At 52.2% G+C, this 51,372-nt stretch overlaps 2 protein-coding genes across 2 annotated transcripts; one reads left to right on the top strand and one right to left on the bottom strand.

The window, feature by feature from the left end:
• Positions 1–511: 511 nt before the first annotated feature.
• DAO (D-amino acid oxidase) lies at positions 512–8,781 on the bottom strand. The gene is made up of 10 exons (XM_059827826.1): positions 8,588–8,781; positions 8,340–8,454; positions 7,900–7,976; positions 7,393–7,458; positions 6,489–6,543; positions 5,889–5,993; positions 5,220–5,302; positions 3,214–3,331; positions 2,212–2,310; positions 512–643 (listed from the first exon to the last, which is right to left on the bottom strand). Exons 1-10 carry the CDS (start codon positions 8,779–8,781, stop codon positions 512–514), a joined length of 1,044 nt encoding a protein of 347 aa, XP_059683809.1.
• A 4,401-nt stretch (positions 8,782–13,182) lies between these two features.
• SSH1 (slingshot protein phosphatase 1) lies at positions 13,183–50,896 on the top strand. Its single transcript, XM_059827930.1, has 15 exons — positions 13,183–13,248; positions 17,872–17,912; positions 34,098–34,201; positions 36,024–36,088; positions 36,877–36,998; positions 39,207–39,275; positions 39,707–39,772; positions 41,088–41,282; positions 41,525–41,618; positions 43,756–43,884; positions 45,048–45,094; positions 46,450–46,596; positions 47,296–47,496; positions 48,429–49,059; positions 49,535–50,896. Exons 1-15 carry the CDS (start codon positions 13,183–13,185, stop codon positions 50,807–50,809), a joined length of 3,252 nt encoding a protein of 1,083 aa, XP_059683913.1. The 3' UTR covers positions 50,810–50,896.
• The last annotated feature ends 476 nt before the right edge of the window (positions 50,897–51,372 follow it).

The following is a 51,372-nucleotide window of genomic DNA, read 5'->3' as shown; positions in this document are numbered from 1 at the left end:
CTGAAGCACGTGCTTTTCGAGCTGTTGTTACTTCCCTGGGAGCTTCAGAGCTTCTTCCTACTAAGGAGCTTTTGCCTCCTGGGGGAAGCTTGCAAATCTAATTACGTGCTGGGTGTCGGAGCGGTCAGTGAAGACCTCAGGTGGCACCGGCTCAGTTTCAGATCCTGTCCCATCGCGCAGATGAACTGCAGGACTGTCAAGATTTCAGCTGAACCCTGCCTGCCCTTTGCAGGCTGATCCCCGGGACAGAAGTGCACTTTGCCACGGGTGATTAGTCCATATTTTATAGCACTTCCTTTAGGTAGGTTGTGCAAGGCCGGGGTGGAGGGAACTCAGCCGTCTGGCAAACGGCAGCGACAGAACTGGCAGCAACCTGAAAACAAGACACTATGAACCGGTGTTGGAGCTGGCGGCAGGGTTGAACAGCCCACGTGTATCACTGTGTTATTGCATCTTTCTGCTGTGATTTCTAAGCTACTGGTGCCACAATAATCCCAGGCGAGCGGGCAACTCACAAGCGGGGCTGCGGCGGGCTGGCCAGCTTCTTCTCCTGGAGGATGCTCCCAAAGAGTCTGGCTGCTGCCATGGCACAGCCCCAGTGGATGGTGATCCCGAACCCGCCGTGGCCATAGTTGTGTATCACCTGGGGAGAAGAGAAGGGATCAGTGCTGGGAAAGCTGCGCTGGAGCCCTCTGGCGCTAAGGGCAGCAAGGAGCCATGACAGCGGCTGGGAATGTCCTCAGTGTCTTTGGATTGACCCTTTGATCTGGGAGCTCCCCGTGCACAGCTCAGAGACCCACTGCTCTTTCCCTCCCTCCAAAGGCTGCTGGAGAGTCAGGAGAAACTCGGCGTGGTTCAGCGGAGCCCCGGAGCATCCTCTGCACCCGCTGCTCCAGCCACCCCGAAATGCAGCAGCGGGGCTCGCAGCCGTGGTCCTCACGGCACATGTTACATCCTACCTAGTGTTGGTTCCTGCCAAGGTAAATCACTTTGCTTCAGCGGGAGCCCTGACTCATGGCTGGGATCAATAGCTACACCTCTCCTGTGCCAGGGCAGCGCAGATATGGTGTGCTGATAAAGGAACAGAGCGATCCGCAAACGAATTCAAACGCAGCGTTGCTTTGAACTGTGCTCTGGGCTTTGCCTAAATACACCATTTTCTTTCCAAGACTCTCCAGCTAAAAATCAAATATATTTTCATTACATTTAATTACATTTTGCAGTCACCATCCCCTTTGGAGCTTTAATCTCTTCTTCCGAGCTGTGCAGAGACATACGCACGCAGTCGAATCAAGGATTCGCTCTGCGGGTCTGCTGATGAGCGTTCAGGCCACAGAGCTAAGGAGTGACGTGGTCCTACGTGAAAGGGTGCTGTGCTGAGGGTCCAAGAACAGATGGCACACTGAAACTCCTGCCATCCACAGCCTCCTTTCTCTTAAAAGATGTATTAGCAGTGCAAGGAGATGTAAAGAGCCGTTGCCCTGGGGAAGTTTTACACTAGACACCCAGCTTTACCTACACAGAGGCGGCTGAATTTTTCAGAGCCCCACGGCAGGTACAGCCCCACCAACGCCCCTCTGTGCCTTCACCATCTTTCATTTCGTGCTGCTGCTGAGCTTCAAACTGGAAGAAATCTCGAGAAGTCCAATCTTTTGCACCAACAACCTGGTGTCAGTGCCGGAGGCCACGAGCAGTTTATTAAAAACTGCGTATAGGGTTTTATTAAAGGGAGACACGAAGTTCACATGCACAAGGGTTGTACATTTACAGGCTCCCAGCAAAAAAACACTCTACTTTAAATGCTGACACCGAAACACGGTTCGCATGTGCCTCGTGTGGTTCTGGGAGCAGCAGAGCCCATGCCAGAGTTTTTCTCCCATATGGGCTTTTTGGTGTCTATTAAGAACTAAGCTCCAGCTGCAGGTTTTCCTTTGGCAGGAGCTCTCCCTGCCCACTCTCTCCATAAAATCCATCAGAACTTAACGTCTTTGACACTTATCTCTGACACTGGGCTGAAATTGGCTCAAAGATTCACCCGTTATTAGAGCGGAGAGGGGGTGAGGCCCGATGACCGCGGGGGCAGCGCAGCTGCGGGCTGACGAGCGCCAGCGTTAGCTGGATGCTGGTGCTGCACTGCCAAGGTGACGTTGACCCACGCACAATTAGCGCGGTGGTTAATGGCGCTCGGCATGCGGGAGCTGCGCACGGTACCTCTGCCTGGAAATGCCCGTGGCGGACGGTCTCCCGCTCCAAGCGAACCCAGGGGCGCGCTGGTCTCAAGCCGCTCCACTCCTCTACGATCTTTGCTTTCTGAAAGCAAAAGCACGTCAGCGCCTGCACAGCATTTCTCTGAATTACAGCAGCCGAATGTCACCCCAAGAACCGCACTAAGCGATCCGTGAGAGGAGGGTTCTCCCAGTGCGTGGGGACAGAGGCTCCCCCATCCCCGCGGCTGCACCGGCCCCTGTGATGCTGCAAGGGGCGACCGGGCAGAACAATTTTGGACCACAGCCCACATGTCGCCAGCCTGCAGCAGAGCTGGCGAGGCAAACCACTGTGCCAAAGCCTCGCGCTGCCTTTCCTGCCAACCCAGGGCACAACAGCAGCATCACGAGTCGATACCAACCGGCCTCACCATGCGCCAGCCTTTCTCTAATGAAGCAGCACCGAAAGGCGGGGAGGGGGGACACATCACGACCAAAGGGCTGGGACCTCCCAAAGCTTTTGTTCTTATTTTTTACCACCTATATCAGTAATTCCTTTTTCCTACAAGCCTTATCTCAAAAGTAATGCCAGATCCTGACCCTGCCTGTCGATCAGCTAGATGTACGGAGCCTGAGATGTGCGTGATGAACGCTGCCAGGCACGCACAAACACCGAGCTGTGCCACCCCGCCGTGTTTTACACTCTCGCCCAGTGCTGCGTGCTGCTGTGGGGTGCACGCAAAAAGCCCGGGGTTACTCTACGTGCACACTTCACCCATCACTGGTGTGTTTCTTGGTGCGGCGGCTGACGCTGCATAGGCAACGGTCGCTCTGCCGCTCTCCGGGCCTGCTGAAGGCAGGCGCCGCGTGTCACTCATAAAGATTCAGATTTTGCAGTTTGTCCTCAGCATCCTTCCCCGGCGGCCTCAGCTGCACCCGAGCACGCGGGCTCTCCATGCCCCCTCCCTCCCCACCTCCCGGCGGTGGGCGTTGGGTCGGGGTCACCCACCTGGAGAGCAGGGAGCAGCTTGCAGCAGTTCTCCCAGATGGTTTTGTGATCCCGGGCGCTGTTTTCTTCGTTCCAGTTGCCACGCTGATAGATCCCTCCCAAGACCGTGAACTCACTCCTGCAGCAAAAGCCAAAGGAGGTAAATGGTGGTGAGCGTCCCCGGCCGTCCCTTGCTGGGCCATCACGCGGAGGGACTCTGCGTGTGCGTGATTTATGGATCCTGCTACGCCCTGAGCCTGCAACATATTCCTACCGGAGAAACTCTCACGCCAAGCAGGCAAGAGAGCGGTGCCTGCATGTCTGCTCATGAGCAAGTCACTCATTCATCAAATACAATCGGCACCGCAAAGGCCCTTGCCTGGGCAAACCAAACAGCTAATTTCACCTTCTATCAAACAGGTCTGCTCCTGCCAGGCTGGGGAAGAGAGTTGGAAGGAATGGGATGCCCGCAGCGGGGAACACAAAAAACCAGATTTCTGTCGCTGCCACCCCAAAACTCCTGCGGATTAACGCGGGACGAGAGACAGGTTAAGGCTGGGGGGAGCTGGGGGCGTCTGTACCTGCTGGACCCTTCTAAAACCTTGCGTGAGCCCTGGGAAGCACAAAGACAAGAGGGCTGAATGCCGGGGGTGTGCCGGAGGGGAGCCCCGGGGCCGAGCTCTCCAGCGTGGAAGCAGTGTCCTCCATGCCTGAGTGCTGGAGCCGGCTGCTTCCTTTGGGAGCCAGCCTGGTGCCCAGCTGTGACAGCTCAAGCTAAAATAAACACAGGGAGAGGAATTCACATGTAGCTGGGACTGTGATCAGAAATCGCTTGGAATACTTTGCTTGGGGGCTGTGAGCATGTAAAATTCCTATTTACATAACGGCTTCTTGCCTAATCCTGAAATATTAGCACAATAGGAAGCGTCAGAAATGCAGCATTCAAGTTACAGCTTAGAAAACCCACTCCATTGCCAAAGCAGGGTGGATGGCTGCTCTCAGGAGGAAACAGAGGCGGGATGAACAGCAGACATGTATTTATTTATCCTGCAGTTGAGCTCCCTGGGTACATGCCCATGCTGCCATCTCAAACAGATCCCAACTCCCCTAAAAAAGCCGCTGGTGGGAAGCAGGTGGAAAGTGCAAGATAAGTGCTGGAAGCTGGGCTCTGCCCGGGCACAGCCACTGCCGCCCGCTGAGCGCTGGAGCTGCTGCTTTCGGGGCCAGGATCTCATTTCAGCCCTCCTCACCCCTATGGGGACACAGAAATAAGGTTTTCCCCTGGGATTCCTCCTCGGTTCTTGCAGGGAGGTGGCAGGGAGCCCTGCGTGGGTGCTAAACCAAATGGGACACCCCCGGGAGACATCTCACTGACAGCCGCAGGCACAGCTCAGGGTAACAGTGCAGGGAAGGCTGAGCTTTTTAGGGTATGCTTTTATAAAAGCAAAAAGGATTCCTGCCACTGGTTTTAATGGGAGCATGAATCAGAAGTGTCTTTCCCCACAATGAGCTGCTGCACAGCAGCTTTGTCAACACCATTGATAAAAAAGGTGGGTACAAATGAGAAAACAAAAGATCTCCCCCAAAATATTTGCCCCACTGTCAGCGTTTGGCTCTTTTGAGGACCTGGCCAGGACTGGCCTTTTGCTTTGGCGGGATTTGCTCCTAGGGAAAGGACGGGTCCAGGGACATTGAAGCCCCGTGGTGCTGCCTGATCTGAGAGCCCAGGACCAGCCCGGACCCCCAACGCACCCGAGTGCCACGCCGGGGTCTGCGCCGGGAGCTCGCGCTCTCTGTGCCGACCACGGGAGCTCCCTCGCTTGCCTGCTCACGTCCTTCTGCTCTCCTCCCATGCAGCAAACAAAAGCATCATCAGGCCAGGTATGAACCCGGCCCTGGGCTGCTGCAACAGGGCTGCCGCAGGGCAGACGTCAGCAGGGAGCCGCGTCCCAGCCGGTGCTTTAGGAGCGCCGACAGCAGAGCATCGCTAATGCCAGCCGGACCCTGCCTCGCCCGCTGTCACCTACCCCGGTATGACGTACGGCGAGTTGTAGATACCAGATTTGATGTCGTGAGTGATGATGAAATGCTTCACCCACGGGGCCAGGACCTGGGAGACAAAGGGGAGAGGGTCAGGGAGAGCCGGAGAGCGGGGTCCCCGGCTCGGGGAGGCAGTGGGAGGGACGTGGGAGCTCGGCAAGCGTGGCCCCTGGGGTCTGGCCGTGGTGCCCTCCCTTCTGCTCAGGCTCTGTGCAAACCACGGCGCTGGCTTCCCTGCGCGGCCGCCATGGGAAGACAGGGAGATGGGAGAGCAGGTGGGCATGCGGAGGAGCTTCCTACCTGGCGTGAGTCTGTGTTTCCCCAAATAATCACCCTCTTCTCCCAAGGATTTTATGTCTTTTTATGATTAGCATTATGCCTCTGGCCTCCCCCCACCTTCAGCCGACCAAGAAACAGGCTGGAGACTCAGAGCATCCCCATGGCTGAACCAGGAACGGGATCCAGCTTTTCTGCCCTGGCCCCCCCACACACGAGGGTTTTACACAACCATCGTTTGGTGGGAATCAGGACCTGATCCCAGTGTGGGTCCAGCCCACAAGCCCGCGATCCGCCCCAGCGGGCACATATCATAAAGTCCCTAAGGAACGTCTCCTCTGGAAAAGAGAGGGGGGACACAAGCCCTGCACCCACCTCACCTTTATGACCTGTCCACGGCCGGGCTCTAGCTCCGGGTCGGGCTGCAGCTCCCCCGCACGCACCCCAGTGCAGTTTATTACAACATCCACGCCCTGGGCAAACATCTAACGAGAGACAGACGCGGCGCGGTGAGCAGCGCGCACACAGTGATGCTTCCGAGGGCGCTACCCACGGGGGGCACGAGATTCCTGCATCAAAGCCAAGTACTCGGTCCAACAGTCTGGTAATGAATAAACCATAAGGGCCGGATCCAGGGCATAGCTTCCCCGGCACAGCTCCCGCAGAGACCACATGTGTGCAGGCAAGGAGAACGTTTGCAGTTTAGGGGAAAGCCGTGCTGCCGACGCTTGGCTGCATCTTTGCTCAGCACCGGCCAAATGCGCTACCCCATCCCCTCTCAGCCACCTCTTGATGCCCAAGAGCCTTTATCTTTCCCGGTAGAATTTGTTTCCTAGATCTCGGCATAGTCTTGCTGCTGTCCCCTGGCCCATCACTCATGCCAAGGGACATCCCGGAGCAGCACGTGCCCGCTGGAGGCTGCTTCTCCATTTTGGGATGGGGCTGTGCCCGCTCTGCCCTGGCTCGACATCACCACTCACCTCCTGGAAAGATTCAACCTTCTTATGGAAAAACTTCACTCCTTTCTGTGTTAACCTGGGAAGAACGAGTTCATTTGTTACCAGCAAATTAAAAGCAAATGTACTGTTCAAATTAGCAACTGTAATTGATACCCGGAGTAGGTACGGCTTGTTACTGCTTGTAATAAACAGCCGTGGTCTTCCCGGTGGTTCCTGACGGTCTCCAGTCATTAGCTCATCTCCCTAACGGCCCAGAGCTACCGAGGGTGACAGCCCTGCTAAGCCCTGCGTCAGAGCCCAGGCTTTCTGCTGGGGACAGCGCTCCCGCTCCACGTTAGAAATGACAAGAACAAAACCAAGCCCCAAATACTCCCATAGCTAAAAGCCACAAAGTGCTCAAACGCCGCTCTAAGTATCCCATTACTTTAATTTTTATCATGCAAAAATACTTTCCTGGGCTAACTGTTAAAGTGGGGAGTCTGTTACCCCACTGGGGCAACGAGATGGAATTCCAGACCCTTTTCCCCGCTTCCCAGGGATGCATCCCTGCCTCCCCTCCTCTTCGGCTCAATCCCGCCGTGCCCTCGTCCCTGCGCTGCTGTGGGGCACGGGGTGAGGGTTGCTGAGAGCAGGGGGGGTGCTCAGGTCCCCTGTGGGTGCTGTCACGTGGAAGCCACCAGCACCAGCGTTTTCAAGCCGAGCAGGTCAGAGGTGCAGGAGGACACGGGGCGGCCGCCTAAAATCAGTGCCGCCTAAACTCAGCCACCAACTTGGCATGAGAGAAAGATCCGGGGCAACACCTGATGTGCAGGATGAAAATCCACACCTGCCTCCCACGTCCTGCCGGCCAGAGAAATCGGGGGGGCGGCAGCTCGTCCGCACCGGCACAGCCCCAGCCCCAGCGCCGCGGCGGCTCCGCACTCACCTGTTGGTGAGCCACGGCAGATAGCTCCTGCACTCCAGCATCAGCGCCGTGTTGAACCAGCCGTAGCTGAAACCAGACGAGGAGAGGAAGCCGTAAGGACCCACAGCAGCTTTACATGAGCAGCCGCCTCCTGCCCCGGCACTCCCGACGGCCGCTGCAGCTCCGGGACCCCAGTTCCCCCTTGCACAACAAGTGCATGATTTTTTCCCTCTCTTTACAGCATGAAACACCTTCTGCTGATTTTCCTCCCCTAGTTTGACAATATCTGGTGAAGTAAGAGAGGGGCTGAAATGGTTTATGTACTGGGCTGCTGCTTTTTTTATTTGTTTGAGGTGTTTCCTACTTATTTTAAGGGAAGCGGCTGTGACAAAGCACGGCCACTTCTGCACCCGCAGTTTCTTGTCCTCGCTGCCCTTCCACAGGGCGGTGCCTGGGACCACCCAGCCATGCCTGTCCTGCAGGGGCGAAGCACGTCAGTGACTCTCCGGAAAACAGACTGAAAAATACCTGTAACCAGGGAAGAGTTCAAGCTCTTTTGGCGTCAAGTTCCTGAATCCCAGGACAATGTTCTTCCAAGACGGGTCCTGCAGTAGGGAAAAAGGTCCGAACTCTTTAATGAACCCGAATCGCCGTGCCATTGTGGGACAGAAGCCGTGGGGGGGTCACAGCCCACCCCAAAGGAGCGCGGGCGAGCGTGCAGCTGCGGCACGCCGTGGCTGGCGAGGCTCTGCCGGCTCCCACCCCCGGAGGGCTCAGCCATTACTTCCTACCAATATTGCACTGGCGGCACAGAAAACACCGTGTCCCGGGCAAACTGTCACAAGACAAACTTGGAAGGATTGGGAAGCATTCAGAGCATTGTCTGGGAAGAAGTACAACCCTGCCCGCCCCCAGGCAGCCTCCGAGCTGGAGCCCTTCCCAGCCCTGGCTGTGACTATGTGCCTTACCGGCACCGGCTGCGTAAACAGGTTGTAGCCAGAAATTAGGAAAAGTCCCATTTCCTTCGCTGCCGGTGAGCCCAGGTGCCCGAGGAGGTAATCGAACGTCTCTTTATTCCAGAGCCTGCGATGAAAACAGGAGAGCGGTGGCTCTGCCAGCCCCATGGAGCTGTGCCCGGGCAGCTCAGCCCCTCGTGCACCGATGGGCATGGCGGGGGGGACACGGCACCAGCCGCCTCCTCCTCATCCTCACTTACGTCTCCTGCAGGTTGCCGTGGTCGCTCAGGTAGGGCTGCCACAAGCCGGCCGCCCCGTCGCTGGTGGTGTGGGGCGTGTAGCGGTCTGCGTAGACCTCCATCTCCAGGGAGGGCAGCAGGCTGTGGTACTGCTCGTGGATGCACAGGGCGGTGGAGAGGCCGATCACCCCGGCCCCGATGATGGCCACGCGCATGGCTCCGGCTCTCTGCAGGGGGGGAACTGCTTGAAGGGCAGCGCCGGGGCCGGGGGGCTGCTTGGAAAAGCCGGGGCTTCCCAGGAGGGAGGGCATCAGCTCCTGCAGGACCCGACCTGGCCTCGGCTCTGCTGCCGGGCTGCAGGGAAGGGGCTGAGCTGCTCTTGGTGCATTTGTGTGCATTTCTTGTAAAGCCTCCAAGTCCTCTTCAACACCTGCCTGCGCTGACCGGGCACTGACATCACGGATGGGGGGATGTAGTTTGCCATGGTGGCAGGGGAACGTTTCTCCATTGCTCACAGCCCTTGTGCTCGGGGCGGCATCTCTGGCCCTACCCTCGGGCGCGCTGTAGCCGCTGGCGAGCAGTAAAGCCATGGCTCAGCTGCCCGTGGCCGTGCTCCTCTGCCTGGCAGAAAGAGCCGCGGTCGCTTTGTGCCCTGCGGCAGCGCGGGGCAGAGCGGCACAGCCATCGGCATCCTTCTCTCTCTCCCAGCAGCCAGCACGTCGAGGGGGAGCAGCGGGGGAGACGTGGGTGCACCCACCCACGTACACCATCTCCCATGGGACGGCGTGAGCCCTCCATGCCCAGCCACCCAGCCCGGCCCCAGGGCGCTCCTAATTCTCCCCAGCCCCTGGCACGGCTGGAGACAAAAGAGGGGGGCACGGATAAAAGAAACGGGAAACAGCAGGTGTTTTCCAGGGAGCGATGCCAGGTGCAACAAATGCAAGGACGGCTCCTCGTGCCACTGATGCCCTTGGGGCTGCCTGCACGTGAGGGCGGCTGTGCCACCACCCCAAACCCTTCCCGGCACCGGCTGGGAGAGCTGCTGTTTGCAAACGCCGGCTGCAAAGAGGGTCTGCAGCCCTCCTCGGCCCCCTGACTCTTCCCCCTTGACGGAGCTTTCCTGCCTTGCAGCCTGGAAAAAGCCCTGTGGTCACCGTCTGGGCAGAGAGCGGCCAAGGACCGATTCGGGGAAGGGCTAGGGGTACAACGGGGCAGATCACCTCAGCCTGGGCCACATCCCTGGACACTCAGCCTGTGGGTAGGGGGATAGAGACCAGCAGCACGCCAGACCTGATTCTGGGCAGCATGAGTAAATTCTAGCCCATAGTTTTATTTGGACAAGGTGAAGCACAGCATCTCTGCTGTGAAAGGCAGCCCGCAGTGGGACTGACATTTGCTGGGATGGAGGGATGAGTCATCGGGACGGTGAAGCACCGAAGGCAGCGGGAAAGCCGCGCTGCTTCCCATCTGCCGTGGTTTTATAACCCACGGCCAGCAGGAACCGGGGCTGCCTCCCCTACCTGCAGCCTCCGGCTGCCCCTGCAGCACCAGCCAAGGAGGTATCTGCCTCGCTGGTCAATAAATAACAGAAACACACATTTTTCACCAGCTTACCTGCAGAGTGCGTGGTCCTCGGGGCAGCCGCCGCGGTTTTCAGAGACTTCGACAGAGCCACCTCTCTCGGGGCAGCTTGTTTACAGCCCCGCAAACTGTCCACAGTGCAAGGTCTAAGTGCCAAGGGCAGCGGGATCACAGCCCGCCCCCAGGCAACGGGGCCAAAGTCTGTGCTCCGGACCCGGGGAGGTGGAGTCCCCCATGCCGGATCCCACACGCTGCTGGCAGCCAGCCCCGGAGTCGCTCCTCTGAAAAGAAAATGGGGTCACCACGGTCTGTGGCTAAATGCCATCATTGACACTTGTCACCATGGTGACTGCTGCCTGCCCCGATGGGTCTCGGCCGATGGGGACACGGGGATGGGACTCCCCAGCCACTGGATTCCTGCAGGATCCTGGAAAATTGAATGCTTTGGCGTTGATTTTCATGTGGTAAGAAGGAAACGGCATTGCCTCCCTCCCAATAGAGCCCAGGCGCTGTGCCGCCCAGCTTCCCCCTCTCAGGGGCCAGATGGCTTTGTTCCTCATCTCTAAGCTGCCTCTCCCTTCACAAAACCCACAACTTTGGGTTCTGGGCTGAAAAGCCAGGTTTCTGTCAGTGCGGATATCATTACCAGTAGCGGAGGCAGCCCTGGAAGCACAGGCGGTGCTTGGGCAGAGTTGCTACAATTAGGATTTTCCTCTGCCTAAAGCTTTTGTAAGAGTGGTAATGAGGATAAAAGACATAGGAACTCATCTCCTGCACAGCCAGGGTGCAGACATGTCTCTGGAGTCCCGGGCCTGGAGTTTCAGCCACACAGCACGACCCACTGCAGGCGATGGGAATATGGTCCCACAAAAGGCAGGGGAAAGGCACGGGCTGGCGTACGCTGGTGGGAGCAGGAGGATGCTTTACCCTGAGAGGTCAATGGGGATGGCTCGGGAGGGTCAAGTCTGCGGGCTCATAGGGCTTAAGCACCCGGTACCTGAACGCTTTTGGTAGCGGAGCACCGCTCGCACACGTTTCCAGCCCCGAGCATCGCTGCGGCGGCCATGCCATGGTTTAGTCCCAGCCGGACTAATCACCACACAGCCGCTCACTCACTCCCCTTCCTCAGCTGGACAGGAGAGAGAAAATATGACGAAAGGCTCGTAGGTCGAGACAAGGACATAGGGAGATCACTCACCAATTACCATCATGGGCAAAATAGACTTGACTTGGGAAAATTAGTTCAATTTATTACCAATCAAAATCAGAGTAGGATAATGAGAAATAAAATCAAATCTTAAAAAAACCCAACACCTTCCCCCCACCCCTCCCTTCTTCCCGGGCTCAACTTCACTCCCGATTTTCTCTACCTCTTCCCCCCGAGGGGCGCAGGGGGACGGGGAATGGGGGTTGCGGTCAGTTCATCACATGTTGTTTCTGCCGCTCCTTCTTCCTCACACTCTTCCCCTGCTCCAGCCTGGGGTCCCTCCCACGGGAGACAGTTCTCCATGAACTTCTCCAACGTGGGTCCTTCCCACAGGCTGCAGTTCTTCACGAACTGCTCCAGCATGGGTCCTTTCCACGGGGTGCAGTCCTTCAGGAACAGACTGCTCCAGCGTGGGTCCCCCGTGGGGTCGCAAGTCCTGCCAGCAAACCTGCTCCAGCGTGGGCTCCTCTCTCCACGGATCCACAGGTCCTGCCAGGAGCCTGCTCCAGCACGGGCTTCCCATGGGGTCACAGCCTCCTTCGGGCATCCACCTGCTCTGGTGTGGGGTCCTCCACGGGCTGCAGGTGGGTATCTGCTCCACCGTGGACCTCCATGGGTGCAGGGCACAGCCTGCCTCACCATGGTCTTCACCACGGGCTGCAGGGGAATCTCTGCTCCGGCGCCTGGAGCACCTCCTCCTCCTCCTTCTTCCCTGACCTTGGTGTCTGCAGAGTTGTTTCTCTCACATATTCTCACTCCTCTCTTCTCCGGCTGCCGTTTCCCAGTTTTTCCCCCCCTTCTTAAATATGTTATCACAGAGGCGCTACCACTGTTGCTGATTAGCTCGGCCTTGGCCAGTGGCAGGTCTGTCTTGGAGCCGGCTGGCATTGGCTCTATCAGACAGAGGGGAAGTTTCTAGCAGCTTCTCACAGAAGCCACCCCTGTAGCCCCCCCGCTACCAAAACGCTGCCACGCAAACCCAGTACAGGCCGCCATCCCACCGCCGGGCAGGAGCAGCAGCACCAGCGAGCCACCGACCCCATCCACGCTGCCCGGCCAGCTCCGGAGGCTGGCAGCTGGCGAAGCCACGGCTCGGGGTCCCGCTCGGGATGCCGTGACGGAGGAGGCTCATCATCATGGTCGCGTCCTTCCCGGGGATGGTGCCGGGAGGCGGCCGCTGGGGCAGGCGGTGGCCAGGCCCTGGGCATCCAGCCCGCGGGGCCCAGGGTGCTGTCGCACAGCTCTGTGGCGGGGCAGGGGCGGAGGGGGAAAGGCGGCCACCCAAGGGCCTCAATTATTCAGGGCTTTCCATGCAATCAGCAAAGCCTCTTAGGCTAATTACCCCATTACTCGTCTGCCTCTTGCTGTTGGCACCGCTGACCCCTCGCACTTTCTTTGGTCGGGTTTGAAGGACGGCTGCTGCGCCCCGGAGCCCTTCAGGTGCTTTGGGGGTGAAGCTCCGACCCCACCGACGCTGTTGGGGGTGATGGGGAGCGCGCCCCGCCCGTTCGAGGGGCTGGAGCCCCGGCTGGGCCGGGCTGGGCTGGGCTGGGGTGGGGAGGACCCCGGGCGCGGCCGCCTCGCCCAGCCCAGCCCAGCCCAGCGCAGCCCAGCCCGGCGCGGGGGGCCCCGGGCGCGGCCCGGCCAGGCCGCGGGCCCCGGGGAAGCGCCGCCCCGCCCCGCCCCGGGGCCGCCCCCGCCGCCGCAGCGCCCTCGCCCCTCCCCGCGGCGCGGCGGCCGGGCGGGCTGCGCAGCCGCCGGGGCGGTGGAGGCGGCCGGCGCCCCGCAGCCGCCGCTGTAGCCGGGCCCCGCTGCCACCGCCGCCGCCATGGCGCTGGTCACGCTGCAGCGCTCGCCGACCCCCAGCGCCGCCTCCTCGGCCAGCACCAGCGAGGTGAGCCGGGCCGCGCCGCGGGGGCAGAGCAGGCCCCGGCGGCGGGGGGACGGGGAGCGGGGCGGGGCGGGACGCGGCCCCTCAGCGCCTCGGCCGGGCCCCGCGCATCGGCCGCGGCCCCCTCGGCCCGTAGGAGCTTCGCCGCCGCACGCAGCGCCAGGCCCCGCACGGCCCCGCACGGCCCCGCGCCTCACAGGCCCCGGCCCCCCGCGGCCCCCGGTGCCGCCCAGCCCCGCTCCGCCTCAGCCCCCAGCCCTTCGGTGCCGCCAGGCCGAACCAGGCCCGGGACGCTCCGGCCGCCTCCCCGCTCTGCGCCCCGCACGCTGGCCGTCCCCTCCTCGCCCGCACGCCGCCCTGTTTCCCCCACGGCTGTCCGCCGCCGCCACCCTCGCCTGGGTAGCTCTGGCTCGCTGAGCCCGGGGCAGCCCGCTTCGCTCCCCGCCAGGCACACCCCGGGCAGCGCGCTGGGCCTGTCTTCGTGGAGCGGCTGTGCCTGCCGGCCCCTTGGCCCCTGCCTCCTCCCGCCCCGACACCCCGCAGCGCCTCCTGCCCCAGGGATGCTCTGCTGTACCCCCCGCCTCTCCCCTCTGTCCCTGTGCAGCCTGGGCTGCCATGGCACTGCCTTTCCCCGCGCCCGCTGTGCTTCTGCCCCATGGCCAGCTCGCACCGGCCCTTCCCCAAGCAGCCACGGGCAGATCCCTGCTGCTGGAGCAGCTCCCATGTCCCACTCTACCCCGTACCTGTGCGACGTCTCTGTGCCACGCTGTCTGCTGCCAGTGCCCGCCGCAGCGCAGCCTGCACCGTGCTGCTGCCCTCTTCTCCTTCCCAGCTCTGCTGCTCCGGGGCCACGTACACGCTGCTTAACCCGCTGCCCCCGTAATGCTGTGCTCCGCGTGTCCCAGCGCTGCCAGGACGGGCGCCCTGCGTGTCCCAGCACTGCCACACGCCCCCTTCACTCTTGCACCCCAGAAACGCCTTCTACTGCCTCTGCCCAGCCTTGGGCTTCCGTCTTCCCTCACCGCAGCTCCCAGGTGCCATCCAAACAGAGCTGTATCCTGCAATTTCTCTTTCTTCTTCCCCGTGCATCCCTTTTTTCCTCCTAACCCCTCTCTTTTGCGACTCCCAAAGACAGGCCCGGTGTTTCCCTGTATATCCTCCCCGTGCATCCCTCTGCCCCCCCCCCCCCCTTTCCTTCGGCACTCGCTGCCCTTGGCTTCGCTCTGTCCCCGCTCCCGCCAGGTAAACAATCCTATTTGTCACCTGTCAGGTCCCTGTGCCTCCCCTGATTATCCAGTCTGAGGTGGGGGAGGCGGGAGGGGGACGGTGCCGTAGGGCTCACAGGTTCTCCCTCACCCAGGGGCCACGGGGGTTCCCTTTGCACGGCCGTCCCTCATCCCTTCCTTTCTCATCCCTTCCTTTTGCCGACTGTTTTGCCGTAGATCCCTGTCGTGTGGTTTGGGCTCCTGAGGCGGCAGGGACCCGGTGTTTGGAGCACGCTGTGTTCATTGAGAAACTTGGAGACAGGACTTGCGCTTTTCCGAGGATTTTTCCGAAGGAGTTTTGTTGGGTTCTGGTTTAGACAGAGTTTTAAACGAGACCTAGTGGCCACCTGATCTACAAGGATGTAAATGAGCTGTAACCCTGTTGCAGGCAGTGGAATTAGACTGGATTTAACTGGTGCAGGTGGGAGAGCAGTCAAAGCAGTACGCCTCTCACCTGGCCACATACGTCTGCGTTAGGCATTGCGTTGTGTAGGAGCTCTGTGTTCACTGTTGTTTTTTCAGCGAGGTGACCGTATGAGTCTCCCTTTCCTTCTTAAAAATGTTGCCCCAAACTTGTCGCCTGGTTTTGTCCACCCCAGGGCACTTCCGCCGCTGATGTCCGTGGCTCAGGTGTACTTCGGTGGCTCCCAGAGGAAGTCATCAGCTCCCGTTCTGTTTGAATGGTCCCTTCTGGCGTGAAATACCATAAAACTATAAACTGTCCTTTTCCAAATTCAGTGTGTTGTTTTTACAAAGCTAATTTCAAAGACAAATCCCATCAAAAAGTGCCAGCCTGCTCCTTGATCTTTTATGGTCTTTCTTGCAAGGAAAATCAGAGCTCTTCAGGGCTTTTAGTCTATGTGAATAATTATTAGATTTTTTTTTTAATGGAAGATGATGACCATACGTCCTTGCTAATTGTGAGTACGCTGCTGCAGCCTCTCTTAACTCATGAGCCTGAAGGAATTCATAAAATGGATGCTGCTGCCTGCAAGAGGCTTGCTGCTGTGTTAACGTAGCGTGCCGTAAATTCTTAGGAAGAGAGATTCTTAGTTCACGCACGCTTGCAAACTTGCAGGCGCTTGTTAGCTCCGCTGCCATCTCCCTTCCACACCACCTCCCGCTCCGTGCCAGGTCCTTCAGCCCGGCCGCGCTCTGCAGAGTCCCCGGGGAGGGGTGCGGATGCGGCTGGCAGGTCTAGCCCCGGCGCTGGCGTCCGTGCCCTGGTGGGATCCACGGTGGTGGCGAGCAGCTGCGGGTCCACGGCATCACGTGCGTGGTGCGCCGTAAAACCTGCCAGCTCGGAGGGATGCTCTGACCAAAACAAGGCAGAAGCACTCAGCGAGGCAGACAGCAAGATGCTGAGTGTCTCTGCCGTGTTTTGGTTTTACTGCAGCTTTTTAATAGAAGATGCAGGGAGAGTCGACTTAGAAAGCAAGTCAGCTTCGGCAAAAGACGAGCCCGCAGCAGACTTGGGGGCCAGCGCTGCTGCCGAGCCTCAGCTGACGACAGTCATGACTTCACAGTCACATTTGTTTAAAAAGAAAAATAGTTTTTCTCCCCCTTGTTGCTACGTGACAGGCCCAAACAAAACAGGAGGGTGACCTTACAGAGGCCAGAAACCTGCCAGTCCTTCCCAGGGCTGGGGGGATCTGCTGGTGGGGGGCACTGGGGCTCGGGCTGTTCCTGGGGCTCTGCCTGCTGCCCCGGCCGGGCTGGCTCTGAGCTGCCACTGCACAGCATAAACAGACTAAAAATAGCGATGGTATGTTTCCCGCCATCAGCTGCAGTCATTTTGGACGGGGTCTGTGTATCTCTCTCCCTCCAGATGGCTATATTTCCAATATCCAGCCTGCACGGTTGCATTTGGGGTTTTTTCCTGGCATTACTTGGTTCTCGCAGATCGTAAACAGAGCAGCTCCTGTGCGCTCCGGCCTCCCGAGTCTTAACTTGGAGGGGTGGGGAACAGCCCAGGTCCTACACACACGCAAAACTTCAAGCTTGAATGTTTGATGTGAAACTAATTGGTTATTTTTTCACTTCTGCAAAACCATGTGGAAACAAGTAACCCTTACGCTGGCCCTTATTTGATGTGGGTTTTAAGCAATGTTGCACTAAATAAAAGAATGTTCCCTGAGTGTTAGCGCTGATGGAGCACGATTTTGTAAAGGCTTGTGTCCCTCCAGCTTCCTTAGGCTCTGGCGTGCTGCAGGTTTGAAGGTTTTCCTACCGCAGGGTGATCCGTAAGGTCCCTGCTTTGCTCCATGGGTCCAAACCGTCTCCCCAGCGCAACCTTGCCCTCTGAGGGGATGCGCCTGGCCCTTTCTCTTCTCGCTGCTTACGCAGGACCAAAGGAGGAGAATTATCTTTGAGCCTTCGTTTTTTTGGTCAGCTCTGGATGCAATTAGCCCCAACTCTGTTTTTCTTTAATACGGAATTTTGTCCAGAAGCTAATAGAGAAGTTGAAGGAGGTGGCTGGAAAGCACGGCTGTGTGAAAATGTTTCTCTCTGGAAGTAGGCTGAAGTCAGCTAGCACGCTTCTGTTTTAAGGAGAGTAAGTGAAGTATAAAGGCCAGTAATGTCACCTGAGCAGCCAAAATTGGCTTCCAGGAGACCTTTCCGCTAGTGTCTGCTGGAAAAGTGGCCGGTTTAAGACGTGCCTGCCATCAAAGTGTGTTTATCAGGAAGGCAGCAGATGTAGGACTTGCTGATGACTGAGCAACCAGGTGGGCATCGTCCTAGCCTCAGGACGTGTCTCCTGCCAGCGTCCAGGTGGAGGTGGCCTCGTTGGTGAGGTGGCAGCTCGGAGATGGTGGAGGGGCCCCGCCAGTGTGCGCAGTGGAGTCGCACATCAGCGCCGGGTTGGGGTTCGGGTGCTGGAGGCTGGGGCGGTCCCGCCTGGGCAGTTTTGGCTGCATCGGCTGGAGGGCGCTTGTGTTATCGTTGCACACCCTGAATTACAGCATTCATTTGTGCCTGGCTCTTCGTTAGCAGCCTTTCGCTCGGGACAGGCTCTGCCCTCACGTGTGCGCTCGGTGGGAGCGATGCGTGTGCGCTCTCGGTGACGTCGAGGTTGGCGATCTTCAAACCGATCTGCGCTCTAGGACCAGCTTGCAGGATTAGGACCTAATAGCTTTAAAATCCCCGTGAGCCCCTTTGTCACCCGGCACCGGGTGCTGATGGCATATATGGCCAGGGAGTCTCATTTATCCCCGGCACCAAGAAAAACCTCGCGGAAAGCAACCCCTCAAGACCTGTTCTTGCAGGGATGGTTTTAAAAAGCGTGGGGATTTTTTTTAAAGTTGTAGTATGGAAACAAGCAGTGTGTAACTTTCTCTGTATCCTTCTTTTCTCCCCTCAGCTGGAGGTTGGCAGTGATGAAGAGCGTAAATTGAACGTGAGGTAAGCAGAGCTATTTGGCTCTAAACATCGTTTCCACTGTTTTTAATTGTCTGCCGTGTCGCCGAGTCCTGGTCCCGCACAGGACTCCGGCCTCAAGCCTGTACGCTTGCCTGGAGGGGACTGCATGGTCCGCAGAGAGCTGAACACTGGGGATGCTCTCTCCCCTATCAGTTTAGTTTTAAGACGAGCGTTTAATGAACTGAAAGCATAAAAGAGGGTTTGTGGGTTTTTTTCCTGGTGGGAAGAAACCGGAAAATTGCTCATCAGCTCTGGCCACAGCACTTAACTGTTATCGCAGCATCTCTGTCTCTGCTGCTGCTCTCTGAGGTTGGGGCTCTGGGTCAGGGAGGGGGGTACGCTCCCAGGGCGGGTAGTGGAGAGCTCTGCTCATGTTGGGTATTAATCATCAGGAATCTGACCCCTTTGATACTGGGGTTGCGTAGAGCCGCTTTCTTCATGCGAGGGGGAGGAAAGGGCTGAGATATCCTGCTGGAGAAGAGAAAGGCTTCTCTTGCTGAGGTTGTGCAGAGATCGGAAGTAGTAACGATAAATCTAGTTTGGCGGGACTGGCCTAATGGGGCTCTGAGTAATTGTGTGGATCGTTCACCCAGCTGTTGCAGACAGCTCTTACCCTCTAACCTGTAAACTGCAATCCAAGAGATAAAGTGTAAAAACACAACAGTGGTTCAGCATGCTTGGTCTCTTCTTGTAATACTTCCTACCTTAATTTTCCTGGTTTCAGGTAAAAGCAAAGCCACTTGTGGTGCTGCTTGGAGCTCGAGCTTGTTGTTTCCATCCCATTTTATGCCTTGAGACCTACTGTTACAGAGATATAAAACTGAGACACTGGTGGCAGTGGGTTTTCTGTCGCGGTCTGATGGTCTGAGACTAGGACAAAGTGGAGTTGATTTGGAATCTGGTTAACCTTGTGCTTGCGGGAGCAGCAAGTGGATGTCAGGGCATAGACGGTCTTTATCCTGCAAGTGAAGTCAGCAGAAAAGCAAAGTTGCTCCTTTACAGCGTAGGAAAGTGTCAGGCCTTGCTGCTTCTGCATCCCGGGGGTGATTTGTCGCGGCCGCAGCCTGTCTGGAAAGCCTGGCGCTTGGCGGCTGTCCTGCTTGCGTGCACGCGGGTCAGAAGTGTACGTTGGGTTGCTGTGTGGTCTCCTGTGTAGGGGCGCTTAATGGCAGTCTGTAATGGTACTCGTTAGGTTATTTTCTGGAGAATGCATTTTGTATCAGTTAAAGCAAAATTCAGGATTCCTGGTTCTGCTCCCGGCTTGGTTGTGGGCTTATGGTACAATTCAAGGCTCAAGCAGGAACCTGCTGAAGTCATGAATAGCAACGCATCCTGAATTCTTGTGCTTTTTCCCATGTTGTATTAAATAATAACACTTAAGCAGTATGATAGCCTCTTCTTTTGTGTATGTGATTCTTGTGCTGAAAGAGGAAATACAGCTTGTCCCTCTTCATTACAAATGAACTCAATGACAACGCACAGCCAAATCGTTGGGAGATCGTTGGTTTTGTGGCTGCCTTTGGTCTGTCTGGCCTTTTTGCAAGGTGCTTGATGGATTCACTGACCAGAGCAATCGTGGGGGTAGATGTAGTGAGACTGGGTTTAAAGGCTGATACTTTTCTACTAGCCATTGAAAAACGCTGCAGCACTGACTTTAGATACCAAGATCCCATGAGCTTCCTCTGTCCTTCAGTCTCTTGGGGCGGCTCTTCTGTGTACGATTTTCAGGATAAGAATCTGGTAACTAAATCACTAGATAGACCTCGAGAATAGGACGGCTCTTGTGCAGAGCCTTTGCTGTACTTGGGGGGGAAACACTGCCAAGTACTGAAGATGGTGTGCGGCCCTAGTGTGGATGCAGCGCAGATGACAAATGAAGCTCCTTCTCGCGGGGAGGTGGGTAGATCCTGTCCCCGTCCTGCAGCAGCTGCTCCGGATCAATTCGCTGGGACTTTACCCGGTGCCCATGGGGTGGCAGAATTGTTCAACTTCATTGTGCTGTTTCTCCAACAGCTGAGTTCAGGTCTCCTCTGAAAAAAAGCACCGGAATGGGCCATGATGATGTTTGTGGATCTGTAAGTCCTGGTCTAGCCTTGGGGGAGACCTGGGTGACAGCTGTGCTCTGTCACATGTGCCCTGAACGCCAGGGTCGGCAGTCCAGCGCCTGACTCCGCAGACCTCAAAGATCCTAATGGTTAGAAAAAGGAAGGGTTGGAAACAGGACCCCATCTTGCTGCCAGCTCAAACTGCGTTTCGTCGATACAGGATGAATGCGCTGTTACACATTTATGACATAACTTACTCATCCGCTTGCTGAACAGATTAGTTTCATTCATTCCAAAAAATTCCAGGATTTTCATTCGAGACTGCATAGTTGGATCTGGTTATATGAGCTCTATGATTTTTTTTCTTAGAGGAACAGGCCTGTATCATGGTTTTATAACCAGCCGCACGTCTTGCTGCTCTCTGGTCAAAGAGCTGCAGACCTTCCTTATGGTTTCTGTCATTCCAAAATGCTTTTCTTTCTATTTTCTCCCTGAAACAGCTTCTACCTTGAAAGAGACCGAGGGACATGTTCTAGGTTTGGCTTTCCTTTCAAAGATACTGTTGCTACCTGTATTTTCTTAGACATTAATGTGCTTTAAAGTCTTCCTTTTCTCTCACTTCCCAAAAATTTTGCAGAAGCCTCGATCAGGGAACGTCCCGCTGACTCCTGGCTGTCTGCTGGAAACCATTTTGCTCCCTAGTGGGTAAAGATTCGTAGCAGAAGAAAAAGAGCAAGCACAGACTCAGATCTAGCAGCCCAGTTGGGCTCGGTGCAGCTGGTACAGACAAAAACTTGCACGTCTGATTCTCTGTGTTATCTACTTCTGCTGAAATCTTCCTTCCCGAATGCTGATCGGCCACGGGATGTTGTGGCTTGATCCCTGTTTTTTCCCCAGTGATGCAGCACACCCACAGAACCTTGAGAAACCTCACCCAAACCGTAAGAAAACTGCCGGCATGGTTACGTCAAGTCCATGGGAGTATGCATTAGCTTAGAGTTAAGCACAACCTTAGGTTTTACAAGATCAGGGTCCGCTGAGTTTGGCGCGAGCCTTGCGTGCACAGTGCCTGCCACCTTGGCGCGGAGCCACGTTGTGCTTTTTCAGCTCAGAGCAACCTCAGAGAAGATGATACCGAGCGCGGGGGAGACTGAGAGCGGAGCTGAGCTCTTTTCAAGCAGACTGCTCTGGGAGAAAGGGGTACGCGCAATTTTCCCTATGCTGCTTTTTGGTGCAACCCGATTGACTTTCATCACTCAGTCGTTGGCTCTCTAGCACCAAGTCAGAGGAGATGTTTTACAAAGCCAGTCATGTTGTGAGTGTTGGCTGTTTCTCAGATGCGGTTGGCAAATGCAGCGAGATAATCACTGGTTTTAATTACAAACACAAGTAAGTTTGTTTAGCCAGTCATTGTGTAATCTTTGCCATTATTGGCTTTCCAATTGCAATCCGAATGCGATCAGAAACAGGGCCGGGTGAGTGTTTTCGACACCTGCAGGGAGATGGAGGTTGAACTGCTGCAGAAGGGCCTGGGAGTTAGTTGTCTCCAGCCTCTGATCAAGCCTGAAGATCATTATGGAAAGAACTGTTCTTGTTTGGCACCACTAACCCAGTTCTAAGAGCTGGCAAGAGCAGCTGTGGGAGATAAAGGTTTTTAGGATTGGGCTCGTCTATTTTAATGCACCAAAAATTGTTTATTAACACCTTGATCTTTTAACGGCGTACACTGCTCTGCTGCCTCTATGTGCTGCGTGACCACAGCCGAGCGTGAAGTGGAGACCCTGCGTTGAGAGCGCTGCCTGGAGCATCCAGCATCCTGCTGAACATTGAAGTGGTAGAGGAAGAAGAGGAGGCAGGGGGTCTTCCTCTCTTTGCCGATGCCATCCTGTGTCCCTCGCCAAGTTACTTAATGTTCCCGAGCCCCTTTCTCCCATCTGCAGCCTGGCAGATGACTATTAGGTCATCTTCCGAAACACTCCGAGCAAAGCATTAGGTCTGTTGGGTTTTATTCAGCATTAAAACCTCTCAGCTGTAAGAGTCGTATGGCTTTTGAGCTCTGAGGAACCTACGGCTGTTTGTGATGGGTAGAAGGCGCCGTGTCCCCCGTGCTTTCCACCTCACTCGCCTTTGCATTCTGCATGATTACCTGGTCGGGAATGAACATGTTCCGCCACACTGGTTTGATAACCAGCTCTACAGTTCCTTTAGTTACTGCTTTTTTTGTTGTAGTTTAATGAAGTAAAATAATTTTCTCTTTTGAAGGTAGTGGAGTTACACTGGGCCTTGGTTTGACTTGGTTTTGCATTCGCTGCAGGAATTAGCGGAGCCCTCAGGTTGATGAAAACTCCCTTTGCAGCTCAGCGATCAGCGGGAGGAGTAATTGCTGCAGACAGACTCTTTACAGAGCATCGTCCCGGCTGGCACACGCCGGAGGCCTCCTTGTAAGGAGGCTGTTTGGTTAAAATCCCTGTAATAAGCCAGATTCCTCGCTGGCGCTACGGCTGGCTTCTTCAGTGCGGGAACTCGAAGAGCGAATGCGACTCCAGCCCGCTGTTGAGGATCTTCTCCGTGCAGCCGCGTGTTTGCTCTGCACGGCTCTCCTCCTGCGCTGCACTGAGTGCCCACCGCAGCTGGGGATGTCTATACGTTACACTTTATTGCATGTTATGTTTTAATGCACCAAAAATTATTTATGAACACCTTGATCTTTAACTTTTTTAGGGATTTATGAGCATGTTTTGCTGGAGGCAGCATTGAGTGAATGGCTGCTATCCGCAGCTTTGCGTGGATGGTACTGGGAAGGTGCTCGGGGTACGCCGGGGCAGCTGTCTTGAAGATTTATTTCTGGGGACAGCAGCTCATTACATACTTGACAAGTCCTGCTCGCTGCAGTATTTACTGTCTCCCAGTTATTTGGTGGGAGATCTTGGGGCAGAAGTTGCTGACTTTATTAACTGTTCAAAACAGGACGCTGAATCACATCCTGGCAAGGCTGCAGCATCCTGCCTTAGCGTGCTCCATACAATGGGGAGGCAAATTCACAGGCTCGTGACCCTCGGTAACTTTCTGGCCCGTAGGTGTGGCTGTGGAAGCCGATGGAGATATAATTAGGCCTTTACATTTTGTGGTGGGTTGTGTTCAAAGACCGTGGAGCCGAGGAAGCATGCACTTATTTGACACTTATTTAAGATCTGGCCTTTCCAGGAAACTGTTGCTGACTTGAAGTTGAGCAACGTGAGGAGTTTACTTGGATGTAGGTAGAGTAAGAGCAGGAGGCCTGCCAGTTTGAAGATGTGGTGATCAGACCCTTTTTGGAATTGTGTATAAATCTCCTTTTTTTCTTTTTTTTTTTTTCCATGAAACCTCAGCAGTTTGGCAAAAAACAAAACAACTGGCCCTGGTATCAACGGTACTGAGCATTTTTTTCTGTAAAAGGCCAGCGTGGTTACTGTTTATTTAGGTGTTAGAGCTGGGTCAGAAAAATATTTTGGTTCCAAATGCCTCTTGATTTTTAAATACCTTAATCTTTGATAATCAGTTGCCAAGATCTGTGAGTCAGGGTTTTCTCATACAAATCAGAGCTGTGGTCTGCCTGACAAGCTCTCTTAAGATGTTTTTGGAGAATGTGAAATGGCCAGAACACCTTCATAGGCATGGCTTTACTTTTAATGAAGAGAGTGTTGAGATTTTTATTTCCCAAATATTTACGCGTCCCTCTGCAGCATTTGAATCCCTGACACAGAATCACTTTACTGCTACACAAGAAAGTCAGAAAGCAAAATAAGCCAAAAATAAGCCCAACCTCAAATGGATTAGGATGCAAACTGCGTCCGTTAGTTGTTTAGGTTTATCTAGGATCAGAAGGACTCTTCTCTGCTGAGCTTGCCCTCCCTCTCCAAAAGTTTTTAGAGTTGCAGTCCAGGCAGAATTCAACAGTGTTGCGCTTGTGCAGCCCAGACAGATCTGCATCAGCTCTCCGTAACGTGAGGTACGAACCCCCGTAACTAGGGTGTGAACTGGCAGCAGTTAACGGCTTTGCCGGAGCTGCTTGTGCGCGCAGATGTTTTCCCCTCGCAGCCAGTGCAAAGGTTTATCTTTTGCCACAGGAGAGGTAGGTTTCCCTGCGTTCGTCCTGGGGCCAGAGCAGGAAGGCAAACGACGCCTGCGGAGCGGCCGGTGTGCTGTGTGTTCGTACCCACCTCAGCTGGTCCTCGCCGTTGGTATGGCAAGGTGCTGCCCATCGCACCACACTCTCCCCAAAGTCCCAGTATTGACGTAGCATTTGTTGTAGGACCCGGAGTCTGTGCCTGACGCTCATCTCGCTAGCACAGAGACCCTCTGCAGAGGGACTCGCCAAACTGACAAACCTGCCAAAACCACACCAGCTCACCTATGTTTCTGGAAGAAATCCTTGCTGCAGGAATCGCTGGTGAAGGCAGCTGCTGGGGGATCCGTGGCGGTGTGCTGCTGACCGCTGGGCAGAAAACCTCTGGGGCTTAGCATCGGGGGCCAAGGCATCCAGAAATGCAGGGAACAGGACAAAATGTCCCTTTCAGATTTTCCAGAAAGCTGCCAGGTTGCTTGTTTGCCCTGTCTGCCATCCAGACGGTCAAGTCCAACGCTCACATCCCTGTGGAAACCGCTGCCTGGGGGGGCTGCTTGCAGCCTGCCCACGTGTGGGCATCACCCTCTCAGCCCTGTAAAACTTCTCGGACTATGGATGTCTGCTGCTCTGCAACACCGATTCTGCTTGTAAAAGATGGGTTTGGAGTGGAGGGAAAAAGAGGAGTGATCTTGAGGCTTTTACCAACACTTTTATGTCTTGAGCTAGCTTTGCCCCTGGCTGGCAGTCTCCTAATTTCTGGGGTGCGCCTCCTGCCCTTGGGGTGCTGGCTGCATACCCTGGGGGGAGCTGGGAAGGCAGGCTGCCGTCTCGCTAAACACTAGAGGGGGTGTCAGGGTTGAGCTAGAACTTTCCTCACTCTGCGTTTACCCCGCATGATCTGTCTAGATTTATTTTATTTTATTTTTACGCATTGCCGATGTGTCAAGTACTCCCTGGTCTCTGCTGCCTTTTTTGGAGTCATTCTGAAACCCAGCAGCTAAGCTATTTTTTGGGTTGCTGTGCCACCGCTGCCCGTAGCGTTCTCAGTCGTGCTTCCTATGCTGTTGTCCATGTCCTGGCTGACCTTCATACACGCCACTTGGAAGCTGCTTTCTTAATGCTTGAAACTATTATTCACCTTCCTTTTCTTTTCCAGTGGCGCCGTTGGAGAGTTTCCACTTGTTTCTCTGGCCTGTCTCCGGGAGACACCGCTGAGTGGGTGAAGTGGGGTGACTTAATAAAATAGTTTATAGGATTAAAACAATGAGTTGACGGGAGGAATGCAGGAGGATCGGCCGATGTGCCGACAGCTCGGCTGGGGAGGAGGACGGGAGCAGGATCGGCTCCTGCCCGGGAGCGCAGGCGGGAGGCTCTGCCTTTGATGTGCCCTCCACGGCAGGAGCCTGGGGGCCGGCGTCGTCCCACCTCTCCCTTAGCTTGGACCACGGCTCCGAGACACCTCCCTGGCACTCCCGGGCTTGTGGTCTGTCCTCCTCCCTACCTGCGGTCACGGAACAGCTATGGCAATAACGTAGCAACAACAACATCCAAAAAAGTGACTTGTAGGAAAACACAGGGTGTCTTTTGGGTGTTTTAGTGCGGGGGAAGAAGGGAGCCAGTGTTTTGGGGATAGCCGGCTTCCCTCAGGCCACTGGGATGCTGCATGGCAGAGAGTGCACTAGGCTGGAAAACCATGTTCTTGCTAATGCTGGGACCTCTGTATACACCTCTCACGCCTCCCTGTGCCGCCGCCGCCTTCCCTAGCCTTGGTCTTCGAGTCCGTGCGTCTCGGCAAGCGTGAGCCGCTCCAGGTAGGGGTATGGGGAAGCATTGCTGAGCCCTCGCCGCAGGGTGGGTGGTCGTGGGGCTGCCACAGAGGGACGCTGGGGACACGGATGCTGGGAGTCTCCGTAGGGTTAATACTCCCCTCCTAAGAGTGCGAGGAAGGTTCCTTTATAGCAGTTGGATGGGCAGTCGCCCAGGCCGAGGGTCGGAGAGGATCTGGCCCTGGCCTCCTGAGACAGTGGCTATCACAAAAATGACATCATGTTTCGGTGGGAATCTCAGAAATGCTTGTTGTGACTCAAACCGTTCGTTCCAAGCGCATCGCATAGCTGGGCGATGCTGTGATCAGCCTCGTGGCTTTTTGAACTCTGCAATTAATGGGATGAGCAAAAAGGATTTCTTTTTCCTTGTGAAACAACCTCTTATTTTGTTTGGCTTTTCACCATCGAAGTACTAGGGATTCCTAGAATTTTCTCTTTCCTGGCCGTTTGGGAGCTGTTCTGCTAACTTATTTTGCGCAAGTCTGCTGGAACGGGGAGCAGTCCTGCTAATTTGTTTGCTTCCCTCTTCCTGCCCTTTCTCTTGGACGGTTTATCCGAGCTGCTCCCGCGTTGCCGGCAGGCACAGCCCGGGTCGTGCTCTGCCCTCGGAGCTGTGTGCCGCCCCAGCGTGGGGTACGCACGGCTGACTGGGTTCGGCTCCATGTGGAGCTGGGGCGATCGCTGCCCGAGCCAGATGCATCGCTCGCCCGGTGCGCAGGAGTGGCTGGAGGCACATCATCAGCAGTCTATTTATGTTAGGAAATTAGCTTTTGTGGGCTTCATGATTGATTTCATTTTTTTCTTTTTCCTCTTTGTGCTCGAGGAGCGTTTGTATCTGGCGCTGTGAATGGCCCGCAGTGTCTCAAACCCTTCTTAGCATTCTTGCGCTGTGGATGTGGCCCACGCCTTTCAGCTGAACAATACATGCTCAGACTCCCCTTTTGTTGCTGCGCCGCTAAAAACACGAGAGCGAAGCCTGCCGGGTCTTCCTGCCTGCCTGACCGTCTCGCTCCCCTTTGAAATAGAGTGGGAGATGTTTGCCCCTGCGGGGAGGCATTACAAGACCCCCCCTCAGCGGGGGCTGCTGCCTGGCCCCCTTGCAGGCAACTTTTCGCATGATCATGCCCTGGTTGCGTCTGGGGAAGGGGAGATCTTCCCTGTGTGTCTGAAGGAACGTCAGACCTCGCTGTGGTTCACAGCTTATGTTTTGGGTTTCTTCTTGGGATGACTTGTTTTCAGCTCAGGAAGTCTCAGAAGTGATGACTTTTTATAGCCCACTAACACTGCACCCTATTTTTTTCTAATAAAATAGTATTTCAGAAGACAAACATTTCCAAAAGTTGCCCTGAAGGTAGCTGCCTCCGCCTGAGATGCATCACAGAGATTGCGGCAGAGGTAGAGCACCGCAGTCCAAGCGATGCTGGCAGCTCTCGCCGACTTTAGCGGGTGTGTTGGGCACCTGGAGTTCTGATCACAGGTCAGTTCATCAGCATATCACAAAGTCTACACATGTATGCGATAGCACTTTGGTTTAAAACAGCATTGCACATGTTGAAACCGAGTCTTTCCTGGTGGGGAGCGCTCTGCTCGTCCCGCTGCACGGCAGCCCACTCCGTGTTGAGTTAAGCAGGGATGGTCGTGGCGATACTCTCGGCTATATTTGTAAAGGTGATGCCTTTATGTTTCATTTAAACTTTCTGTGGCACTGGACTCTGCATGACTGGTGTGTGACACAGAGCGAAGGCCCCTTGGAAACACACAAAGTACTTTAAAAAAAAAGAAAAAGCATGAGAAATGACTTGCTGCTGCTGTTAAAGCTCCCATTTCTGTTTCTCAGGTTGTACAGTAGCATGTGAGTGAGTGGCTTCGAAGTGCATTTTTCCCTGGCGCTGTTCCGTGTTGCTCAGACCCCTTCTGAAGGCCCCTCTCTTGGTCAGGAAGTGTTATCTGATGTGCCTCCTATCAAGCCAAAGCAAGCAGTCAGCATGCTTTAATAGTCGGCGTGGCTTGGGGAGCCGGGGCCGCACAGCTGCCGCCTCGTCTTCCTGCTGTTTCTCTCCCCGCATCTTCCTTTCTATTTGCCGTGCTCGCTTCCAGTTGAGTTTATGGTGCTATTTCGGTGCGGCTGCGTGACGGCCCTTTGGCTCGCTGCAGCCGTGCCCTGCCTTAAAACCCACCCTCCAGCATGTCCGGGGCCTGGCCGGGCTGCGGGAGCATCCGAGGGGACTGCCTCGGTCCCTGGGCTGCGGGAGCATCCGAGGGGACTGCCTCGGTCCCTGGGCTGCGGGAGCATCCGAGGGGACTGCCTCGGTCCCTGGGCTGCGGGAGCATCCGAGGGGACTGCCTCGGTCCCCGGGCTGCGGCACTGCAGCGGGGAGGTGCACCGGGGAGGCCCCTCTCCAGGGCTGCATTTCATCTCCTTGCTTAATTGCCTTGAGCCGGCCGGGCTTTTTCCAGACTGAGCAGAAAACAGGGGGGAAGAAAAGGGGAAAAAAATCAGTTCTCTTCCTCCTTATCAAAGGGGCTGTGGAAAAGGGAAGTGTGTTTAATTCTGTGGAGCTTGGGAGGCCTCTTATTTCCTCACCTTATCAGTTTGGAAATGTTTTGAGCAGAAGACGCCATAAAAACCAAGGAACCGGGAGGCACTACCGTGTTCGTGCCTTTGTAAAATTGCGACCAATTTTGAGAGAAGCGAATATTGCACATTTTTTTTTTTGCCTAAAACACGGACCTGGTTGCAGGAGGGCAGCTGCTCTGGGCACGGGGAGAGGTAAGAAGGGCAGGACGAGCGTGCCTGCTCCTAACCGGGGTGTGATGGACCCCGGGTGAGGGGGTGTTCCTGCTCCAGCGCTGCTGCCTGGGCAGTCTGCTGTCAGATGAGCCCGCAGGCCACGGCTGTCCCCCGGGGCTCTGGCTCAGCCCTGATGGATGGATGACCTTCTCTGCCCCCGCACCACGCGTACGTTTGGTTTCATTAATGAGGGGGAAATGAAGAAACTTAATTTGACAGAGATTCAGTGCCCGGAGAGCATGACGCTGTGGCCCTGTGCCTGGGCAAGGCTTCGTTGCAGAGCTTTTCTGGAACACGGAGCTCTGCTCCCGAGCTCCAAACACGAGCTGAAGCAAGCTTTGGGACCCATCAGGTGCACGTGCCTTGGTCCTTTGGTGGTGCTGGGCTGCTCCCGAGAACAAGCCTGTGCCCGGGTGTGTGAGGAGCAGCTCCCCTCTCTGCTCCCTGCCTCTGGCCGGAGTGCGGGGCTGTCTGTATCCCCGAGGAAGACGCAAAGCAAAGCCTGACAGAGTGGAAGTCTGCTCTTCTTCGCTACATGAACTCAGCACTAAAATACGCTCTAAGAGGAGAGCTGTAAGCAAACAGATCTGAACAGCACTTGCACTAAACGGGTTTCTTCTCAGCTGTCATCAACAGCAAACACAAAGATAACAAGTTCATTACGGCTCCAGAAATACCGAGGGTCGTTGCAGGTGTGGATATAAGCCAGGCTCCTTGAGCATCCCGTGCACTGAGCGGTCCTGCGGCAGTTCTGGGAGCAGCAGGAATACCCGGCCAGACACAAACTGCTGTTTCTATGTTCTGCCTCTTTTAGCTAGATAGTACTTTTTAATTCTTAGACTAGCAAGAGACTGCAGAATCAACCCCAGGCTTGGCTGTGTCTTCCCAGGGAAAGTGCTGTTCTCTCTACTGACTTCTGTGTATGGATCTTTATTTTGAGATGAGTTACGTAGCTATAAGATACATTAATAGAGTGTTTTCTTGTATCCTGCAAGATGATTACGTCTTATGTGAGATTTCCCATTAAAATAGGGAACTCGAACACCCAAGGCGTAGAAGGTTTATTCCTGGGACACACCACAGCCTAAGCCGCAATGGCAAAGCAAACTGCTTGGGGAAAACTGTTCAGCGCCTGGCAGCTGGCTTCCCGCTCTGGCTGTCCCGTAACGCGAGCAGCTCTGTCTCTTGTTCCGAAACCCGGTATTTTTAACAGATTGCTTGTTGGCATTATTTGTGGACCCGGGGGGCGGCATTTTGTAACGATTAAAAGGCACTGCCTATTGTGTTCTTAAGCAACTTGAAATGTAATTGATGTGTGTTGCAGCCACGCTCTTCTGGAGCTTTCCCAAAGGGGAAGAAATATTTCCTTTTCAAGTTGAGCAGCACGGAGCCAACGGATGGAGCAAGGGACAGCGAAGCAGGAGACACTGGAGCCTGCCCTCGGCGGTGCTGTGGCTGTTAAGCACCCTCTCCAGGTGCCATCCCTCTGAGTGCAGAAGGGCCCCTGCTTTACGGACAGCAAAGTGCCGTAGTTGTCTGTACCCTCCCACTGACACCCTCAGCATTTCCCAGATGCTTGTAAGCATAGATTTTTACCTTCCTTAGGGGGTAAATGCCATTAGTTTGGTAAGCCGAGGTTATGGAGCGGAAAGGGGAATGGTGTGCAGCCGTACTGGAGCACTAGGCAGCACCAGGGTCCCGGGGCTGTGACAAAACCCACGGGCTCTGCGTTTATTTGAGAGCCTGAAGTGGCTCCTGTGAAGTAGCTGTGCTGCTCAGGATTCCTGAAAGGGCATCCAGGGAATTGGTGGTTTCTGTTGTGTGTGCCAGTCGGGCCGGGTGAGAATTGAACAGAAAGCTGCTTCTCCCCGCTGGTTAGGCTGGCGGTGCTGGTGGTTATGGTTAATGCCTAGAGAAGGAATTAGTCAGGGGTCTGTAAGCAACAAGTCTTCAGTGAATTTGAGTATAGCCAGCCGCTAACAAATAAATACCAAACCACCTGAAAGACTTTCTTGTTCAGGAGTAGCTCAGTAACTCGTGACTCACTCTGAAAATCAAACCGTGGTAGCCGTACAGTGAGCGAAGAAGCATTTTAATTTGACAGCTATTGCATTTGCCGTATCTATATTACAGTGGTGGCATGCAGTGTTTTAATAGTAAAGAAACGAACGGGCATTAGTCGATACGATGCTTTTTATCTAGTCCTGTCCCAGGGAATACGTACAGGCTTTCTACAGCGACGGGCGGCTGTGCTTTGTGCCTGCTGATGGGCGCTGCGTCGCCTTCAGAGCATGCGGCAGGAAGCAAACAAACAAACAAGTCTGGAGGAGGGAAATGATTAGACGAGCCTCAGCTGGTTTTTTCCCCCCTTGAATGGCCCTCTTTCATCAGGATATGTTAGGACAAGTGCTTTTTCAAGCCAGGATATCAGTGGAAGACACAGTGTTCTGTAAAAGTCATCCAGTTCCTGGGTAGCATCAACAGACGCGATTTCTCTGCTTCGCACAGAATATACGGTCAACCTTTTCTTTTCCTTCTTTTCTTTTTTTTTATGGCTTTAGAAGCAAAAGGATGTGAGTTTTACAGCTAGTTATGAATCTTTTTGAATTTACTGACTTCTGTCTGACTCTTGGGCCAGCACAATGCTTCTGCTGTTCAAAGAAAACCAGTCCAAATTAGTATGTATAAGCCACTCGTTTTTATGCTGCTAACAAATGCTGCTTACTGGGGCATTTATCACTGCTGCCGAGGGTCAAAAGTTGGGGATGTTCTTTAACGATAGCATTTTTCTGTTCTTTAGGAGATTTTTGTAAAAAGGCTGGAGTTTTAGTTGTTTACTGGAACTGCAGGATTTAAAAGGGTTTTTTAAAAGGGGGTTGGAGTATCGTGCCTTGCCTTTTTCTCACTTTTATTTTGTTAGCTGTCTTTTAGAGCAGTTGTATGAAGTGACTGAGAGCAAAGAGCGTTCCTAGAGCGGAGATAAGGGACGGTGGTGGGTAACGTCGCTGTTTCAGCATGGTGTAAAAGGCGAGCTTTTGCAAAGAGGGGCTTGGATAAGTTACCTCTGTACGGAGCCGTCCCGGCCGTATGGCAACGGGAGCTTACGTGGAAATCGGGGAGTGTTGGGGAGGCGCGGGCAGCCCGAGTCACAGCAAGCTGCGCTTTCTAAGGTTGGTGCGCGGTTTAGGAAACAAGCATTTAAATTAAAAAAGAAATCTTGCTCTCAACAGGTCATTTGGCTTTGCTTTCCAGTTCATTTCCATGCAGATGAATACATGGTGACAAAAATTTTGCTATGTGGGTTGTCCTTCTCCTGCAATCGCTTTCTGCTCCTGCAGCGCAGCTTTCTCATTTGCTTGCAACTGGGAATATTCTGCTTTATTGTGAAAGATTTCCTGACTGCAGCAGGGGACAACGTCGGGCAAGATCATCCGTCAGAGCAGGAGTTACCGGTGCCTTTGGGAAGGAGCTCTGTCTCTTCCTGCCATAGAAATCCCAGTCAGTACTTCGTTAGGGATAAAAGAACATCCTTTGGGGTGTTTTTTCACTTTCCCAAAGAAATATTTCCCAAAATTCTTGGGTCAGGATTACTGTGAATTATTTCCTTGTGCATTATCGAACAGTTCGTGCTGAAAAAACAGATGAGCGCGTGAAGCTGGTATCTAGATGAATATCCTATACATTGTGTCGGTGTCACTGCTTTTGTGTAACTTCTGGCCTTTTTTAAGGCTTTCCTGTGAGATCTGGTGTGCAAAGGAAACAAGACTCTTCCTGGCTCACTTATGGAATGAACCAAATTCCCATTTGCAGGAATTCTTGCCGTTAGCGTGCGTGCCAGGCAGAGCGGAGCCAGTGTTTCGGATCACAAGCGAACTTTGCGCGGCTCCTGTTCAGACACAACTTGCTAGCGAAGTGAGTGGTGAGTGCTAGGATACTGCGGGAGGGTAGATGGAGAAAACCTTGTTTTAATTAGAGTGCAGTTGTCCTGCTGGCATTTTATGGTTCTGGTATATGACTTGTGGAGCCTGGAACTTAGGCGAGAATTTTACCTCGCTTTTAAAAAGCAGCTGAAATCTTGGATTTAAAGCTGATCCAGATTTTTCTGGGAATTTTGCACCTTGAAGATTTGGTTGAAAAATGAGGAAGCTTCACCTGGGAGCCTTGGCTGTGTTCTCTGAGAAGGGAAAAGGTGAACTTGCAGCAAACGCTGAAAAGACATGAAATTCATGCCTGTCTTCACAAAGTCACTAAGCTGGATCGGAGCATTACTGCTCACCGCTGCCCAAAGGCAAAGACCCCGGATAAAGTACAGAATAGATGAGAGCTGGGAGTAGTAACTCCTGTGGGATCATTTGCTGTAGCATAAGTAACTCCCATGTAGCACGATCTCATAATGGAGCATTTATATTTAGTAGATAGCAGACAGTAATTAATGATGATCTATGTTTGGAAGTGTAGGGCGGCAGAAAATTGGGCTTTGTAACAAGGAATGTCTCTTGTGATGTTTTGAGCGGTGTAGGAAACGCAGTGTAAGCAGTTACTGTGGCAACTAAAAGGTAGCTTAGTAGATGTTGATTTTCAGCCTTGTGGGAAATGCTAACTTTACCGCTTACGTCCAAGTCTATCTCTAAAACGCTCGCGAGTGCATGATGGTACTATGTAATTAGGCTTGTGCTGGTGCTTACTGTAACTACTGATTTTGTTCAGCCTTCTCTTTAGTTATGTTCTGGGGCCTGCGTGTCGTTTGACTCTGTGGAAATATTGTTATGTATTTGCACATACTGCGACGTGCCTTCTTATCAGCAGTATTTTCCAGGATGGCTTCATCTAGCCAGAGCAAAGCAGAATCTTTGCTATTGTGTCAGTTGTTTTTTCCCCTGAGGTTTCAGCGCAGTTTCCTTTCTCTTGTGATGTGCAGGTTTCATCTGCCCTCCCTTCCTCTTTCAATCTACAGACAATGTATGGTTGCATGTTCTTGTTTTTGCATTCCAAAGAAATCTCAAGAACTGGAATTAGTAGGAACTGGTTGACTCGCAACCTGATCTTCAGTCATTTTACAGGTCTAAGCCTGTAAAAAGTCTTGCCCTCTACTGTGTTTAAGTTGCAGAATTTGATAATCAAATGATAAAGTCATTTCCAGGCCATGACAGCTCAGGCAAGTTCTCCTGCAATGGCCAAGTAATAAAATGTTGGTGGAAAATGGCACATGAATAATCCATGAATAATCCTGGAGCCATGCCATGCAAGTGGCAAGGATCAAACTTTGGGAACAGCTTCTCAGGGCAAAATCCTACTACGTTTTAGTGAGGGGAAGCCCTTCCTTCCCTAGGCATACAGACCTGACCACGCGTTTTGCTGAGATTTCCTTTCAGTTGACCTCCTCTGTCATTTGTTTTCCAGCCTAAGCGAGAGCTTTTTCATGGTGAAAGGCGCAGCCCTTTTCTTGCAACAAGGAAACACCTCCCAGGGCCAGCGAAGTCTCCAGCATCCTCACAAACATGCAGGTAGTGGATTAAATAGCTTACTGAAATTCTTTCTCCCTCTTGCTTCGCCGCCATCCCGTCCACGCGGACAGCCTGGCAGCCCGCCTGGGTGGGTGGATGACTCCTCTAATTGTCGTAAAGGGCCTTGTACAACCTGCTGAGTAAAACCAGGTTTTCAGCCCACTTGATTCGAATGGGAACATATGATTATTGAGTCTTTGTTTAAACTTTTGTCCTTATCTTGGACCTGTAACTGGAGTAGAGATTTATCCTCCGCAGACATTATGGCATTCAGTGTGGCGTTCTTTAGGCAGGGAAGCCTGCTGAGCCAGAAGGTCTGCGCTGAATATCTATCCCTGTTTTCCACAGCTGCAGATGAAGAAATGTCACTTGCCCTTCAGTGATTTGATCTTTGCTTTCCCCTTTGGCCTGTGGGGAGGAAAATTGGGTGGGCTGAGTCACGGGGCTCTAGCACCTCTTCTGTAGTTATCGAGGTCCTGATTCAGCACGGCGGGGACATTTCTCCGAGTGCTCTCCCAGCCTCCAATAATCTGAAGCTTGGAACTTTCAGTGCCAGCTCACAGCATTTGTTCTTTTGAAAATACCTGTTGCTGGTTTTGTTTGATGTTGCCGGTAAGAGTGAGGAACGCTTTAACAGGACTTGGGTCTCTGGATAGACATACGTTTCTTAGCTCCTTATATCCCCTTTCCTGGTTTCAGGAAAATCCCCTTTTCAGTTAACTCGTCACAGTCTGGCCTGTAAGAGTTTGTCACGGTTTAAGAACAGACTGTCCTTCTTCCCCCAGTCCCCTCCAGTGTGCCAGGCTGGTGGGAAGAAATGGCAGGGAGTTGTATGGTGAACGTACGTAAGGATTGATAAGCAGATAGGGGGGTCAGGAAAGTGGATTCTACTTACCCAGTGGTTTTATGCCTTCTGTCTTTGACAGTTTTGGCATAAGTGATTACTGGGAAAGAAGAAATAAGATCATCGGTGCATTTTGAGAGCAGGAGCATGTGGGAAAGGCACAGTGTGGTACTGTGTGTCTGCTGCTTAGTAAACACTCCAAGCACAAAGAGGGTGTTTGAATGCCAAGCTTGGCTTTGGGTTTCTTTAATTGTCAGCAATTTCATATACCCAGCAAACATCCTACGGAAGGAATTTTATCTTGTATGGAAAGTTATGAGTGCATTACCCAGTTATTAGACGTGAACTTGTTTTGTTTTCTTGTAGATTCCTTGTTCCTTTCGCTTGCTTTCACCAAACAGAAATGTACCTATTGCTCTAGAGCCGAAGGGACTTGTTGCATGAGCAGCACTTTGTTGGAGATAGAAGGGATCTGTCACCCAAACCGGGCCACTCCTGCAGCCCTTCCTCCTCAGAAGTGCCTCATGTTCAGACATACCCTCCATAAGGCCGGTGGGGCTGATCCCACGATGTGTGTCTCACAAGACAAAGTTTTTCTTTTTTCCTTTGTTCCTTTTTTCTTTAATCAGACACTGTTCCTCCTGCCTCTTCCTCCCCAGTCCTCAGTGCCTGTATCTTTCTGTCTTCTCTAAGATGCTGTAACAGGAAGACTATCCTCGTTTGTGCCAGTCACAGGTGGTCTCAGTATGTTCGGTGGCTTCCAAATACCGTAAGGTCGAGTTCTCACACAGCCAGATAACGCTCATGCAAGCAACTCACTTCTGTTAGTATTCTCTGGGACAGCAAAGTTAATTGGCCTCCCTTAAATGGTATTTTTTGACTTAGAAACACCCAATTTCATTAAAGGTCAAGACTCTGCTGATTCTTAGTGCAGCAAGTGAGAGAGCCTTTCTGATTATTTCTCTGCTTTCCCTGCAGGTGATTTGCCCCAGCACCTCCAGGTGATGATCAACCTCCTTCGCTGTGAGGATAGGATCAAACTGGTAAGAAAAGATGCATTTTCCTGCTCTCCTTTCTGTTGGAGGCGTTTGAGGCAGACCTGTAGAGATTCATGAAAAGCATTGGCAAATCCTAGGTTTCGGAGTCAGCTTAGCTCTGTGCAGGTTGCCAGCCCTACTGCGTTTTCCTGTCCAGTCCTTTTGCCCTGGTCCTTACATCCAGGTAGTGAGTTGGGTCAGGAAACCGATCTGTCTGAAGTGTGTTTGTTTCATTAGATTTAATTTTCTGGTCAGCTGACAAACACAAGTACAGGAGAAGAGACGGGAGCTTGGTGATGCTAGCGAACACCCTCAAGTCAGTCCTGAAATAGCATCCAAATGGGGCTGGGCTTTCTCTGAAAGAAATCCGCACAAGCTATGAAAGTCCCTGCAGAAAAGTCTGTGTCAGTTATCCCCTCCAGCATAACTAACATATTTCAGTGAAGGCTTGTGAGTGGAAGAATCCTCCGAGCCTGTCTCTATTTTCACTTCAGTGCATGACCAATGCTTTTACCAACTTTCTAGTTGAACCGCTTTAGAACAAATCTTCAGGTTACATTTTGTAATATTTCTCCAAACTGGGACAGGTAATCTAGGCTAATCTTCTCCCCACCCGATGCCAAGTCAAACTGGCAACTAGCCTTGCTGGAAGATGGACTGTCTCTCCTTGTGTCTTTCATACTACAGCTAAATAAAGCTTTTGGACATAATTGCACCTTAAAAAAATATTAGGCAGCAATGGAAGTAATAATTATCTAAAAGCTAGTTTGCAGAGCTTGATGACCTTTTTCTAGGCTGTCCGTTTGGAAAGTGTGTGGACAGACCGAGTCCGGTACATGGTGGTTGTATACAGCAGCGGACGACAGGACACAGAAGAGAATATTCTGCTGGGTGTGGATTTCTCCAGCAAGGAGAGGTATGTCTAAGGCAAGGCTGGGCTTGGAAATCGGGCAGGCTGGGTTCCCTGGAAAGCCTGTCAACACCAAACTGTACCCGAGCAGTTGGTTTACATTTATCTGCAAATTCTAGTAAGAGAAAGGACATGTGTTGAGTTTTCTGACCAGTTATGAGGGCGAGAGGGTGATTTTTATTCCAGAAAGCTTTCAGTCTCCTTGGAATCTCTGGGCAGTTGTGGGCAAAGCGTTCACGTGTAATCCATCTGGAGGGTCGTGGCATCTACCTCATCTGTGGTAGTTTGCTGTCTGCTCACTACAAAATGCTCTTGCAGACACATTTGCAAAACTGGAACTTATTCTATCCACCAGACTTCAAGTCTGTTGATGGTATGATGCAATGGAGCTGGTTTTGGGGGGGTAACTTAGTTGCCAAATAACATCAAAAAACAATACTGCAAAAGTACCTCCAAAGCCAACAAACAAATGTGTCAGTAATGAGCTGTTTCTTTTGTCTAACTGATAAGAGCACATAATATTTTGAAAGGCAAATAAAATATTTTGTTATCGCAGACCCTCTCACGTTATTCCACTTCTAGGTGAGTAAACCAAGGCAGAAAAGCTCTTGGCTCGCAGAGACAGGGCTGGTTTGGCAGAGCTGGAGTTAGAAGTCAGAGCTTCCAGACTGTTGTTTCTGTTCTCCGATGATTTAGCAGGTTGCCATGTTGTGCTGGTGCAGCCAGTGTGACTTTTGTTTTCTTTCTGGAAAACTTTAGTCGTTGTTTCCATTGCTGTAAGTGGAAGGGGGGAACTTTTGCACTGCAGTGAGACCTGTAGGGAAGCTCCTAGCTGTGCCTTCCTAATAAGATTATTGTCATTGGCTTTGATGCTGCCTCTTATATCTGCTGTTAAATTACTGGAGGAAATCCAGTAAACTGGATCCAGAAATCCAGAAAACTGGAGCATCACGGAGGAAATTCTAATGTAGCATTTCCTTACAGCACACTTAGTGTGCTGCAGCAGTGAATGTTTGCTGTGTCATCTGAAACAACCTTGCAATAATTTGCTCCTGGTGATTATTGATGTGAGACGAGGAAAGATGGAACAGTTATGACTAATTCCTCCTAACTGTCAGGTTAGCTGCCATTTCAGTTCCTGTCTCCCCTGAAAGCCAAAGTTTTTGTTAATTAAGGGTAAGTCTTATGCATGAAGAAGTCAGTTGGCATTAGCAACTTCATTGAGTGACTCCATGGCTCTGTGTTGGGGCTGAAATGTCACTGCGGAGCTGTAAGTGTTCCGACTGCTGACAGTTTGACTAGTCAGGCGCTTTTGTGGGTTTTATTCCTTTTACACGCGTTTAATAAAAACCATTTTTTCTCGCAAAGCTCTAAAGTGCACATTGTCCACATGTGTGTTCAAACTGGCCTGTCAAATCCTTTGATCTGCTGTAGAAAGCAGCTGAAGACTTAAAAAAGAAAGGAGAAGAACAAAACAAAACCTGAGTTCCTTGCTAACTGGGTGTTGCTGTATGCATCCCAATTTCCTTTAAAACTTTCATACCTCAGTAGCTTAATTATTTACTAGTTGAAAGTTACTGGCCCCCGTTATAGTACGGTTTTCTTGCCAGATTGCATCTCTGAAATGAAAGGGTGCTTTTGGGTTAGGTAAACTCATAACATCCAGGTTTGTCTTTTCTATCAGCCAGAGCGATGAAGTGAAAATCGAACACGCAGTCCTTTGAAAGGCCCTTTGGGTCCTCTTTGGAAAGGGCAGGCGGCTGCTCTGCCCCTACCAAGGCTTGCTTTCTGCCTCGCTTTAGTGAGCTGAATCTCTGCAACCAGATCGCTGCGATCTGCTTTTACGTCCTGTTAGAGAACTGCCTCGCGCTGAGCTTACGAGGGTGAGAGAGCAGGAAAGACGATGGGGCAAATACTGCAGTGCCTTCTGGCAGGCTCTGGAGCGGGAGAGAAGAGCTGGTGATTTTGACTCTGGCTTCTGTGATGTTTCTCCAGCCCTGTGGAGCAATCAGCATGCTAATATCAGAGTAGACCTTTAGACTTCAGCTGCCGGTCTCCTTGTGTGTTATGCATTTGATGGCCTAAGATATTACTAGGAATTACTAGATCAAGACTTGAGGATTTTAAAAATTGAAGAGTATTAATAATTTAGGATATTGGCGTGACCGCGTTGTGGCCTATATTTAACATCCTGTATAACAATCTCTCTTCCAGTAAAAGCTGCACTATAGGAATGGTTCTTCGTCTGTGGAGTGATACTAAAATCCATCTTGACGGTGATGGGTAAGAAACCACATTAAAAGGATAAATGTGAATGTCCTTCCCTACTTGGGGGCTGCTCTAGGAGAGATTCTCCGTCACCTTGCAAATGAAGTTCCAATTTTGGATTCATGGCTGCAGTCCTCTTATTCAGACAGTGAGTGTTTGTCTTGCTGCCCTCAAACTGCTCGGTGGAACCCATGATACCCAGTGAATGTTCTCTGAAATCCCACTCGAAGGGTGGAGCTCCCGTTCCTGGTGGCCTGCGCTGGGAAGGGTGTCCGCTTGCCATTCTTATTTGGGAGGATATTGGAAAATTGGTGAAACAAATTCTCATCCCTGATTCTTTTTGCCTGTGAGTGCCCCTATAGCTGCCTTGCAGTAACTGTTTGTAGAGTGTGGCTTGTGATGCAGAGAAGAGCAGTTTCTGACTGGTTTTTTTCTCTCTCTGTTAGTGGCTTCAGCGTGAGCACTGCAGGGAGAATGCACATCTTCAAGCCAGTGTCGGTGCAAGCCATGTGGTATGTGTGTTCATTAGCTTTATTGAGAAAGAGACTGTCATTTCTGTGACTAAATTAAAAACAAACAAACAAAATGCATTTTAGCATTCTCCATAACTGGTATTTAGTGAGCTGCAGCAGAGATGCTGCTGTCCTGTTTCAGCAGGTAGCAGTACTGTAAAGGAACTACGAGAATACTGATCTGAAAACAGGATCTTCTGCTTCTGTTCAGAGCAGCTGTGTGCTCTTCAACAGGAGGGAAGTGGCACTAGCGAGATGGATAAACACGAAAGACCAAGTTGAATTCGTCAGGCTGCATACCCAGTCTTTCCTCTCTCTGCATATTTTTCTAACTGGCTGCAGGAGGAGTCTCGGGACCCATTGCCAATCTCATGGCATTCCCCGTGTTCTGCCTCGTTAGTGGGGCCAGGCTGGGGTTCCTGCCGCGCGGAAACTTTCCGTGCCGCCCCGGGTGCCTGTTCACCTTTCAGCTCCTGTCACCCCTCCCATGTGCAGGGATTCCAAAACACTGAAGCAGAGGTGGCTGAATCAGCAGCAGCTGTGCCAGCAAATTCCTCCTTGAAGAGGCTGCTCCCCAGCCCCGCACAGAACAAATGCATCTCTTTTGGCCTGGGCAGTTTGCTGGCTCCTGTTGGAACCTCGAGAGATCCCTGGCCTTGCGGCATCTGATAGGGGAGAGATACAGATGTAGAGAAGGATGTCGTGCTAGGGATGATTTGGTACAGAAACAAATGAAACTCTTGTTCCTGTCATTTTTGAACTCGGCCCCTCCTGTTGGCAACCTTAGATGTGGTTAATGTATTCAGTACAGTGACATCTTCGGAGTAGAGCCTTAAAAAAAGAAGAAAGAAAAAAATGAGGAGGGAAGGAAGGAAAAAGTAATGCTAGAATTTGCAAAAACAAATGACCCAATCTGGGCTTTGTCCCTGGAGCATGTCAGAGGCCAAGAATGCTGGTAAATGTGCATTTGACTCCTTGCTGAAGGTGGTTTGAAAATTGTCCATGTTCTTTATTTTTCTTTGGTCTGGCTTTACAAGTTAGCTAATGATTAGATCCCAGAGCAACTTGTGCTTTGTGTTTGCCTTTTAATCAGGAGAAGATTTCAGCCTCTGCCTTGGACCGGCTCTTGAGAGGGCCTCCAAGATGCAGTCTGTGCCCTCTCTGAACTCCTGATACAATAAATCTGCTGCTCTCAAAAAGTAAACTGCAACAAACAATGCTGAAAATCTTTTTTTTCTCTGTGAAAATCTCTCAGATCCTGCTCTGTCTGTTCCTGCTGCTCACATCTGCACAAATTTGTTTTCCAAACTTGCAGGTCTGCATTACAGATCCTCCATAAAGCCTGTGAAGTTGCAAGAAGGTACAACTACTTCCCAGGTGGGATGGCCTTGGTCTGGGCCACGTACTATGAGAGCTGCATCAGCTCCGACCAGAGCTGCATCAATGAGTGGAATGCAATGCAGGACCTGGAGTCCACCCGCCCCGACTCTCCAGCCCTGTTTGTTGACAAGTCAGTTCTGAATTTTATTACAAAAAGTTGGCTTGGCTCACGGGGGAAATCTCCCCTTCTTCCTTTTGTTCCTCTGGTGGTTCATTTCCTTTCTTTTCATAAATGTCTTCAAATGTTTTTCTTCCATTATTTTTATAAAAATTGCTCTTAATACAAGTCTTTACCACCACTCCTCTGTACAGTGTGAGTTGCACCGTATGTTTACTGACAGCTCAGAGACATCCTCTCCTTTGCCTTTTCAGGCCAACTGAAAGGGAACGAACAGAACGGCTCATTAAAGCCAAACTCCGGAGCATCATGATGAGCAAAGACCTGGAAAATGTGACTTCTAAGGAGGTAAATATAAAAATTCCTGCCATCTTCTTCCTGCTGGATGCCTTTTCCAGAGAGTGCTGCACTGGTGAAGACACACCGTATGAGCAGGTGTCACTGGCTTTTGACTTTGGTCACAACAACCCCAGGCAACGCTACAGGCTTGGGGACAAGTGGCTGGAAAGCTGCCCTGCGGAAAAGGACCTGGGGGTGTTGACTGACAGCCGGCTGAATACGAGCCAGCAGTGTGCCCAGGTGGCCAAGGTGGCCAACAGCATCCTGGCCTGTATCAGAAACAGTGTGCCCAGCAGGAGTAGGGAGGGGATCGTGCCCCTGTACTCGGCGCTGATGAGGCTGCACCTCGAATGCCGTGTTCAGTTTTGGGCCCCTCACTACAAGAAGGACATTGAGGTGCTGGAGCGTGTCCAGAGAAGGGCGACGGAGCTGGTGAGGGGTCTGGAGCACAAGTCTGATGACGAGCGGCTGAGGGAGCTGGGGTTGTTCAGTCTGGAGAAGAGGGGGCTGAGGGGAGACCTCATCGCTCTCTACAACTGCCTGAAAAGGGGGTTGTGGTGAGGTGGGTGGTGGTCTCTTCTCCCAAGCGACAAGCGACAGGACAAGAGGAAACGGCCTCAAGTTGTGCCAGGGGAGGTTCAGGCTGGATATTAGGAAAAATGTCTTTACGGAGAGAGCGGTGAATCACTGGCAGAGGCTGCCCAGGGAGGTGGTGGAGTCACCATCCCTGGAGGTGTTCAAGGGACGTGTGGACGTGGCACTGCAGGACATGTTTTAGTGGGTGTGGTGGGGTTGGGGTGATGGTTGGACCTGATGATCTTACAGGTCTTTTCCAACCTTAGGGATTCTGTGATTCTGTATTTCGAGCTGTTCCGTAAAGGCTCTGCTCTTTGGCTTTGCTGTACTTCTGTTTCCCCAGCAGGGAAATCAGGGTAATACCAACATCAGAGTTCGTTTTTCAAGACCTTGGTAACAAGTATGTGACCTTCAAGCGCATCGTGCCTGGTTCTTTGCCAGCAGAGTGGCATCAGAGGTGATGCCTGCATTACAGTTGGTTGTAGCACATGTAGGCATGTCCAAGCAATGAATTTGCAGCCACTTACTCCTCAGTGCATCCCTGTGAATTACGCAAGCAAAGGCAGTGCTCTCAAAAAATGCAGTTGGTGGCTTGAGGCCTCGCAGCTGTATTAGATGAGTGTCCTGATCTTCACGGGCTCATGGGCAGTGCACAGCAAAGTATGTGCCTTCCTTTCTCCTTGTCAGCCTCATTTTAAGGTTTTATTTTCTTTGTCCCTGAACAAATGTCAGAGGGGCTTGCTGATGACATTTTGCTAGTGAGTTTATGGAGGGAAAATCACAAGTCAAGGCTAGAGCTAGTTTGGATCCATCCCACAGCCTGGTGTAAATACGTCCAGCTGCAGTGCAGACGTATTCTGAGCAAATGGTAGCAGTTCTTTTTGGGTTGGGTTTTTGTTTGTTTTTCAAGGGAGGCTATTAACACGCGGGGCTTTCCTTCCTAAAGCTTAGCACCGAAGGCTTCGGATACACTCTTGCGTAACAGCAGCGTTGCAAGTTGTAGGCGTAAGCTGAGAGCTCGTCTGTCTGTGTACGTGTTCTTAACTCTTGGTGCAGTCACGATGCTTTGATTTTGCTGCACCCGTTTTCCATGGTGGGTTAAACAAAGTTGTGCTGCTTTGCACTGCACCTTCCTGAAGCTGAGATGCTGCGAGAGGACTGTATGTCTGTGCCCTGGCGTTTTAAACAGGGAGAGTACGTGAAATCTCTCTCCACCAACGCTGCTGCCGTTATTGACTCCTTGCCTTCTATTGGATTTCATGGGTTTTTGTTAGCTGCTCTCCAAGGTCTTGTTTTTTATCTCTCGAATTACTTTTAAGAAGCAGGTACCCCAAAATACTTTTTTTTCCTACTGGGATGTTATCTGAAGCTTTATTTACAGATCTTCAATTTGGGGGCCTAGGGTACTTGGAGGCATGCCACGTAGTGAGATTCCTTGTCTCCGAAAGGTCAAATTCATCTTGCTGGTTTTAATGAAGTTCAGAAAAAGTGTTTTGGAAAGGAGTGCCAACAAATGTTTCTATTGAACAGACGTGATTCTAGGTGGCATCCTTTGTTTTCTTCTCTGCAGATACGAAATGAGCTGGAGAAGCACATGAATTGCAACTTGAAGGAATTCAAGGAATTTATAGACAATGAAATGCTGCTTATCCTGGGTCAGATGGACAAACCATCTCTGATTTTTGATCATTTATATCTGGTAAGCTGCCATGTTAGGAGTTCCAGAATAGCAGGGGAGTGATCTGACAAGTCACTGGGCTGGGGGAAGATGGATTTTGTGTCAAGGCTGACTTGTGCAGCATGAGCAAGAGGTACAGCCGCTATCCCGCCCCTCGTGCAGGCTTTACTGCAGGACCCATAGTGCTTGTAAAAGCCTGCAGTAGAGAAGCCCTTTTTTCTAGCTACGTTCTTGTTTCTGGCACTTGATATAATGGTTCTTTCCTGGCAGGCTGGTCCTGTTTCAGCACATACCACAGCATAGCTCAAGTTCTCTCTACACACGCTTATTTTCTATTTCTAGCAGCGGAGATTTTCTTTTCCAACAAACAAAGGGTCTAGCTGTGGATGCTGTCCTGCTGTGACAGCCGTTTGCTCTTTGACTTTGATTTGGGTCGCTGTGTTGTTTTTCTCGACTGAGCCTATGGAGTTCTGTAGCTATGGCCAGAACCGTGTAAAGAATAAGGCTGAAGGTGATGCGCTGTTCCAGCTTGGGCAAAGGCAACGAACGGTGCATGTTTCGCCTAATCTTTTTGCCACTAGATGGTACTCCAAGCAAAACCAGGCTCTGCCACCTGGAACAAAGGCTTTCTGGAGATGAACACATTTGTGCCCGTTATGCTTGGGTCTTCCCCCCCCCCCCCTCCCCAGAGAGAGTCAGAGGAAGTGCTCATGTTTGAGGGCAAAACCTGCTTTTTAAACCTTTTTTAGCTTTCTGTTTTGCAGGTGTGGGGGGGATCCAAGGTGTAACCACCCCCATAGCTTTCAGGATTTGCCTCACTTCTCATATACCTGTGATCCCAGTCATGCCATATAATAATTTTCTCTCCCTGCACTATTTATCTCTGTGGTTAAAAACCCAGAGTGGCTGGGGACGGTGATTTGGGATGTGCTCAGTCACACGCTGGCCTAGAACTAACTCCTTAGGTGAGGACGTAATGCCCTTGTCCCCTCCTTCGGGAGGTCTCTGCCCGTTCAGGACAGGACATCTCCGTGCTGAGCTGCAGCGCCGGCTGCCCTGGTGCCGTAGTCCTGTTTCAGAGGCTATTACCAATATTTCAGTGAGGCTGGGGGATTGCAGGACCTTAGGAAAGAGGGAGGGTCTCGGGCTCCTTTGAAACATGTGTTTTTTTGCGGCTGTTGCAGGGCTCTGAGTGGAATGCCTCCAACCTCGAGGAGCTGCAGGGCTCAGGGTGAGTACTGCGCCTTTCAAGCAGCAGCCTTAGACTCTGAATCCTCCAGTTGTTTGCCTTTCACTTAGATTCAGGTCTTTTGAGATGACAAATGCCGTTTGTAGACCGTAGGGTGAGTTTGGGCCCGCTCCCAGCGTTGTGGGTAACTTACTGTCAGGACCTTGGTTGAGAAATCTTTCCTACCTCATTTCTATCAATAACACGTAGAGTGGAAATAACAAAACCTCTCGTTTGTGAAGTACATCAACATCTCCGAACCCCCTCAAATGTGTAGCAGCCGAGCGTGAAATGGCCATACGTATTGTTGTGTCAGGTGTGAATTCCTGCAGGCTGCAGAAGAGCAAATATTACAGCGCTAAGCTTAGGAAAAAACTCTATCTAAATGGAGCAGAACTTCCTGTAGATGAGCAATCTCCATCTCACCTGCCCAGACAGGCAGCTGCAGGGCTGTCTTTCACCACGCTCTCATCACCGCACCACTTCTTGGCTTGATATATTTTCACGCTTTTTGGACGAGTGAGAATTTTGCATATAAATATTTGCTGCTTGCCCAAGGCATACACCAACCCTGATGTGAGAAACTGAAAAATATTGCTCAACAGCATGACTAAAAATGTTTAGTTTGGAGTCCTTGGGAACAGATGTCTGAACATCTTTGAACAAGTAAATCAACCAGCGCGTTAATACTTTTGATCTACAGGGAAGGTATCTTGACATGCAGTGTCTAAAAGTCAAAGCTGGACAAATTCTGAAACAAATATCCTGTGTCCTTCATTTGTCTGAATGATACGAGGTAATAAATCGATATGGGCATTCATTCTCCCCGGGTACATTGTAATCCCTGCTGTAGTATTTGGCAGGAATCGAGAGATACCATGTGACTCTCATATTTTTGGTCAGAAAGAAGAGAAAAGGATGGGTTTGCAGCTAAAGCCTGCAGTTGAAAATTGTGATTCCTGGGGTCTGTTCCCAGCTCTTGCCCAAACGAATCGCTTGCGGTCGATGCACTTTTCTTCTTTCAGCATCCCAGAAGCTGTGTGTGGCACAGAGTGAGGAGTTTCTGATTAGGTTACAGAGCCTCGGCAGACGGGAGAAAATAAACCTCTCCCTCCTGCGCCCCAGGTCTTTTGACGCTCTGAATGGGCTATGCCGGTGGTGAGAGATGGGTGAATGGGCAGGCCCCGCGCGTCACGTGCGTGACCTGTGTCACCGGCTGTCCCAGGGGTTCGGGATTAGGGCTGTAGATAAAATCTTACAGCTCGTGTTGTGTCAGATTTCATGGACTTCACAGTGTGTGTCAGTTCCCTTTCGTGACCATGGCAGTTCAACTTTATTTTTCTTTTCGTTCTCCACAGCATTGACTACATTTTGAACGTGACCAGGGAAATTGATAATTTTTTCCCCGGTTTGTTCGCATATCACAATATCCGAGTGTACGACGAGGAGACAACAGACCTCCTGGCTCACTGGAATGAGGCGTACCACTTTATAAATAAGGCCAAGTAAGTGGGCTGGGAGACGCAACTTAGTGTGAGAGCCCATCCGAGCCACGGGGTCTGGCACCGTGCCCCGCGGGCTTCATCCAGCGTGGAGCTGGGCCCTCCCTGAGGCCACACCACCACTGAAGGAGGCAACAGGGCTGTTGTGTTACTACTCTTGCCAGGAGTTTTCTGTGTCCCTGGAACTTCCCCGTACCTTGTCTCTTCCTGTACTGGCATTAACCTGTTCCTAGCCCATGATACTTTTTATTATTATTATTTTGTTTTGCTTCCAAAAGGAAACAAGGACATTTCCTCTTCTCAAGAAGTTCTGGAAATACTCCAACATGTGTCCGTGTTGCACTAGCCCCAGCTGTCTCTGTAGACAAGAGATGGTGACGGAGCCCATCAAACTCTGCTGGGCTTTTACACTCAGGTTGTTCCTGCGTATCCCTGTGTCCAAAGACTCGGGCAGGCAGGCAGGAGGCTTCGTGGTGGTCTCTGAAATGGCAGCGTGATTGAGGCTGCCCTTCTCTAACTCCTGACTTTTCTGAAGAGAGATTTTTCTCATGGCCCACTTAGTCCAAAACGTTTCTCACCCACTGAGCCGTGGTGTTAGGGTGGCCAGGGGGACAAAGTACTGTCCCTCCACCCTGTAAAATGGTAACAACAGGTACCATAACCAGAAAGCTGAGACATACTGTCCCGTTTGTCTTTCTGCAGGAAGAATCACTCCAAGTGCCTGGTGCACTGCAAAATGGGCGTGAGCCGGTCAGCATCTACTGTTATAGCTTATGCCATGAAGGAATTTGGCTGGTCGCTGGAAAAGGCCTATAATTACGTGAAGCAAAAACGCAGCATTGCAAGACCAAATGCAGGCTTCATGAGACAGCTTTTGGAATACGAAGGCATTTTAGATGCGAGGTAAGGCAACAGGATGAATGGAAAGGTGACTTGCAGGAGATAAAGGAGGTAATTGTAGGCAACCTCTCGTGTTTTTCTATCACAAAGTATTAATCGACCTCTGTGGAGTTCTGTTCAGGCAATAGGTTCTTCTGGCGATGTCTTGCATGCACGCATGTCGTGTTCAAAGACTCTGGCAGTGTGCGTGGTGCTGTAGTCTGAAGGGTCCTCTTCAGAAGGGCAGATGCAGAAGCCTGGGCTAACTGTGTTTTTCTAAACCTTTTCCATGCCAGGCCTCCCTGGATGGAAATCAGCTGTCTTCTAGGGAGATCTGCTCTGGTTTAATTCAGTGGGGGTTTCTCTGCGTTTGGGAAGCATGTTCATATTTCTCAGCAGCCAGTACTGCTCAGCAAAACATTGTTCTTGTTTTATGAGGCAGAACTGAGCTCAGGCAGTGTTGGAGGCAAATCATTTGCAGTTCTGGGTGACCATGCCAATCACAAGTCTTTGTCATTGCAAGCGCTGTAGTATCCAGCAAGGGTTTCTGCATGTTCCGCTTGCCCTCTGCTCTACTGGGGGAAGAGGAGGAAAATTTTTCACTCTGGTTCAGCGGGAGCTGTGCCATGAGATAGGCAGAGATGTTGGTTCAGGGTGTTTTGCGCTGACAGAGGGCTGTGTGTCCCTCTGCCCTGAGGGACTCCTCCCGAGGGTGGTCCCATCATGGGTGCGGTGCAGGGCGCTGCTGTGAGTCGCCTGGGCCAAAGAGACAATGGAGTGGGCAGGAGGGAGGGACAAAATCCTGATGCTACAGATGGTTTTGTCCAAGCGGGACTGCAGGGCTGGACGCAGCGGTCGGCCTTTCAGTTCTTGGCTGTGGAGAGAGAGGGACGTTCCTGGAACTGAGCATCCTGCAGTTCAAGGGTAGTCACTTGTGCCTTTGTCCTTTTCCCCAGCAAGCAGCGCCACAATAAGCTGTGGAAGCAGCAGGCAGAGAGCAACCTACCCCAGAACACAGACGGCACCACGGGGTCGGGCGACTTCTTACTCGAGAGCTTAGACATCGACCTAGAAAACCGCCTGGCTGACCTGGACACGCCTTCGCAGTCAGCGTACCTGGACAACCGCGCCGGCACACAAGTGTCTGTGGGCTTTAATTACTGCTTCCATCGCCTCTCGGACACGCTGCTGGAGAACAAGATCCCGGGTGGCAGGGAGGGCTTTTTCCACGTGGAGGAGCTGGAGCGGGATGCGCTTGCGGAGCGCAGTGCCTCACTGGTGGGACAGACTCCGTCTGCACCTTCGGAGGGGAGGCTGCTGGAGACAGCGAAAGCCCTAGAGGCAGCGGAGCCGCTGGCAGAGCTGAGCAGTTTCACGGAGAAGGAGGTGAAGAAGAAACTGGACTTCAGCCCCCGGAAGGGAAGGATAGTGCTGGGCCCTGGCGACCCAGGGGAGGACGGTGTCAGGGAGGAAAATCCGATGGAGAAGTGGAAGCGGCGGTTGTCCATGCACAAGGAGGAGAGCAGGCTTAACAGAGAGAACTTGAATAACAACAACAGCAAAAGGAGTTGCCCAGAGGATTTTGAGGTGCGTATGGAGTTGAAATGTAGGTGATTAGTATGGCTGACTCTACTGCAAGTGAAACTGCTCTTCTCATCTTCATAGCACAGTTTCATTTGACTTGGATAAAGCCTTTCATTCCATGATGAGCTTCTTCCTTTTCGAAGTGCTTCTGAACCTGGCTTTGCTTGCCCAAGCTGTGGATTTAGATGCCAGAGAGGGAGAGCGCACACATGTGAGTGCCCTATAAACTGCTTTGGGCAACTTGCTTGCATGACCGTCGCATGGTACCAAACGGTAGGTATTCTTCCATTGAAGATACTGTCTGCTGAGAAAGTACGTGGCTTTTGTTCCTGCTGCAGGGCCTTAAGAGAAGTGGAAATGGGCTTCATTTCAAGTCTGCTTGGCTGTAAATATATCTTGTGGTCTGTGCCTCTCGCTCTGCTGATTGCTGATGTCCTGTTCTATGCACGTTTATCTGTACCTGTTTTCTTTTTTGCAGCGTGATGCCGTATTCGGGATCCTCAGTAAAGTCAAGCCTTCCTATCAGTCTTGCACTGACTGCATGTATTCCTCGGCCAGTTTGTCTCCCGACTCCTTTGGGGAGCAGTGCGAAAAGTTGAACCCCGGCACGGCGCGTCGCAGCGCTACCATCTGCACGCAACCAGCCCTCCTTTCCCACATCAATTCCAACTTGGCGGACCACCTGCCCAGCAAGGCGCACTCAGAGGAAGCAATCAGAACTAAAAATAACGAGGCTCCCCTTCCTCTGTTGGCAGGAACTGGTACTTTGGAGGCTGCCACTTGCAAATCACTTGATCAGCACTGCAGCATTTTGGAGAAAGGAAAAGATGCACCAAAAACCCCGGTCAAAACTCTACTGCCCAGGAGAAACTCACACTGTGACAAGAGCCTCCTTAATGCAGAAGTGGTAAAAGAAGAGTCTCTAGCCAGAAAAGACAGCAAACCTACCAAGGATCTGAAGTACCTGTTCAGCAAAGACTTGGAAAAGCCAAGTGCAAATAGTTACTTGATGCAGCATCAGGAGTCTCTTATTCAGCTGCAGAAAGCAGGCTTGGTCAGGAAACACACCAAAGAGCTGGAGCGGTTGAAAAGCCTGCCCTCGGACGCCTCGGCGCTGCTCAGAGAGAGCCCCCTGAGCAGAGTCGACTCCGGCATTGTGGAGGAAAGCGAGGATTTGATTTCCCATCACAGCCTCGTACCTCTTCTGGGACCAGCACCGTTGATACCTGAAGATGCAGAAAACGACGTGGCGAAGTTAGAGGTGAAACGCGTCTTGGAGGGGATCTCTCAGAAAACCTCCACGCCTGTCATGTGTCGGTTGGAGCACACGAGCAGTTTCACCAAGGACTTTCTGAAGACCATCTGCTACACCCCCTCCTCCTCCTGGAGCTCCAACCTGACGCGTAGCTCCAGCAGCGACAGTATCCACAGCGTGCGGGGCAAGCCCGGCCTGGTGAAGCAGCGAACTCAGGAAATTGAGACCAGGCTGCGGCTGGCTGGCTTGACTGTGTCTTCTCCTCTGAAAAGGTCCAATTCTCTCGCCAAGCTGGGATGTCTTAACTTGTCCTCTGAGGACTTATCAAGTGACATGGATGTGTCAACCATAACGGACTCGAAAGAGGCCGTTTCAAGCGAGTCTTCCGTGCTCTGTGAGCCACAATCCACGCTGAGGAGTGCAGACGTCACCTCCAAACTGGCAGCGAAGCCAGCGGTCGGAAACTTGAAGAACACGCCTTGGATGGGCAAAAGTTGATGCCTTCTGGGGGGGCGGTGGATTTCTGGGTTTTTACGGCATTTATTCATTGCACCGATGCAGTTCTATCATCTGACTTGCAGTAGTTCATCTGATGCCACCTCTTCTTCCCTTCCTTGTACTCTAAGCGGGGAGAAAAAAAAACGTGATGGGTCATGATGAATGGCACAAGGGAAAATAAAATGTATTGCATGGCTTAGAAGAGGATTTTGTGTGTGAATTGCCTGTTGTCCTGCAGGATGCTATTTCTAGTGCTGTTTGCCAAGTATAATAATGTGTGTTTGTGTGTGTGTATATATAGATAGATATTTGTATCTATCTATATATATAAAATGCTGAAATATTCTATTTCAAAGAGTCGACAAAACAAATAGTCATGACTTTTTTTTTTTTGCAGAACAAACACAAGTCTCTAGTTAAAACAGGGCACTTGTGGAAAAATCCTTAAAATGGTGACATGAACACTACCTCTGTTCTTGCTGACTTTTAGTCTCGGTTGGTTGTTTGTTTTTTTTTTTTAAAAAGGCTTCTCCCATGATAGTTACTGTTGTTTGAAGGTATTC

The sequence above is a fragment of the Gavia stellata genome, chromosome 21 (genome assembly GCF_030936135.1).
Source record: "Gavia stellata isolate bGavSte3 chromosome 21, bGavSte3.hap2, whole genome shotgun sequence".
Lineage (NCBI taxonomy): Eukaryota > Metazoa > Chordata > Aves > Gaviiformes > Gaviidae > Gavia > Gavia stellata.
The sequence above is the reverse complement of the archived record's forward strand: the minus strand, read 5'-3'. Positions and strand labels throughout refer to the sequence as shown.

What these genes read in the sequence shown, in the direction of transcription:
- DAO (XM_059827826.1), bottom strand. Translation starts at nt 8,781, where the DNA reads ATGCGCGTGGCCATCATCGGGGCCGGGGTGATCGGCCTCTCCACCGCC. An exon ending in TGTTTACGCAGCCGGTGCCG is followed by an intron (nt 7,977 to 8,339) that starts GTAAGGCACATA and finishes TCCCTACTGCAG; the next exon opens with GACCCGTCTTGGAAGAACAT. An exon ending in AGCTGCTCCCTGCTCTCCAG is followed by an intron (nt 2,311 to 3,213) that starts GTGGGTGACCCC and finishes TTTTGCTTTCAG; the next exon opens with AAAGCAAAGATCGTAGAGGA.
- SSH1 (XM_059827930.1), top strand. Translation starts at nt 13,183, where the DNA reads ATGGCGCTGGTCACGCTGCAGCGCTCGCCGACCCCCAGCGCCGCCTCC. An exon ending in GTGTCGGTGCAAGCCATGTG is followed by an intron (nt 39,773 to 41,087) that starts GTATGTGTGTTC and finishes CCAAACTTGCAG; the next exon opens with GTCTGCATTACAGATCCTCC. An exon ending in CACTTTATAAATAAGGCCAA is followed by an intron (nt 46,597 to 47,295) that starts GTAAGTGGGCTG and finishes GTCTTTCTGCAG; the next exon opens with GAAGAATCACTCCAAGTGCC.